This window comes from Astyanax mexicanus, chromosome 19 (genome assembly GCF_023375975.1).
Source record: "Astyanax mexicanus isolate ESR-SI-001 chromosome 19, AstMex3_surface, whole genome shotgun sequence".
In the NCBI taxonomy this organism is placed as follows: Eukaryota; Metazoa; Chordata; class Actinopteri; order Characiformes; family Acestrorhamphidae; genus Astyanax; species Astyanax mexicanus.
Genome location: NC_064426.1, coordinates 17,766,339 through 17,817,589, shown reverse-complemented (window position 1 = coordinate 17,817,589; position 51,251 = coordinate 17,766,339). Strand labels below are relative to the sequence as shown.

The 51,251-nt window shown below is 36.7% G+C and overlaps 3 protein-coding genes across 4 annotated transcripts; all 3 read left to right on the top strand.

Annotated features, from left to right (window-relative positions):
* Positions 1 to 1,817: 1,817 nt before the first annotated feature.
* Positions 1,818 to 8,205, top strand: ccndx (cyclin Dx). The gene is made up of 5 exons (XM_022673868.2): positions 1,818 to 2,346; positions 3,623 to 3,855; positions 4,562 to 4,777; positions 6,184 to 6,501; positions 7,628 to 8,205. Exons 2-5 carry the CDS (start codon positions 3,634 to 3,636, stop codon positions 7,772 to 7,774), a joined length of 903 nt encoding a protein of 300 aa, XP_022529589.2. The 5' UTR covers positions 1,818 to 2,346; positions 3,623 to 3,633; the 3' UTR covers positions 7,775 to 8,205.
* A 2,173-nt stretch (positions 8,206 to 10,378) lies between these two features.
* On the top strand, positions 10,379 to 34,756 carry nucb1 (nucleobindin 1). The gene is made up of 13 exons (XM_022673860.2): positions 10,379 to 10,529; positions 15,340 to 15,472; positions 18,055 to 18,162; positions 18,282 to 18,414; positions 18,816 to 18,919; positions 20,206 to 20,391; positions 22,753 to 22,843; positions 23,003 to 23,061; positions 24,758 to 24,850; positions 28,232 to 28,321; positions 29,210 to 29,383; positions 30,950 to 31,076; positions 32,800 to 34,756. The coding sequence occupies exons 2-13, from the start codon at positions 15,344 to 15,346 to the stop codon at positions 32,883 to 32,885; spliced, it is 1,380 nt and encodes a 459-aa protein (XP_022529581.2). The 5' UTR covers positions 10,379 to 10,529; positions 15,340 to 15,343; the 3' UTR covers positions 32,886 to 34,756.
* A 10,245-nt stretch (positions 34,757 to 45,001) lies between these two features.
* LOC111194350 (uncharacterized) lies at positions 45,002 to 50,849 on the top strand. Of its 2 annotated transcripts, XM_049468283.1 has the most exons (8): positions 45,002 to 45,093; positions 45,188 to 45,322; positions 45,492 to 45,626; positions 45,906 to 45,974; positions 46,397 to 46,491; positions 48,515 to 48,641; positions 50,425 to 50,545; positions 50,637 to 50,849. In XM_049468283.1, the coding sequence occupies exons 1-8, from the start codon at positions 45,079 to 45,081 to the stop codon at positions 50,756 to 50,758; spliced, it is 819 nt and encodes a 272-aa protein (XP_049324240.1). In that variant the 5' UTR covers positions 45,002 to 45,078; the 3' UTR covers positions 50,759 to 50,849. The 2 variants fall into 2 exon arrangements, with proteins under 2 accessions (XP_049324240.1, XP_049324241.1); XM_049468284.1 differs by lacking the exon at positions 50,637 to 50,849 and having other exon boundaries at positions 50,425 to 50,625.
* The last annotated feature ends 402 nt before the right edge of the window (positions 50,850 to 51,251 follow it).

The window sequence follows — 51,251 nt, the reverse complement described above, 5'->3', positions numbered from 1 at the left end:
GCCAGAGCTACAGTGAAATAGTTTAGATCAAAGAATATTAATGTGTTAGAATGGCCCAGTCAACGTCTTGACCTAAATCTCGTTGAGCTTCTGTGGCAAGACATGAAATTTGCTGTTTACAAACGCTCTCCATCCAACCTGGCTGAGCTTGAGCTGTTTTACAAAGAAGAAGAATGGGCAAAAATCTAAAATATCAGTCTCTAGATGCGCAAAGATGGTAGAGACATACCCCAAAAGACTTGAAGCTGTAATTGCAGCAGAAGGTGGATCTACTGAGTATTGATATAGGGGGGCTGAATACCTTTGCACGTCACACTTTTCCGATTTTTATTTGATTAAAATTTTGAAAACCATATATCATTTTCCTTTCACTTCACATTTATGTGCTAATTTGTGTTGGACTATCACCTAAACATGAAATAATAAAAATAAATTTTATTGAGATGCTGGTGCTGGTGTTCTCCCACTGCACACGATCACTCAGGTTTGTGGACGTGGAGTGGGTGGATGCCTATGTTACTTTCTGCCTCTTTCCCTTTAGTTAGGCTGTTTTATTTAGATCTGCCGGAGTCATTAGCCACACTCTGATAATGTTTTATATTCTCTGTTTTACATAAATCCAGTTAAAACTAAATCCATCTCTCTGCTTTCCTCTGAGTTACTGACTGCTCACCTGTCTGTCCCAATACTGATGAATGTTGGACCCTCAGGTTCTCCTTGTCTCCTTTCTGGACAGACTGATGGAAGTTTCTGGAAGTCAGTCTTCCTCATCTATCACCCACCACAGATCAGCTGCCTATCATCCAGATTTTACAACATGCTTCGGACTAGTTCCCCCCTCTTCACTACAGATTACATCCAAATTTACAAATTTAACTCTAAATGCTTTCATTACTTCTGTTGCTATACACCTGAATATATTAGACCTGTGTGTATGTATAATGACATTTTTATTAACATTAATTTAAAAGCTGCTTGACCAGTGGTAGGATGGTTATATAGTTATATCTTCACGGTCCAATGAAAAACACCTCTCCAATCTCCAAAACAGCAACTTTACAGGAGACCTGGTAAACTTTCAATGGAAGTCAATGTAAAAAGAGTGTATTTCAGGTCATTTAAAGATTTCCATTGCTCTGTTCCTCAATACATTTTGGCACAGTGTAAGGAACTGGTTGTCTGTTCAAATTATGTAGTAAACTAAAAATCGACAAAAACGGAGATAAGTGTTTTTCATTGGACAGCGACGATATGTGAGTTTTGGTCCTTTCAAAGTTTCTTCCTCCTCTGGCTCTGAGGGAGTTTTTCTTGCCTCCACAAACTGGGGAGTTCTGTATTTTGTATTTTTTATTTTTAATGTTTTGCTTGATTCGCTGTCCTGTGATCACATTTCTGTATGAATCAATTAGATTTGATTTGATTTAATATTGCGGTTTTAAGGTTACAAAATGAAAAAAAAAGTTCAAGGGGTATTAATACTTTTGCAAACCACTATAACCAGTGATTTGAACTTACTGAACTGGCACATAACCTCACACTGCAGGGTGTGTGCTGCTTTATGTGATCAACTTTAACGTTCTCATAAAATATACATACATACACCAGAACTGTGTCCTGCTTTCTGTGTCAACAAACAGTCTGAACCTTCATTACTCATTCCCATTGTCAGAGTTTGGAGATGACCTCTCTTTTTCTCTCTCTCTTTCTCTCTTTCTCTCTCTCTCTCTGTCTCTCTCTCTCTCTCTTTTTTCTTTTCTTTTCTTTTCTTCGCTCACTGTCAGTGACAAGCTGTTGCTCTGTCCCTCTGGGCCACTCCCTCTCTTGTCTGTGCTCTCTCTCGTCCCCGCCCTCTTTCTCTCTCCGTCTCTCTCTCACTTTCTCTCTCTCTCCCCCTCCCTCTCTCCCCTCTTTCTGTCTCCACCTGTTGACTCCATTGTTGAATCGATGGCATTGTGCCTCCTTATTCTTCTCCTCCACTCACTTTACACTCCACTCTTTTATTGCCATGCTCTTTTCTCTGTCTGAGAGGATATAAGGAGGCAGGCTGGAGAGAGAGGATCAGAATCAAAGCAGCACCACAGAGGAACACACACACACACATACACACACACACTCATACACATACATTCATATACATATATACACATACACACAACATACTTACTATATGTGCACACTTAACACCAGCAGTTAATGCAGTGATAGTCCTCAGTGCATCAGCAGTCGCTTACTCAAACACACTCAAACACACACTTAAACACACACTTACATCTTCACATCTTCATATTTGGAGCTTCAAGGCAGGAGCAACAGGTGTGGAGGAGAGTGGTGGACATCATTCAAGAGGTAAGCAAGCTCACAGTTCTCAACAGGGTTCAAAATAAATGTGCTTTAATATGTTATTTGACTTATGCCATCAAAGAACCACTTTTGGGTCCATTAAGGTGGAAAAATGATTAAGAAGATGAGCGAAAATGAAGTAAAAAAGTTATTTGGAACTCTAATAAGTTCTTTACAGTCATAAATCTCTACTACAAACATGCACTTCATGGATCAAAAATGGTTCTTCTCTGGCTTTGCTCAAAAAAAGAAACAATTTGGATCAATTTTCATGTTTTTGAATTGGATGTAACTGGATGTAATTATAAGATGCTTGCCTTCAAACAGTTTTATCAGCAGCTCTGTTCACCATCAAACTAGAATATGTTTTATATTTTAGATTCTTCTAAGTAGCACCTTAGCTCTTAGCTCTGAAAGTTTTGCACATCTTGCTGGATTTTCTTAGTCAGCTTTATGAGGTAGAGTTGGTATACAGTGAAAAGCACTATTTGAGTAATGTTCTAATCCATATTATACTACAGTTAATTCTGACCCCGCAATGTGATTGGTCGAGAAGCGTTCTATAAGTGCCGTTATCAGCCTGTAATGCACTGTGACCGAAGCTCTCCCTGTATTACTCCGCCACGTACAGGTAACTTACAGGCAACGATGCAGCGCTTACAAGCCAAACAGCGCAACTACAAACAGAACAGTAATGGAACTATTGTAACTCGCAGAGTGTTTATAACCAAACAGATCGTATTTTCTCGTCCTCTTTAACTCAAAATCACAGTGATAGTTGTGTGTAATAATACAATAATACACTTGAGGTTTATGCTATACCGTGTAATATTGACACTGCTGTGCTGATTTGACAATATTACACGTTATAGCACTCCCTCTCATGTATTATTGATTAATTATGGCAAAAACTACTCAACTAAGTAAAGAAAATTTACTTTAAGAAATGAAAGTCAATTAAAGTATCCTTAAGTGAAGTCGCAAAGACCATCAAAACGTTACGAAAGACCAAGAGTTATCTCTGTTGCATAGAATAAGTTAATCAGAGTTTAAAGCCTCAGAAACCAAGAGTTAACTGGATGACTTCAGTATTCATTCACAATTTGAAATAAGAAGGTGTGTCCAAACGTTTGATTGGTATAATACAAAAATTATGTACACAATTATGTAAAAAAAAAAAAAAAAAAGGTAATTTTCTGGCACCATCACTGTCAGATAGTTCCTGGTCTTTTACAGTTATTTTCTGCCTCCCCTGTTGCCTGAAAGTTACACTTTTTTCCAGCAGGTACAGGCATGTCTGTGTCTCTGTGGTGTGAGGAGGAGGAGGATGTTCAGCCTGTTGGTCACAGAGAATCAGCTTCAGTCCGAGCCCCCCGAGACCCCAACGCTTCCGGCCTGAGAGTCATCCACGGCCTCCTGCGCTCGCAAGACAGATACCTCCCCTCTCCACTCTACACCTCACTCATCCAGAGAGACCCCAAACGCAGAGAGGAACTGGCCAAGTGGACCCTGGAGGTATATTATTAAATATTTACTACCTGAATATTCACATTCATGTGGTGTTTTTTGTTTCTAATTTAGTTATAAACTAGGAACTACTGTGCATTATTCAATGTCCCTTATGAATTATTGAGAAAGTTCTGTCAATAATCTCGTATCTATCATCATCAGTATCTATTCTGAATTATTCAGTATCCACTATGAAGTACTTAGTATTTACTATGAATGGTTTTGTTTCCTCAATGATTTTTTTTACATTAAGCACTGTAAATTATTCAGTATACACTAAGAATTATTCAGTATTTACTATAAATAATTTTGCTTCCTCAATGAATTTTACATGAAGCACTCTGGATTATTCAGTATCTACTAAGAATTTTTCAGTGTCCACTATGAATTACTCAGTATTTACCATGAATAGTGTCTATTGTGAATCATTTAGTAGTGTTTACTATATAATACTAAATAATTTTGTATCCACTATAAATTTTATATTAACCAATATGAATTTGACATATTTTACATATCTAAGTAAATATGTTTTTAATGGTAATTAAAGATAATAAATATTAATATTCAGCAATATTAGTAAAATATATATATTTTTTACAGTTGTTAGTCAAATACTGATAATCTATCCTTTTATACCCCTCTCTTTCTCTCTCTCTCCCTCTCTTTCTCTCTCTCTCTCTCTTTCTGTATCTCTCTCTCTGTGTTGCAGGTGTGCTGTGACTGTGGCAGTGATGAGTCTGTGTTTCCGCTGTCTGTCTCTCTGCTGGACCGTTATCTGTCTGTGACGCTGGCTCTGCCGGCCTCTCCGTACTGTCTGGCCGCTGCCTGTATCCTGGTGGCCTCTAAGTTGGTGGAGAGTGAGCCGGTCAGTGCAGACACTCTGTGTGCTGCAGCCGAGTACGAGTTCATGTCCTCAAACCTCAGGGTGAGTCTCAGAACCTGGATTCATTTGCTTTTCTTGGGATGTAGATTTGTTCGTTTCTTAGTTTTATTTAACTGAAATTATTTAAATATTAAACCAAATTAGTTTACTATGATTTATTCAGTACCTACTGTGATTCATTCAGTGTGTACCATTAATTATTCAGTCTATTTAGTCTCCACCATTTTTTATTCAGAATATACTGTGACTCATTCAGTTTACTATGTCTTCTTTGCTGCATAATGAATTATTCAGCACCTACTAAATATGATTTAGTATCTACAATTAATTAATAATTTAGTATCTACTATATATCATTCATAAATGCTATGAATTATCCAGTTATTACTTTAAATTGGTAATCTTTTACAATAAATTATTCAATATCTTTTATAAACCATTCAGAACTGCTAAGTATTACTCAGTACTACTATGGATTACGACAATATTAATATTGTATTACTCAGAGACAGAACTTCCATATTATTATTGGAAGATAAACTGTCTACATACAGCTCTGGAAAAAAATAAGATAACACTTTAAAATAATGAGTTTCTGGAATATAATCAAGATGAAGATGGATGATGACAAGCCATCAAACCAAACTAAACTGTTTGATTTTTTTCACAAGGAGTGGTATAAAGTTATCCAAAAGCAGTGTGTAAGACTGGTGGAGGAGAACATGCCAAGGTGCATGAAAACTGTGATTAAAAACCAGGGTTATTCCACCGAATATTGATTTCTGAATTCTTCAAACTTTATGAATATGAACTTGTGTAAATTGAGGTCTGAAAGCTTTGCATCTTTTTTTTTTTTGTAGTTATTTCAGCCATTTCTCATTTTCTGCAAACAAATGCTTTAAATGACGATATTGTTATTTGAAATTTGAGAGAAATGTTGTCCGTAGTTTATAGAATAAAACAACAATGTTCATTTCACTCAAACATATACCTATAAACAGCAAAATGAGAGAAACAGATTCAGAAACTGAAGTGGTCTTATTTATTTTTCCAGAGATGTAGATAAATATTGCATTTTCCTTTTATTTTTAAAGTTATAGCTTTAAGTATAGTTTTCTATATATTATTTACATGTTAAAAAACTATTTATAAATGTTAATCTTCAGTTATATTCACATAAACCTTACTAACAGCAGGTAATATTGTAACATGGACCTTTTGATGATGTTACTCTTTCAGAGGTTTACTAAACCGATAGACCAATAGAATGGGACATTCTGGAGCAGCAATTAGCACATAACCCTTAAGGTTATCATGATATGCAATGCCAAGTGTGGCCCTCTAGCTCTGGTCTAAAAGCATTAGTGTACTGTATGCTGTAGTGAATCAGATAGTTCTGAGTGGTGAGTGTGTAGGAATACAGTAGTGACTCTTCCTCTGGTCTTCAGGAGATGGAGCGTGTGCTGCTGGGAACTCTAAGGTGGGACGTAGCTGCAGTGACCCCTCAGGACTTCATCCCTCACTTCTTATCCTGCCTGGAGGAGCTGGAGGGAGACAACACAGAGAGAGACTTCATCTCCACCCTCAGACGACACAGCGACACTCTGACGGCCATGTGTGTGTGCGACTCTCGCTTTCTGGGCACTCCGGCCTCTCTGGTGTCTGCAGCGGCCATCAACTCAGCCATCCGGGGACTAGAGTCGAAAAGCCAGAGAGAAATGAGTCACATGACCTTCACCCTGGCTGCGCTCTGTCAGACTGATGTGGTGAGTGTGTGAGATTTGGTCTTCTTTGTTGAATAATGTGTTTAAATACAGCTCTGGAAAAAAATAAGAAACCACTTAAAATTTCTTTGTTTTTACCAAATTGAAAACCTCTGGAATATAAACAAGAGGAAGATGGATGATCACAAGCCATCAAACCAAACTGAACTGCTTGAATTTTAGCGCCAGGAGTGGCATAAAGTTATCCAAAAGCAGTGTGTAAGACTGGTGGAGGAGAACATGCCAAGATGCATGAAAACTGTGATTAAAAACCAGGGTTATTCCACCAAATATTGATTTCTGTTTAATTTCTGAGGTCTGAAAGCTCTGCATCTTTTTTGTCATTTCAACCATTTCTTATTTTCTACAAATAAATGCTCTAAATGACAATATTTTTATTTGGAATTTGGGAGAAATGTTGTCCGTCGTTTATAGAATAAAACAACAATGTTTATTTTACTCAAACATATACCTGTAAATATCAAAATCAGGTTGCCTTTAAATATTGCTATTTATAGGTATATGTTTGAGTAAAACGAACAACATTTCTCCCAAATTCTAAATAAAAATTGTCATTTAGAGCATTTATTTGCAGAAAATGAGAAAAGGCTGAAATAACAAAAAGATGCAGAGTTTCAGGCCTTAAATATGAAACAAACAAAAAAACTAAGTTTATATTTAAAAAGTTTTAAGAGTTTGGTGCCAATCCTGGTTTTTAATCAGTTTTCATGCATCTTGGCATGTTCTCCTCCACCAGTCTTACACACTGCTTTTGGATAACTTTATGCCACTCCTGCTGCAAAAACCTTAAGCAGTTCAGCTTGGTTTGATGGCTTGTGATCATCCATCTTCCTCTTGATTATATTCCAGAGGTTTTCAATTTGGTAAAATTAAAGAAACTCATCATTTTAAGTAGTTTTTTTAAGTTTTTTTTTTTTTCCAGAGCTGTTTGTGTGCACATCTTTTGCACATCTGTGGGTGCAACTTACAGTACACTCATTGGCAGAGGTGTCCACAAATATCTGGACATACAGTATAGTGTTTGCTGATCTGAGGAAAAATAAATGTAACTATTATTTATTATTATGTTAAAGAATTATATGTAACCATGTGCCGTGTTCCACCTCAGGCCGTGCTGCAGTGCTACAGTGAGCTGATAGAGGATGCTCTCAGTGAGAGACTGAGGTCCAGCCAGGAGGAGGAGGGGCAGAAAGAAGGAGGGATGGAGGACGAAAGGTCGAGCACACCCACCGACCTGAGAGAGATAGACTTTTAATACACAGGAAAAGAAGCCATTTAAAGTTCAACTGCAGTCTTCCTCAGAGTCATCAGTGAAACTGATGTAAACCCGCGTTCTGAATGCTGTCTTATCATATTATTTAATTCTTATTTAATATTGACTGTTATTTATTTGTTTTGAGGTATTACTGTGCCATATTTCTATTTTATTGCCGTCACTGTGATGATTTTTTATTATTATTCTACTTACCTTTGTGTTGTGTTGTTGTGTGGCATTTTTGCTGTGTGAGGGTCTCTGTTCTGATATGTACTGTTAATTTATTAATTATCAATTTATTTATTCTGTGGATGCAATTTTAATTTATTTTATTTGCAATTATTTACTTGATATGACAGTGTCCAGTGAAAAATATATTTCAATTAAATCATATTTTTTATCTATTTTCAATTAAATAATATTGAGAAATACCCTGGTGTTGTGGATTTCACTGTATTATATGTAATTTATAGGTATCTGCTGAATTTAATGAGATTAACGTCAACTCAACATGACATTGTAATGATATGGGTGGGCAATGTGGCCCTAAAATAGTATCACTATATTTTCGGGTATTTTTGTCTTAACAGTATTCTTCTTGGTGATATGAATGAAAGTTTTTTTTTATCATGTAAGTTAGAACAGTAAGTATAACAGCTTCAAACATTCATTCGAAATTAAATATTGTGAAACCTTTGTCTATTTTCCAAACACAGTAACGTAACTAACTGATTTTATATAAAATAATAAAACAAAAATTATGTAGCTTAAAGTAAAGTAATGCACCAAAAAAAAAAACACCACACTTAATATAAACTGCAAACACAATCAATTATACAAACATATCCTCATCACTATTATCATAATTTTAATCACAATATTACTGTGTCACAATATTTAATATCCAATGTTGGTTTTTAAATGATAAATCAAATACACTGTCGGTCTAACACATTATAAAAGTTGTAATTGGGTGTACTTCATAGGCTGCAAACCCAAAATTGTGTTTTTATGTCTAACAGAAAGTAATTTAGATTACAATCATAGTAAGATTCCTTAATATAATCACTCGCAAAATCTGAAAATGAGTGCAGACAGATTTAAATCAGTAATTATTAAGTAAAAATTACATTAATTCCTAAGGTAAGCAAAATAATCAATGATTACACTGAAAAAAAACTTAGCAAAAGTCTTAGCAAGTGAAATTATCTAACTTCCTGGCAATCTTAAAAGGTTGTTTTACTTATTTTAGGAATAATTATCTTATTTAGTCTTACGTACAAATTTCACTTTATTTTAAGTAATCTAAACTCAAAATAAGCACACAAAAAGTCACCAGTCAATTATTCTGAATCTTGTGTACAAATTTAATCCAGAAAATAAGTCTAACATCACTCATTTTAAAGCTCACCTTCCGTCGTTTTTTCTTTCATTTTAAAATGTCTAGTTGTGGTCTCTAGTATGAATGAATGACATGTGAGCCGTTTTTGTAAAAAAAAAGTGCTCTGGTGTCTCTGTATAGCTCTTTTTTAATGGACTGTTTTAGGGGTGTGTCCAAAATGACCGGATTCCAGCTTTGCTCATGAATATTCATACATGCAAACAGCATGCAAATATCTCTCCTCTGATTGGCTAGGAGCACTGCGACGCCCCTCCACCGCTCTGCCGCTCACTGCCTCCCACCTCCTAACCTGATGAGCGGTGATGTTGCGTCGCTTCAGCTCCGCCTCTGGGAGTTTCTCGAGCCAAGGTGGGCTGGTCTGTGAGTTTCTGCCTATGTAGGCAGAAAGATAATTCAAAATTCACCCGTTTTTCGCAGGGGGGGAGGGGGGATTTCTTTGCTTCGCTCCTGCAGACAATGGGGGCTGCAAAACAGTTTAATGTGCAGGTGTACACATTCAACTCGGAGAGACCTACTGTATTCCACAAAAAACAAGAAAAATCGGATTTTCGCGGAAGGTGAGCTTTAAGACTTTGTGATTGCTTATTCAAAAAAAAAAAACTCTTACTAATAAAATTTTGCCTACCCATTGGCTGTTTTTTTTTTTTAATTTAAGGGCCACTCCACCAAATGGGTGCCATTTCTTTCCCCAGGAAATTACATGTATACATGTGCACACAAAATAACTTTAAAATACATTTTATTTTAAGCATAGTGTCTTGTACACTGATCTAATTGCAAAAGTAAGATATGTAATTAAAATAATAATAACAACAACTACATAGAACACTGATAAAATTGCATCTGTTACCTGTTTCCACTGTCTAACTATAAACTTTACCATGAAATATAATTATTAAAATCCTTCAGAAATGTTTTTTTTTTTTTTTGTGTGAGTCCAAATCCCATGTTTGCTTTAAAAAAAATATTTGTCTTAATAAATCCATAATATTTTAGTTGTGTCCCTGGGTTTCACTCAGTCCTGTTACCTGTAACTCATTACCTCCTCTCAAAAAAATCTGCTATTAACAGGAGTGATTTTTTGTCATAAATATCAGTATTTTTTTTAGTTAAGTGTCCTAGTGCACTATAGGAAGCTAGGGCGCAGGAAAGAGTTTGGAACGGACCCGGTTTTAATTTGTGCTCAGGTCGCTTTTTGAGAGCGTCATCTTCCTGCGTTTGCTTGTTTTCCTGGTTTATATCTCGAGGGCGGCAGGAATAACCGAGCTGCTGGTTTAAAGCTTATTTATCATCTGTTTCACTGACAGCAGGATAAACAGCGGCGCGGCGCAGCGCGGTCAGCGGACTGTAACGGTGAGCAGATCAGCGGCTCGGTGCTTCTGTGATGATAAAGTTGCTAAGTGGCTAAAGCTAACCTAGAGAAACACAGTCAGCATCTATTAACAACTGAACATTAAAATCTCCTATTTTATTACTGATAAATCAGCTTCAGTCCGTTCCTGAACAGATTAACGGAGAGTCTGGAGTGTTGTTTATGTGTGGAAGGAGTTCTGGTTTAGATTAAATAGCTAATGATTAAAGCAGTGAGTAAAAATAGCTCGCAAACAGCCTAAATAAAGAAGTATCAGAGTGTCAGTTTCCCAGACTGCACTGCACTGAGGAGCTCCGTGATGAATCATGTCTGTAATGTAATGTAATCCTGAGGTTGTTAAAAGGTTTTCACCAGTTTAGAAGAAAATAACCCATCTGCTTCACAGTCACATATCTCTATTACAGGTAATTAGCTGTGTAGCTTTGTTTCTTTATTCAGCTAGAAATAATTTTCCTGTAACTATAGTGAACTCCATATTGTCGCTATTAGTGAAGGAACGGTAAAAGCGTTGAAATTGCTAATATTTTAAGTGAGTAAAATTAGCCTCAAGCTAAATATAGAACTATTAGGTCTCTAAACAGCAGAGGAGCTTATCCACTGTGTTAGTGTATGAACTGAGACTTTAGGCTCAGCAGAATGAAAGTATTGTGTAAAATCTGACCTTTTTTGTGTTTGCTGTGAGTGTGTTTGCTGTGAGTGTGTTTGCTGTGAGTGTGTTTGCTGTGAGTGTGTTTGCTGTGAGTGTGTTTGCTGTGAGTGTGTTTGCTGTGAGTGTGTTTGCTGTGAGTGTGTTTGCTGTGAGTGTGTTTGCTGTGAGTGTGTTTGCTGTGAGTGTGTTTGCTGTGAGTGTGTTTGCTGTGAGTGTGTGTGTTGTGAGTGTGTGTGTTGTGAGTGTTTGAGGTGTCAGCAGTCATGTTTGGTATAAAATAGTCAATTGAAACAGCTATTTCCTGGCTCAGATTTGTTTAGAATGGTGGTGATAGGAATCAGGGGGGATTTCACAAATCAGGATTTCTTATTTATCCAGAAAACTTAAGCTCAAATTCGAGGACTATCTAATGCTATCCATACACTACAGGACACGAAAAGACACCCACTCACCTCTAAAGACTAGTCACACACTTTTTTTAGTCACACACTTTTTTTTTAGTCACGCACTTTTTTTTAGTCCCGCACTTTTTTTTAGTCACGCACTTTTTTTTAGTCACGCACTTTTTTTTAGTCATGCACTTTTTTTTAGTCATGCACTTTTTAGTCACACACTTTTTAGTCACAGGCTAAGATTTAGCAAAGACTGGGAATCACTATTAGCACAACTGCAACTAGATTATTTCTGAAATTACATAAAATACATATGTATTATCAATACAGTTATTTATCAGAAAATCACAACTTTTGTCTCAATCAACAGTCTATTTTTCTGCCACAATGTTAGTACTTATTTTTTTAACAGAATACATTTTGTGTTCAACTCTGCCTATAAGCTTATTTTCTCCCTTTTTTTGCTACAACCTTGTAAAGCAAATAATCAGATTAGAATTCTCTCACTGAACAAGAAAGAAATACTGAAAAACAGCTAATCAGGCAATTAGACCTTAAACCAAATAGCAATAGTATGTTGCTACGTTGTGTTAAGTGAATTTATTGCTGGTCTTTACTGCAAACACACAAGCATTTTATTCACTATTGTTTGTAATATAGGTGTTTTCTCTATACTGGCTTCAAATTTTCATTGCCTACCAGTTTTAGGTTATCAAAAACATATAATTACTGCATGTTTAAGGAGAGAAAATTAACATTGCACCGAAGTAAGATCAGTTCCTTGGTCCAGCCCTTCAAAACAGTCCCAGGTTATCATGTAACTCCTTTAGTAAATTAATTGCCCAGCCCTGGTATAATAGGAAAAGCTTGATTTTTTTTTTCTTTAGTAGGGTTGCAGCGGTAACCGGTTTCACGGTATACCGTGGTATTAAAATGCACGGTTATCATACCGTGTGTGTTTGCTTATTACCGGTAAAACTCAAGCCAGCGGAGAAAGTCACCCGCGCATGCGCAACTCTGCTCCGCTTCAGCTACTCAGCACACAGCGGTGAGAATGGCAGAAAGTGCATCAGACTAGAGCTTAGATTCTCTACCCGAACCAGACCTGACCCGAGGACCGACCCGAAATCGGGTCCGTTCGGGCCGAGATTTCCCACCACATTCCTCGGGCCGGGTCGGGTTGGGCTCCAGAAAATAGTCTGAGATGTAGGCATCCGTTTTTTAATTATATATTTTATTTTTAAATAAAGCTCTGGTGTGATAATCACAATGTTAATGCTAAGTAACCAATTATTATTGTTAATGAAAACGAACCAAATAACGAAAACTGAAAGTGAAACTTAACTAACTTATTTATAAGCGCTGTTTTCACTCCCGCAGTTCTACAGCGGGGGGTGTTGTGCCGATTCTGTCCGCGAAGCGGGAGTCGGATTGAGCAGGGAGTCGGATTCGGCATAACAGCGGCAGCGCGGCTGCACCTCGCGGTCCGCGGTGTTAGTTGTAAGCGCTCGCGCTAGCCGCAAAATACGACAGAAAACACTGAGAAACTGCAGAATTATGAATTGGACTAAAATGAGCACGAGGAGATAAAAGAGAACCTTTACCTGTGAGTAGCTCACATCAGAACACGCAAATCTCTCTCTCGGTGTCTCTCTCTCTCTGTGTCTCTCTCTCTCGCACGTGAACTTCTCCGCACTGTGTTTACTGTTCTTAAAAATCATTTTTATTAAATAATAGTTCTATGCTTCTATGTTAGTGTTAATTAACATAATTCTGATCATATTTCGCTCATTCAAACAGCCTGAAAACAGACTTGTAATCTTGTAATCAACAAGCTTGTAATCAATGTGGCCGTAGTCACAGCTAAAGGAGGAAATACATCAAACCTGTTCTCCCATCTCCGAGAACACCACCCCGCTGTGCAGCGCAAAGTATGTGTTCAGTTTATAATTTTACCTAAATAACCTAAATAAAACTTCTTTGTAGTCGTGCACAACCCATGCGGTAAGCGCCCGCAAAAGCGCTGAGTTATCCGAAATTTGGGCACGCAGGTACAGGCGTGAAGTGCGTGCTACGACGGATTCACGTGTCCGTGTAAAGGTGCTCGCCGGACTGGATGTGAAAGACGCCATTCATTTACATGCGTTAATTTTCAAATTCTGACGTGCCTGTTTTTCATATGTTGAAGGTTTTAAGGTGTGAAAGCCTTAAAATAGAAATCTCTTTTGTGAGGATCATGTCAGAAATAAATCCCCTCTTTCTGCAGTATCTGGTTATATACCAACTTTTTTTTATATATATATACACTCTTAATGCCCTTAAGAGTAGTGGAAAAACATGGTTTCCTTCACCTGATGGTGTAGTTTCTACAATAAATAGTTAATTGAACAAAAAACCTTTGTTGTAATTTCTTTAAGGGTCAGTTTAATAATATATGTAACAAACTGTGATACCGTGATAACCGTGATACCGCGGTATTTTCCGAGACGGTTATCATACCGTGAAAATCTCATACCGTTGCAACCCTATTCTTTAGCTGTCTTATGAGAAACTATTTTTTAATATAGCCACCAGACAATGTGGTATGAAGTTTGGACACCCCTCATAATTTTCATAATATTCCTTTATAAATCATTGATTGGTTTGGATCAGCAATTTCAGTTAAATATATCACATAGCAGACGAAGCAGTGATGAAATGAATTGATTATCTGAAATTTTTACTGGCCTGCCACTTCCTTCCTGCCTTAACTAGAACTGTGTCTGTGGTCTTCCATTTCCTCACTATGTTCCTCACAGTGGAAACTGACCGCTGAAATCTCTGAGATAGCTTTTTTGTATCCTTTGTTGGCCACTTTAACCCTTTCAAATAATTTGATTTACCTGTGTATGTAGGTCAAAGCTCAATGAGCTTACCAAACAAATTTTGTATTCCAATAATGTGTTAAAGATAATTAGATGAAATTAACTCTCCTGTTATGTTCATTTGTCAGGAACATCAGTGATTTCAATATTAACTCTATTGCTAATTATTCTATCAATATATAGTGCAATGGTGTTCCTTACCCCTAACAGGTAATGCTTCAATTAGGATAGTTCACTTGTTTTTTATAAAAAAATGTCCAAATCTTTTTTTAATGTTTCACTACTTTATTACTTTCGAAAGACCAACATATAAAACATAATAGTTTTACATAACATTAAAACATAACATTGCAATTTTGTTTTACCACTAGTTTTTGCAGTGTGTGGTTGCATATATGCGAGATGAACCATTTTTTATATTATATGTTGATTACAATAATTAAAGCAAGCAGAAGAAATTTCATACTGAAAAAATATTTTCAACTATTTTTCCGAGATCTTTAAACTTTAACACAGGTTAATTTGACCCGTAACATAATAGGAGGGTTAAACAGTACGGGTGCCCCCATTTATGCATCCTATAAACTTATTTAAAAATGAAATTATCACTGTGTTCATCTGATACATGATATATTTAACTGAACATGCTGATGCCAACAACCAATGATTTATAAAGGAAAATCAATGAAATTATCAGGGCTGCTAAAACATTTTCATACCACTGTATTAATATTTTATTAATAATTTTCTGTGAGGGATTTTTGTGTTTTATTGAGCTTAAATCCAAAGAAATATTGAATTTGCTGGCTCCCCCTTTTAAAGGAAAAGTAAAGTAAAATTGTCATTTGAAAACACTGAATTCATGCTTTTTGTGTGATTTTAATAGGATTATGGTGGGGGCTTGGTGTTGGCTGCTGCTTCTGTCCATCTCTTTGAGGGTGTGGTCAGTGCCTATTGACCGGAAAACTGATGGCCAGGATGCGCCGCCCCCACAGGAGGAGAAAGCAGAAGAAAATATGGTACAGTGTTTCTCTGAGAAGCTGCATTTATTGCCCTCTTTGTTGTTCAGTATGTGGAGCAGAGGGTACATACTGGGCTGAACTATTGTCTAAGAAAGCCTCACTGCTGTTTGTTTAAAGTAAATTTAAATTATAAATCTAGCCATTGTTTTTCAAAGTAGGCTTTCTCAGTAAAGTTGAATAACTTTATCCAGAAGGACTATCCAATAGAAATCTTTCTGCCTTCTTTTATTAAAGTCCTACCCCATATTTATAAAAAGAGTTTACACATAGAAAAGGAGAAACCCAGAACCAGGCCTGTCAAAATAATGCAAACTAATGTATTGTTCAGTAAATAATTGTGATGATTTATATTGTCATTTAATAAAAATGTAATACAGAAATAGATATTATTCCACTGACATATGTAAAATGTGACAGCATGATAATGCATGTACTCTCTTTTTCAGGAGCAATAAACCTTCAATTATTAAGAATATTGAGGCACAAGAATCATGATGTAAAAATTGTTAAATATCCTAAATAAATAAATAAACCTGCAAGCAGTTCTCAGTAAATAAATAAGAGCTGCTGCCTCAAATTATGAAAACATACAATCTTTACAGTTAAAAATAAGACTATAAAAGTGTGTATATGTATATAATCATACGTAAAACTCATTTGCAAACGCTGCTTGGAGGAATAATCGCCAGTTTAGACAGTGTGTCTTCATGTGCCTGTAGATAAATCAGCATTAATGAGTTATTGAAAGGGTGTTTTAATAGGGGTGAGGGCATTTCACAATACAATATTATAACAATTACTGCATGTGATATTGATATCACCATACTGTAATTCTACGCTACTCAATATATCACAAGACAGCTCTGTACGTTACTAGACAGCATTTGTGTTACTGAAGAGGATAAAATTCTCCTAAATACGCCAAAAATGCAGAATTATGAATTTATTGCTGTCAGTTACATAGAATTTAACAAACAATATTCTTATATTACCCTATTTATTCGTTATGAAGCAGTTACTTAGTAATTCAAATTGGGAGGTCTTAGGGAGTTTCAAGCACCTATGTTTAAATAACATAAATTGATATTTGAAGGGTATTTGCTGCTGTACCATTGTAAATTTCTCCACTATGGGATAGTGCTGCAATGATTAGTTGGCGTAATCAACATTGTCGACTATTATAAAATTGTCAGCGCGGAATTTCATTGTTGATGCATCGTTACTGTGCGATAAAGAGGGGGAGAAAGAGAGAGAGAGTGCACACACACATAATAAGAGAGTGACAAATCCTGAGCATCCTGATTGGCCTCTCTTCATGCTTAGTTGACCAATGAGGTTCCAGTGTGGGTGGGACTTGCAGTGCGTAAGAGAAAAAGAGAGCGAGACATGCATACAGTGTAATAGAAGCGCTGTGTCAATTAAACACAAACACACACATTTAACTCTACATCACTCTACAGTCTGTCTTTGCCAGTTCTGTACAGTTTAAACACTGACTTCTATATTAGTTAAATGAGTTAAATTATTGCAGAGAGCTGCTGAGGTGAGTTTAAACAGGCTTCACTCCTTCATTAACATTACTAACGTTAGTTAAACTAACGTTAGCTGGATAAGTGTTAGAGAGATACTGTACCCCAGGGTTTGTACGGTCATGAAAAACCTGGAAAAGTCATGGAATTTGAAAATGGCGATTTCCAGGCCTGGATAAGTTTTGGAAAAATAAAAAATACCCAGAAAGTTTTGGAAAAGTCATGGAAATTTGGTCTACACATCTTTGGTTTATCGAAGGAGAAAATCAATTTTAAGCTAAGAAAGACATCAGCTCAGAGGTAATTCAGTAATTTAGCCCCACACAATGGAGCTCTCAGGATCTGACACACACTTTATTATTAAATATTGTGTGTCAACATTTTATCTGATTAATTTTAGACCTAATATAATAAAGTTTAATTTAGTTTTAGTTGATTTTTGGTTTTACTGTTTTGCACTGTTTTAAAATCATATTGTCATGGAAATTCGCCTTGAAGGCATTGAAAATTCATGAAAAAAATCATGGAAATGTATTGGATAAAACGTGTATGAACCCTGGTACTCCACTTCATTAAAATTAAGTTGTACGTTACAGTAACTACAGACCTTTATTTTCTTAGACAATCATTTATTTTAGGGAGGTATCTCCTTGGAAAAAAAAGTAAAAAATATAAATACAAGTATCCTAGAAACTCCTAAAAATAGCATGTAGTCTATGTGAATTGGCTGTGAATGTAAATTTTTAGTTTTACATCAAACCGTCAAAATATACTGCAAAATTGGTCTTGGGGCCTAAATGTTTAGCTGTCCTCAACAGTAGGATGTACAAATTGAGTGCATGACAAAAGATAATTGCGACTAATTGAACAAATAATCAGCAGATTAGTCGACTACTAAAATGGTCATTAGTTGCGGCTCTACTGTGGGACTAATAAAATATTGTCTTTTTATGGGTGTGTTTTAAGGCAGGTCAGTAAACTCTGCATCTCTGTAACACTGTGTGGTGTGTTTATATTAATGTTGGTTAATGATATATATGTGTTCTGTAGGACACAGGTCTTTACTATGACCGCTACCTGAGGGAGGTCATCGAGGTCCTGGAGACGGACCCTCACTTCAGAGAGAAACTACAGACAGCCAACACTGAGGACATTAAAGTAAACATGACACTGTTTTTTGTATACTTATGTATTAAATGTGTGTTTATATCTTATATAGTGTATATTTTTAGGATGGCATTGACTGTTCTGTATTTGACTGTAAAAACATGTTTCAGAATGGCCGTCTCAGTAAAGAGCTGGATCTGGTGGGTCATCATGTCCGAACCCGCCTGGATGAGCTAAAGAGACAGGAAGTGTCTCGTCTCAGGATGTTGCTGAAGGCCAAGCTGGACAGCACCAACACACAGAGTAAGCACTGTGTATGAGATACTGACCAAGTGCACTGATTAAAGCTGCGACAATTATCTTCTTAAGGCTTTATATAGTGTTCAACACAATACAACAAGGAACCATAGTAAACGCTACACCTGAAATGTTCATAGGTATGGAGTCACATCAATGGAAGTGTAAGTGTATAGAGTGTATAGAGCTCCATGATGCTCTATAATGTTCATATGATCCACTTGCTTATTCTGACAGATTGTAATACACTATAGTAACTGTGTGTAGTGTTCTATAGTGCGGTATAACATGCATATGATCCTCAAGATCACTCTGACAAACTGTAATTCACTAAAGGAAGTGTAGAGGGTGTGCTATAATGTTTAATAATCCTTCTTTCTCTTTTCACACACTTATTTTGTTTGTAGGTGTTCAGATGGATCACGTGTCATTGCTGAAGCAGTTTGAGCATCTGGATCCACACAATCAGAACACATTTGAAGCCAAAGATCTGGAGCTGCTCATTGCTGCGGTAAGGCTTTTTCAACTGGACTGTTAATGTTTAATGAAGCGTGTGTGTGTGTGTGTGTGTGTTTTTTTTTTTTTTTTTTTTACTTTAATTACAGTGTAGGTTTTTCAAAAATGTTTGGTTTAATAGTACTTTTTTCTGATTGAATCAATTCGTAGTAGAATTTGAGAATTTTATGACTCGCTGAATCACACTCCTGCTTATTACTAATTAAAAGTCTCATTCCATTGTTTTTTAATTCATTTTAAAATGTCTAGTTGTGGTCTGTAGTGTGAATGAATGCCGTGTGAGCCATTTTTTTGTTTCTATTTAGCCCTGCTTTAGATCACTAATTTACTGGTCTCTGACGAAAGACATGATTTAGCGCTTGCTCATGATCATTCATACATGCAAACATATCGCCTCTGATTGGCTAAAAGCACTGAAGCAGAGAATGCCTACCTGCCTCCCCCCATCCCCCCCCCCCAAGTCAATTTTACAGCTCTAAAACTCAGATGACAAAATGTTTTCAGAGATACAGCCTTAACTGTGAAGATATAGCACTGAGTGCTAGATAAAGTTAACCTTTAAACTTCACTTAACGTCACACTCGAGCAGCCTTGTGGCCGAGAAATGTTATCAATGCCGCGGTTCGAGTGCAAGTAGAGACTACCCACCATGATGCCACTCTCCCTGCGGCAGCTAAACTAATGCCTCAGACTTGGTGATTCGGTGCTTAGGCAGTTTGTTTTTTACCATGTTGAAGCCTCAGAGTTCGCTCTATATCATAAATTCCAAAGCGAATGGCGCCCGCACTAATCGGTGTTCTGTCGAGTTAAGCTGCCTTGTCAAACCGTGCTTCCCTAGTGTATATTTAAGGTCTCAGTAAAACATGGAATCAACCGGAGATCCGATATAAACCTATAGTTACTTACACAAGATAGCTAACGTTAACTAGCTGGTGTCAACAGAGCTGTAAGCTCTTTAGCTGACAGTGTCGGCTCTGTTGCAACCCGGGTTCAGCTGAGGTGGGTGAGGCCATGAAGTCACTGGTTGACGTAGACACCTAGCATCCCTCTCATCAAAGAGTTTTTCTGAGGCTTTTCTTTTACCAGATACTGTAGACAACTCAACTCAGAAAAGACCTATAGTATTTCACAAAGAACAAGAAAAAAATATTATATTTATTTTTATAATAATATATTTAATATTATTATTATTTTAGCGGAATGAGACCTTTAAACTAATAATTTAAATAATGCATTAAAATACATACCGGTACTCTGTTTGTGTTTACTTTTTTCCCTCAGGCCACTAAAGACCTGGAGAATTATGATGCGGAGCGGCATGAGGAGTTCAAGCGCTACGAGATGTTGAAGGAGCATGAGAGGAGAGAATACCTGAAGAGTCTAGACCAGGAGAAGAGAGAGAGGGAGGAGAAGAGGATAGAGGATCTGAGAGAGAAGCACAGACAGCATCCTAAAGTCAACGCACCAGTGAGTAAGAGTCCTGTGGTTTGATTTAATGACATAATGGCTGATATATCCAAAAGTTCCTATTGCTCCATTACTTCCATGGAGATTATAGAGGTTGTCAGTTGTGGGGTACCATACTGCACAATTTGATATTGAAGCAGGTAAATGCAGAGTCAATATATGTCAAATCTGATTTTTCTAAAAACAATGCAGCAGTGTGTCAAACCATAAAATGAGTTTACTTAAAAAGAGTGTAAAAGTGTAAAAATTGGTGGAAACATGCAAGGGTCAAACCCAGCAAGCTAAAAAACAAAAGGGCCCAAACAGGAAAAAAAAGACAGTAAGAACTGAGAACTGGCTGAGAAACTAACTCTCTGTTTGCACAGAAACAGCAGTCACATTTTCAAGAGAAAGCAAACAGAGCAGTTAAATATACTCTTGAAATAATTACAAACCGGTTTTCCAGTTTGAAATTATTTTCCGGTTTGTAATTTGTAAACCAGTAAGTCTGGATCTAAGTTTATGTCTTTATTACATTTGGTCCAGTTAGTTTTTTGGGCGTGTGTTTTTTCTCTCTCCTGTAAAGTTGCTGTTTTGGAGATAAGTGTGACAGCGACCATCTGCACTGTAACACAGAATCTTCTCTCTATATTTACTTTCTTATTCTCGCGCCAGACAGCTCTGACCAATCAGAAAAGAGAACGTGCTTTATTGGTGTGTGTTTAGGTTTGTGCCTGTGTGAAACCAAACCAAACAGAGAAAGAAAACACTGCAGGTAAATGAACTCATCAACTGATTTAGACCTTAGAAACCAACTACAGGTGTGAAAACACTCTGGAGTTTAGTAAGTGAACTAAAGAACTTCTATATCCTGTTGTCATCGGCTGTGTGAGTGAAGTCTCTCTATACTTCATATTAATTGATTTGTATAAATTTGGTTATGGTTGTTCGTTAAGTTCGTTGAGTTGCTTTGCCAGATGTTGTAAAGAAGTGTAGCTCTGTTAGAATCTGACTCCTCTTCATGTACACGCAAACCTCCTCACAAAATGAGTGTAAAAGATTATCCTAATATTCCTTTTATATCTGTTTATAAATAAGGGTTAAGCTACTGTTAGATAAAATAAATCAATTCCTGGTCTAAGCTCCTTTAATTATTTAGAAAAACATGACTGAAGAACAATGTTTTGAAATCTACATTCCCCATTTTTTTTTTCTAGGGATGACACAAAATACTAATATTGTATTCATTTTATTGAAATATAGGATCTCTAAACTACCCAAGACTTGCCCCAAATTTACTGCTTCATTACTACTCCATGTGTTGGCGCAAATCAAATAAATAGGGTAAACCTGCGGTGAAGAATGTTGGTTATCAATTCTGTGAAACTGACACCAATAAATCCATAATTTCTAGTATTTGCTTATGCAGGAGTATTTTATCCGCTGCAGTAACATAGAGGTCATCAAGTAGGGGTGTGCCATATCGTTTCGTACATGATGATGTCGCCAAAAATTTCGAATATCATGAACGATATTATATCCTGAAATATCATGCCATATCACCCTTATCACCCATATCACTACTTATCACATCTGAGTACTACTTTTTTGCCTTTTTTAGCAAAAGAAAAATCCACACTGTTCTTATTTCCCATTATATATCTACTAGAGATTATTGTGGCGCAGAAAACAGGCCAAAGATTCTAAAAGCAGCGAGAGTGCCCAGTTGTGGCACGAAAAACAGACCAAAGAGACTGTATGCGGCGAGAATGCGCAGTTGTAGCGCAGAAAACGGGCCAAAGAGACGAGAGTGCGTCGTTTTAGCGCGGGAAACCCTCCAAACAGTCTAAAAGCGGCGAGAGTCTAACAATTCCAAAGAAAATTTGTATTTTTTTGAGTTCAGAAGGAAGTATGTTTAATTTGTCAGGAATCAGTTGCCTAATTAGGAGCATAAGAGTATATTATTAAATAACATTATGGAACGAAACATCAATTTGAAAATTTGAAACAGCACTTTCAAAGATAGAAAAAGATAGTAAATCAAGTAAAATGGTGTCAAAATGATAGTAATCAGGAACATTTATTATTATAAGTAGTATGTTTCATTATTTGTTTTATTACAGAGTCTGTGGCCAATGACTGTACATATATTTCTACTTCTGGCCCCCAACAAAAAAAGTTTGGACACCCCTGCTATACCCCTAATGGTCACTATTGAAAGTTTTGCAATACTGTGTTACTGGAAGATTTAGACTACAAAAATACAAAACGTTAGTGCCAATTATAAACTGCATAAAAGCAAAATGTTTTTTTTTTTCTTTCCTCCCCTGCATTACCTGCTAAGCTCTTTAACCACAATATATTTTCCCCTCTTTCCTCTAGGGCAGTGTTGATCAGCTGAGAGAGGTTTGGGAAGAGACGGACGGTTTGGACCCACAAGAGTTTAACCCTAAAACCTTCTTCAAGCTCCACGGTCAGTTAAAGTCCAGTCCAAGGTCTAGCATCTGTGTTTTTACTCCACAATAACAAAATATGGACACATACTAACTACTGTTAAGTGTGCACAAAGTATGGAATGTGCTATGGTTAATAAGTCTCTGGTCTTTTCCTTTCCCCCCCCCCCTTCCTTTAGACACAAATGGAGATGGTCTCCTGGATGAGCAGGAGCTGGAAGCTCTGTTTACAAAAGAGGTAAAGCAGTACTGTTGCAGAAAGTCCTCTATTCTGACTTTACTTTTTTCAGTAAAAATATCAGAGGCTATTTTTAATTGTAACAATGCTGACAGGATCAAGTCACATGTCCATGTTTAAGCTTGAATACAGTGGTGCGAAAAACTATTTTGCCCCCTTCATGATTTCTTTCTGTGGTAAAGAATGTTGGTTGTGAATTCTGTGAAACTGACACAAATAAATCCATAATTACAGGTATTTGCTTATTCCGCTGCAGTAACATAGAGGTCATCAAGAAGGGGTGTGCCATATCATTTTGTACGTGATAATATCGCCAAAAAAAATGTAATATCCTGAACGATATTATACCTTGAAAGTTTTTAAAGTCAGGTAAAGCTGTCCATGTTTAAGCTTGAATACAGTGTTGTGAAAACCTTTTGCCTCTTCCCGATTTTTTTTTTATTTTTTGCATGTTTGTCACCTATTAAACATTTTAGATCAGCAAACAAATTTAAATATTAGTCAAAACACAACACAAGTAAACATAAAATGCAGTTTTCAAATTAAAGTTTTTATTATTAAGGAAAAAATAAATCCAAACCTACATGGCACCGTGTGAAAAACTGTTTGCTCCCCAGTTATCACACCTGAGTTCACTTTCTAGCCATACCTGTTCTTAATCAAGAAATGACTTAACCAGGAACTGCCTGACCAAATGAAGTAGACCAAAAGATACTCAAAAATTAGACATCATGCCAATATTAAAACAAATCAGGAACAAATAAGAAAATAAGTAATTGAGATCTATTCAGGGTTCGTACGGTCATGCAAAACCTGGAAAAGTCTTAGAATTTGAAAATAGCAGTTTCCAGGCCAAAATTACCCAGAAAGTTTTGCTAAAGTCATGGAAATTCGGTCTACAAATCTTTGTGTTTTTGTTTATCGACTGAGAAAATCTATATTGAGCTCACAAATAAATCAGAGTTAATTCAATAATTTAGCCCTACACAATGGAGCTCTCAGAATCTGATGCACATTTTATTATTTAAGATTGTGTCTCAACATTTTATCTGATTCACTTTAGACCTACTATAATTAATTTTAATTATAGTTTTGGTTGATTTTTGGTTTAATTGTCTGTCTGCACTGATGTTTTAAAAAATTGTATGGTCATAAAAAAATTTGCCTTAAAGGCATGGAAAACTCATGAAAAAATCATGGAAATGTATTGGTTAAAACGTGTATGATCCTTGCAAATACATCAGCTCAGAGTTAATTCAGTAACCCTACACAATGAAGCTCTCAGGATCTGACACATTTTATTATTGAAGATTGTGTGTCAACGTTATCAGATTAATTTTCGGCCTACTGTAATCCATTTTATTTATGGTTTTAGTTGATTTTTGGTTTTATTGTCTGTCTGCACTGATGTTTTATAAATTGTATGGTCATGAACAATTGCCTTGAAGGCTTGAAAAAATGTCATGACAAAAAAAATGTAAATGTATTGGTTAAAAAGTGTATGAACCCTGTCTATTAGTCTGGAAAACATTCTAAAGCTGTTTTGGGACTACAGCAAACCACAGTAAGAGCCATTATCCACAAATATCAAGCTTGCTTTCTGAACACAATTCATTTAATCTTTATTATATAAATACATTTTTTTGTGTGTGTGTGTTTAATTTTCCTGCTTTTGTTCTGTGTGCTCTGTCACCAGCTGGAGAAGGTGTACGACCCAAAGAACGAAGAGGATGACATGATGGAGATGGAGGAAGAGCGGCTGAGGATGAGGGAGCACGTCATGAAAAATGTGAGACGTGTGTCCCTCTGTCTGTCTCTCTTTCTCTCGCTTTCGCTTGCTTTATCTATGATCACAATCACATTATAGCCCTTATCACTCAATTCAGTTTTTGCTAATCGGCTAACTTGTTACTGTACGAGGTGAAGAGGGTATATGGAAGCCTCCCTCGGCATGCTGTAGCAGAACAAGGCTTTTTTTTAATTATGTAGCCAAATTCTACAAACTATTCATGAGGTTTTTTTTTTTGACAAATTATCTTCTCTTTGTCTTCTCTATTTGAAATATGTTTTTTTTAACTGTAATTTGACCATCAGTTTAGATTATTCTCTGAGATCTGAGACTCTTCTAAAATGATGACCATTTACATAAAATTTTGTGCGCCCATAAAACATATGTGCATATGTGTCACATTAAGGGAAAACAAAATCTGATTATAATGGGGTGACCAGCACAGTCTCCGGATCTGAAACCTATTGAGCTGTTGTGGGAGTAGCTTGACTTTATGGTATGGCGGTAGACTGTCTTAAGCCAATCCATGTTGTGGAAGATAGTCCAGGAAGCATGGTCTGAAATCATATTAAAATACCTCCAAAAATAAACAGCTAGAATGCTTTGGGTCTTCCAGGCTGTAATTCCTGCAAAACTTGTACACAGTTGTTGTTGAAAATTACTACAACTTCTTACTGTGACAATGTCTGCATATTAGGGATGCAACGGTACATTGTGGCCACGGTTCGGTTCGTGTCGCGGTTCTTGGGCCACGGTTTCGGTTCAGTTTCGATATATTAATATTATCTAGCTCCAATGTACATGCAGTACGTTTTTAACCCTTTCTATTTCAATTCAACAAGGTGCTCCTACTCACACTTACAGAGCCAATTAATAAATAGAAAAAAGGCACAGATGAATGAAAATCACAAAATTTATGATAAAAATGGAACACTTATACTTACCATTAGTCAAAACAGGCAAAATGATATAAAGTGCAGTAATATGAAATGTAAACATGAATATTATTCAATCAACTCAACCAACAAATATTGCCAGCCAGTTACATACTTTAAGAAAATACCAAACTTTTATACCACACTGTGCTGACTGTCTTTTTTTTTCCTTGTTAATCATGCTCAACACTGAAGCCAAAATGGTCCCAAGCTGACGGCACCTCTTTAAATATCCTTTTCTCCATGATCACGCAGCTGAGAAATTTTTTTTAATTAGCCCCCAAATCTTCAGCGTCTGCCTTCAGAGTGCTGATTTGCTCCTGGGAAATTCAAGAGAAAATCTAGTTGGTTGTTGCATGGTTGTGGAGAGACAAAAAGAAAAAGTCTCCCCAGGTCCTAAGCAGTCCTGACTGTGCATTCAGCACCATGTACAGCGGGAGAGCGTGTGTTCGCTCTGTTCATGCGCACACCGAAATATCGCGATTCATCCGAACTGTTCCATAAAATATAGAGAACCGTTGCATCCCTACTGCATACCCTGTTTATTTTCTATATTTTTTTATCTTATGTGTTTCTATTGAAACAACAAGAAAATGTTAGTGATCCCAGATATTTGAGTGGTAGTGTTTACAGATTTAGCAGAAAATTCCTCTAATAAAACAGACTTGTAGAAATAAACACTGGATGCAACCTCCTAACTAGGCCTGGACAATAATTCGATAACGGTATTTATCGCGATAAGAAATGTTTCAATAACGGTGATATCATTTTTGTGTCATATCGATATGTATTATTTACAGAAACACGGCTCAGCTGCGCTCCGTTCGGCCCCTAAAATCTCTCGCGCTGAAACTCGCGCTGAAAATCTCTCGTGCTGAAATCTCTCGCGCTGAAAATCTCTCGCGCTGAAGCTCGGCCGCGCTCCGGTCAGCATCTAAAATCTCTCGCGCTGAAACTCGGCCGCGCTCCGGTCAGCATCTAAAACCTCTCGCGCTGAAATCTCTCGCGCTGAAGCTCGGCCGCGCTCCGGTCAGCATCTAAAACCTCTCGCGCTGAAATCTCTCGCGCTGAAATCTCTCGCGCTGAAGCTCGGCCGCGCTCCGGTCAGCATCTAAAACCTCTCGCGCTGAAATCTCTCGCGCTGAAACTCGGCCGCGCTCCGGTCAGCATCTAAAACCTCTCGCGCTGAAATCTCTCGCGCTGAAGCTCGGCCGCGCTCCGGTCAGCATCTAAAACCTCTCGCGCTGAAACTCGGCCGCGCTCCGGTCAGCGCTCCGGTCAGCATCTAAAATCTCTCGCGCTGAAACTCGGCCGCGCTCCGGTCAGCGCTCCGGTCAGCATCTAAAATCTCTCGCGCTGAAACTCGGCCGCGCTCCGGTCAGCATCTAAAACCTCTCGCGCTGAAACTCGGCCGCGCTCCGGTCAGCATCTAAAACCTCTCGCGCTGAAACTCGCGCTGAAATCTCTCGCGCTGAAGCTCGGCCGCGGTCCGGTCAGCATCTAAAATCTCTCGCGCTGAAACTCGGCCGCGCTCCGGTCAGCATCTAAAATCTCTCGCGCTGAAGCTCGGCCGCGGTCCGGTCAGTATCTAAAATCTCTCGCGCTGAAACTCGGCCGCGCTCCGGTCAGCATCTAAAACCTCTCGCGCTGAAACTTGCACTGAAATCTCTCACGCTGAAACTCGGCCGCGCTCCGGTCAGCATCTAAAATCTCTCGCGCTGAAAATCTCTCGCGCTGAAACTCGGCCGCGCTCCGGTCAGCATCTAAAATCTCCTTTTAGAATCTCCTAAATTTCTTTATTCTGGCTGAAACACTTTTGTAGTTTATGTTATATCTAAGTTATTTATAGTTATAAAAGCCTACAGGTTTGCTTATTTGACTGTGATATAATGTTCCTTTTATGTATATAAAGGCTTTTTTTCCTTATCCTGGTTGAAGCACTTTTGTTTTGATCTGTTAAATTTGTTTACGGAAGAATAAGAAGCTTTGCCTCTGTTGTAAATGTAAAGTTATTTATATTGGTAATATGTACAGTACAGGCCAAAAGTTTGGACATACCTTCTTATTCAATGCGTTTTCTTTATTTTAATGACTCTTTCATTTCATGACGCATTGAATAAGAAGGTGTGTCCAAACCTTTGGCTTGTACTGTATATAGGTTATAGGCTTGTGTTTGACAGAGATGTCATGTTTTTATTTTGCTATAAGTGATTAAAAGTGATCATTGGTTTATTTTGACCATTTTTTATTTCTAAAGTATTATATAGTTTTTGTGAAAGGAGGCTTTAAAGACTTAAGTTTTTCTTAGGCCTTCAAAATATTTATGTCGATATCGAAATTATATCGTATCGACCGAAATTATGGAATATATCGTGATATAAATTTTGGCCATATCGTCCAGCACTACTCCTAACTAACTGACTGGTTTTGTTGTATTACACGGCAGGTTGACCTTAATCGAGACAGGTTGGTGAGTCTGGAAGAGTTTATCAAATCAACAGAGAAGAAAGAGTTCAACAACGCAAAGGAATGGGAGGTAATGACCATCATATGATCTTTACTAGTGGACATTTCAGTGAGACCCTGCATTGGGAATAGGGCTGGGCGATATGGAAAAAAATCTTATCACGATATAGTTTTCCTTATCAGCCGATATCGATATATATCAAGATATAAAACAAATCACTTTCTGTAACACTTTTTACAGGTTTCTTTTTACTTTAGTGACCGAATAAGGGAGTTATGGCCAAAATCACTAGCAGGCTCAGAGCCTTGAGGACAGATGTTCACATCTTGCCAGGTGGGCACAAGGTGCTCAGGAAGCTTTTAAATTAATTTTAAAAAGTCATTATACATCAACACAGGTTCGAAACCCACCCCCCTACCCACATGTTTGGCCGTTAAAACAAGTACAATATATATAGAGATAAATATTGGTATTGTTTTATCGCCCAGCACTAATTGGGAACAAGATAAATGCTGCTTGCTGCTTGTAACAGATGTTAAAATGTAAAATCTAGCTTGCAGTCTTGCAGATAGTGACCTTGCAAGATCCCCAGTCTTGGCAAAATCTTTGCTTGTGACCAGTCTGTGATTACAAAGTCAGTGAGTGTTAGAGAGGTTCAGACTTTAGTCTGTTAAAAGTCTTTTCAAAGTCTTTTTGAAGTAGTCTAGTGTATGGTTAGCTGATTAGCAGATCATTTTGGCTATGTAGTGTTTGTACAGCTGTGACATGAAATTCACGCGCTTCAGCCTGACTCTGAGACACAAACAGACTCAGACTACCATAAATCTATCAGACAAAAGAACTCCTGAATGTGCAGCTGTATAAGTTTTAGCACTGTTTTTATGTAAGCTACTTTTGTAAATACTTGACTTCCTGTTTTAATGCTTTTTTTCATCTCATCTCCTCTCGTCATGTCAGACACTGGATGACAAACAGCCGGTGTACACTGAGGCAGAGCTCCAGAGGTTTGAGGCAGAGCTCCGGGACAAAGAGGTGGAGCTTAGCAGGAGGGCGGAGACACTGAGACAGGAACAAGAGCTGCTTAAAGAAAGAGGCAAAGCGCTGGAGGCCCAGAAGAAAGAGTACCAGCAGGTGAGGAACATACAGTACATCAACACATTTGACTGGAAGTTTTACTCTAAGCAAACATAAAACAGAAGAAAGTTTTATTTCGTGGAACCAAGTCCTGCTGAAAAATGAAATCCGCATCTTCATAAAAGCTGTCAGCAGAGGGAAGCATGAAGGGCTGTAAGATTTTGTGGGAAAACACTGAACTGACTTTAGACTTGATAATAAAACACAGTGGATCAACACCAGCAGATGACATGACTCTCCAAACCATCACTGATTGTAGAAACTTCACACTAGTCCTCAAGCAGCTTGGACTGTGTGTCTCTCCACTCTCCACTTTACTGATGATCAGTGATGGTTTGGAGAGCCAAGTCATCTGTTCTTGTTGGTCCACTGTGTTTTATCAAGTCTAAAGTTAGTGCAGTGTTTTCTTAGAAAATCTTACAGCACTTCATGCTTCCCTCTGCTGACAACTTTTATGGAGATTTCATTTTCCAGCAGGACTTGGCACACTGCGCACACTGACTTAAAAAAAAAATACCAATTGGTCTTATATAATAATCAGATTTTCCGAGATACTGATTTTTTTTAATATATAATGAAACATAATAAAAATATAAATAATACAAAATAAATGCTTAAAATTTTATGTAATACAGTTCACATTGTAATTAAAGTGTCTTTGGTGTTAGAAAATAAGTACTAATATTTAAACATTGTATTTTTTTAAAGTTGTTATCTTATTGTATATCACCATTTTTCTTTAGTGCATCTAGATACTGTCCACTCTGCTTAGATACTGTCCACTCTACTGTCCACAATTCGACTGCAGGCCATCCCAGCAAGTTTAGCCAAAATAAACACCCCTTATGATGAGAAAAGAACTCTCCAACTATCCTAAAATATTATTTTGGGGCCTACAGGAAGCTCTCACCAAAGTTTATGTGAAAGTAAAGCATCTACCATACCTTTTTTTTTTTAACCTTCTCTTAACCTTATTTACCTAATCTGTAACATGAATCTGAATATGGCCTTTTATTTTGGAAAACCAACCCAATATCCATGACTGACTGACTGACTGACTGACTGACTGACCACACACACTAAAAAGCCCCTAAAAAGGACTCGACACCCCTGGTAACGAGTAACAATGAAGCACATTAAAAAATATTGGAGTTAAAGTATTAAACTCATGTGAAATCATACTTCAGTACAGTACAGATGTGGCATTTTAATACTTAAGTACAGTAGTGAGGAACTTCTACTTAGTTACTGTACACCTCTGGAGAAATCACACAAACACAAAACCAACTGATCCTATTCAGTGTTCAAATATCACACACCTAAATTAATTGAAAAAAAAAAGAGGTGAAGGAATTGGCACGAATTATCACATTCACTGTGTTATCTAAAACTGAATTATTCTGATGCTTTGATACTGGTAACTACTGTCAGTACTAAACACCTACATACAAAAGATACTCTCAATGTATAGACGATTGCATTATACCTCCAACATTACAGCCCTTATGAATTTATATACTGAGAATATGTGTGTTGTTCATAGAGTTGTGTGTTTTTTATTAGGCTTTAATGGAGATGTCTCAGAGGCAGAAGGATCAGCAGGCAGTGAACAAACCGCCCCCTTCAGGCCCAAACGGAGATTTACAGTTTCAGCAGGAAATTCAGAAACTGGCTCAAGGGGATATTCCAGGTGAGGACACCATGAAGTGAAATAATACAATCTCCTAGTTTAACAGCTTTAACATCTTTAATATACTTTACTTTAAGAATGCTCAAAGTGTTTTAATACTCCCAGCACACATATACAGTTATGTAGCTCATTACTTACGTACTTTAGACAGTCTGTACAGAATGTTCCTTAAACTTCCAATTTAACCCTAATGAGAGACTGTAGCATCAATGTGTATCACAATACTTACACAGTGTTATTATTATTAATTTTACATTCATGCTAATGAGATACTGTAGCTCTGCCTCAGTGTACATCACAATACCGTACTTTTTGCACTAGTTAACATTCTTTGACTTTCTCAAAAATCGCCAGTGCGTCTTATATAATATATAATATATAAGACGGTGACCCTTATGTATGAATTCTACCAGTTCCAGTATTAAGAAGCAGTAAAGCCACAGGAGTTTCAATTTAGCTCTCCGGCAGTATTAGTATTATCCGCTAACCGCGCTAAGTGCCACATCTTTGGTACTTCAGTGGTGAGTATTGTCGGTCTGTAGTCTGCTGCTAACCCTGGCTAGCACTGCTGAAGTAGCATTAACATTAGTTGCTAAGCGCTAGCTATTTCACCTTTTTCACTATTTTACTGTTTCAGTGACGAGTATATTGGATTGTAGCCTGTGTGTTTACCGTGTTAAAACTAGCTACAGCAGACAAACCACTTGAGTTGAGTTTCCTGACTGTAGCGCTGTTGTTCTGCATTACCTGCCAAACGCAGCTAGTGCTAGTGGTTAGCTGTTAATGATAATATTGCTATAGTGGAAATCTGGAACTCTAAGCTTACTTTAAATAGACGGAAGCACTTTACTCACCCAAATAAACAGTTTTCAGGAGAAATCTGTGTAGATTAGGGATCAAATGGTCATGAAAAACCTATAAAAAAGTCCTGGAATTTGAAAATAGCAATTTCCAGGCCTGGATAAGTTTTGGAAAAATAAAAATACCTAGAAAGTTTGGAAAAGTCATGGAAATTTGGTCTTAAAATCTTTGTGTTTCAGTTTTTGAGCTACAAATACGTCAGCTCAGAGTAATTTAGCCCTACGCAATAGAGCTCTCAGAATCTGACACACTTTTTATTATTAAAGATTGTGTGTCAACATTTTTATCTGATTCATTTTAGGCCTACTATAATCAATTTTGCATTGAAGGAATAGAAAAGTCATGAAAAAATCATGGAAATGTATTGGTTAAAAAGTGTATGAACCCTGAAATTAACATCCAGCGCTTGTTGACTTTAAACAAAACTGTATATATATATATATATATATATATATATATATATTATTTTTTAAGAATTGCTTACCTTAGCTTTACTGAATTAAAAGGAAGTCATGGCAACACCCTTGTTCCTTACTAGTGTTGCATAATGTGCCTATAATCCAGTGTGCCTTATGTATGAAAATAGGCCAGAAAATAGACGTTTTGATAGTGCACCTTATAATCCGGTGCACCTTATAGTGCGAAAAATACAGTACCTATATTTAGAGTGTTCATATACATTCCCCCTAATGAGAGACTGTAGCTCCACCTCAGTGTATATCACAATACCTTCATTTAGACTTATTAATAAATATTCATGCTAATAAATAAACTTTTGCTTTGCCTCAGTGTTTATTACAATACACACAATTACAATACATATACAGTATTATTAATATAATTTTTTTTCTCTGCATTTCAGTTGGAAAGGTGCCAGTTGATCAGAATGGAGAAGTCCAAAACAGCCTGCAGGCCGAGCCACCACAGAACTTTCCCCAGCACACCTAACCTTAACAAATTGCCTCATTAAACGCACACACACACAGTTAATATTGCTTTTAAAAGCGCATAACGTTTCGCCTTGTGTAACACACACACACACACACACACACACACACAATACACACACATCGTCCAATTCTGGAAACAAACATGCTACTAATTACCATTACTGGATCCTCCACAAGTTCAACATATAATAATGTGATGTTCGGCTTCTAGTGTAGATCAGTGATGGAATGAGCATAGCCTAGATTGATATTTTTGATAAGCACTTGTTGCATGGTATTTGATTCGTTACTAAAAAGTGTGTGAGAAAAGGCTGTGAATTATTTAAACATATATAATCCGTTTGGTGTTTGCGATGTGTTAAACACAGCATATAGGATATTTTCTGTGTATCCAGTCAAAAACAAAGCCTATATATTAGTTTTAAAGGAGAAGTTAATGTAAATGCACTCGCATTTCAGTACAGTGGTGGTGAATGAAACATGTTGTTATCATTGACTACAACACACGTATAAGAGCTATATTTGTGTTGTAATCATGGGAAAACCTCTTTATTTAATTTATTAAGTTAATATGAATACAGCAGTAAGGATCCTTTAAGCTGATAAAGTCAAATCCCCCAAAAATAAAAAAAAATTGAGATACACCCTCATTGTGTGAGCATATTTTTTAAGGTAAGGTGAATTCGTTCTGTTGAGTTTTGCTGACAGCAGTGACCCAAGTTGTTTTGATAAAATATATAGTTACCTTCTAAGTGTACCTTATGCTACAGAAGAACATTTTTTTTAGTAAAATTCACACCCTTTCCTGTGGTTTTTGGTAACGTCATTGCCCTCTTTACTCACCATCGATGTATAGTCATTCCCCTGTATTGCTTTCCTGTATGTGTTTAATGATTTTCTATGTTGTAATATGATTGCCTAGCCTTAATGTTGGCGGCTGTCAATTAATATATCGTAAGTGATTGGATGCTTAGGAAACACTTGCATTTGAGTCAACTTAAACAGAGCGTACACATGTAATTTAGCAAATTTTCGTACCCATGTAACAAATGCATTGCTTGTACTTAGTTCAGGGCGTTTTTTTAACCTGAGTTGATTTAAGGTATTACTGTGTAAATCATTTAAATGAACTAAAACATTTTAATTTAACTTCTATATATACCCACCTTTATAGTTATATATTATTTTACAATGAATGTTGATGGTATAATATTAAAAATAGCAGCAAATCTAAAAAAAATATATATATTTTTGGGGGGTTTAAACTATTTTGCGGCACAACAGCCTGCTTTTATCTCTCCATTCTGAATAGCTTAAGTAATATTATGGCCAAATCTTTTTTGGAATTTTGGTGAAACAATGTCTCAGGCCCCATTTAGGGGATTATTATTTTTTTTTTTAGAGAGGCAATAAACTCTTCAGCTGTTTGTTTGATTCACCACCACTGTTCCACTACAATGTTTCTGACTGAGCATTTCATACCAAACCTGTTCTGTATGATATTATACATCTTATCTATTTAATGACGCAGACATATAACTATTTAAAGTGTTTTGTTTATTAACACACGTATTTTTGAGAGTTTATTCATTGGTTTTCATAGTAATGGTAACCCAGGGTTCTCCTGCTGTCTCCTAAGATACCTCGTCTCGCATATAGTGCCGAACCGTGCTGTAGCTTTTAAATGTTGCAGTTTTCCCTTTAAGTACAGCTTTTTCATCCTCGCTGTCGTACCATAGTCACCGGACTGATGTAAAACAAACACACACACACACATTTGCTCACTCCAGACAGCCCAGGATGTTGTGGTCCTTCTCTGTGGATTATCAGTGACATTTGCATCTTAATAAAGATCTCTGGACAGACTGACGTTAGGCTGAGACTGGTGTGTGTGTCTGTGTGTTTTGGTCAGATGGGTTGTAAATGGTGCCAGACAGCGGCCCTTCTGTTCACACCTCCTTCTTTCTGAATGCTGACCTTTGACCCTAAATTAGTAAGATGTTTAGGGGATGTTTGGCATTCTTGCCTGACAGTCTTGCATAATGCTTACAATCTCTGTAGACTCAATACCTGCTGCTCCTGCTGGAACCCTGCTGTTAAAACTGAAAGGTGGAAAAAGCTCCATATTAATGCTTATAGATTTAGAATGGAATGTCATAAATACTCTAGTATACTAATAATATACGAGTTTGGAAACCATTAAAAATAAATAAGAAGGTAAGGCAACACTGTAATACAATGTGTTTTAGGCTTCAAATCTGATTTGGCTATCTTGATGGTTCACATTCACAAATGTAAATGTTCTGTATCTGTGTGTAATTTGAACGAATATGTCCCTGAAAAGTCTCACATGCGCACATTAATATGTGTAAAAACGCTGTCTTCTTAACAAAAAACGTCATATTTGAGAGATGACTTGTAGCTCTATAAGGGGGAAATGGATGCGTTAGCAGCTCATACGTGGAGCATCTTTTGCTAGAGTGTAGAAACAGCAAACAGCTGGTCTGAAGTACATGCTCAGGTCGAGGAGGTGAAACCAAGAGATGCGTAAATACAAAAAGAAAAGCATGAAATCTGATTTGACCGTTCACATCAGAGACTGTAAAAAAACTGTCCAGCTATACACAGTCTATGGTTCACATTCATGTCGCATGTCCATGGATTGGATACGTATCTGATTTAGGAACACGTATGAAAGTGACTCAAATCTGATTTGAAAAAATCCGGGTTGGCACGTTCACACAGCAAAGAAAAATTCAGACCTGAGCCACATGGAGCAAAATTTCAGCGACTGGTATTGTGAACATAGCCTTACACTGTCTCTTTTCTCTCTAACAATCAGTTTCACAAACAGAGATTAAGTCTAGTCTTGGACTACACAGCATTTTAAATGAAAATTCCTTCTCTATGAAACTAATTTATAATATTAAATACTGAGCAGTGGTGTGTGTCCCAATAACCAACAATACACCTGTTTTATCCCCCAAAAGCCTTTTTGTCACAATCCCATTTCTCTTTTTGCCCCAATCACTTGTTTTTTTTTTTTTTTTTTTTTTTTTGTGTGAAACCCTTTCACATAGAACAAAGATACAAGGGTAAGGGGTGGAATCCTTCCCCTGAGAATTGGGACAACCCTTCAGGCACCTGATAGAAATAGTTATTTATTATTTATTTATTTCAGTAATTCAGTTCAGAATGTAAACCTAATTTAATATATAGATTAATTACACCCAGAGTGATTTATTTTAATTTTCTTTTTTATTGTTGATGATTATTGCTTACAGCCAATAAAAACCCAAAAATCAGTTTCTTAGATAATTCAAATGTTATATAAGAACACCTGGTACTTTTGGCAGTGTAGGCAGTGTTCCAAGTCCTGCTGGAAAATAAAATCTGCATCTCCATAAAGGTTGTCAGCAGTGGGAACAATGGATCAACACCAGTAGATAACATGTCCCTCTGAACCAGACACTGTAAAAAAAAAGATGGTCGCCGTTCCCATTCATTCAATGAAAATGAAGACAAAATCTTCCGCCATGTTGCACTCCGGTAAAGTTGGTTTCATATTCGCATATTCGGATTTCTTTCTTCAATAGCTTTTGAACTGTGTGTGCAAAATGGTTAATACTTGCTTATTTTATATGCTGACATCCAAAGCAAGCAGCTACAACGTCTTTCCCCTCTCAAACATCTGCCTTTAGAAAACCACAGAACACATTGTCGTCTATGGGCTGCCGCGACCTGCACGAGAGCTAAGGGACCGTCTACAAACTACGCGACACAGCAAAAAGGCGAATGAAGATGGGCGGGGCAAATGCTTTATGCTTCATTATATGAAAGTGTAGTGTACTTTAGTGTTTTTAGCTGGTCACAAATGACAAGACTTCAGGAGTTCCTGACAATATTTTTTTATAATAATTGTTTTGTTAAAAACAATCTAAAAATATAAAGGTTACACTCATTTTTTGTTCAATTTGTAACTGTTTTTAAAAAACCTTTTTAAAAAATATTTCATAAAGTATTTCATTCTGATTTTGTGACAAAGTTTCAACTGAGTATATATTTTATCAAATAATCACTTGTAGCCCATTTTGCAAGTCTTACTGTCATTTGACCTGCAGTTCAACAGAGGGCTTTCAGGGTTTCTTTTTCTGTTTTACTGTTGATGGTAATACTGTCATTGGTGGGTAGTAACCATTGGTTTGTTTAATTTTAGTTGAGTATACAGAACCGTAATTAAACCATGTAAGAATTGTCAAATGATAGTATTAAAAGGTTTACATTCTATTGTGACTACTTCTGAAATAAATATTATGAAATATAACTAATACCTCTTCACTTGCACAATTGTTTCAGCAGGTGGCACCAAAGTTGGACAATTATAAATGTTACTGTCTAAATATTTGAGTTGTATTTTTAACTAATTTTTGTTTAATGTTATTTTTTTTCTTCTAATAAATTTTTTATTTATCTGTTTCTTGCTGAATCTTTGTTGTAACAATATCAATTACTTCCAATACCTTGTTTACTTTGAAAAGCTCTTAGTGTTTTGCAAATGAGCCTTTATGTAAACCAAAGCAAAAATTTCTTGATGAAATCTAACGGTTGCTGAAAATACTGACTAGGTGTGGACTGCACACATCAAGTTATATCAAGTCTAACCAACATGACATACTACAACTATGATATTGGTCAATTTAACCATTGCTGATTTGTAGCAACAGTTTTTTGTGAATTAATTTCAATAGCTTTTGAACCGTTGAGGGTATCACAACAGAACAAGTTGTATTAGATCAAGTCCCACCCACGTGACATACTACAACTCTGATATTGGTCAAATTAACCCTTGCTGATTTGTAGCAACAGGTTTTTTGTGAATTAATTTCAATAGCTTTTGAACCGTTGAGGGTATCACAACAGAACAAGTTGTATTAGATCAAGTCCCACCCATATGACATACTACAACTCTGATATTGGTCAATTTAACCCTTGCTGATTTGTAGCAACAGTTTTTTGTTAATTAATTTTAATAGCTTTTGAACCGTTAAGGTTATTGATACAGAACAAGTTGTATTAGATCAAGTCCCACCCATATGACATACTACAACTCTGATATTGGTCAATTTAACCCTTGCTGATTTGTAGCAACAGTTTTTTGTGAATTAATTTCAATAGCTTTTGAACCGTTGAGGGTATCACAACAGAACAAGTTGTATTAGATCAAGTCCCACCCACATGACATACTACAACTCTGATATTGGTCAATTTAACCCTTGCTGATTTGTAGCAACAGGTTTTTTGTGAATTAATTTCAATAGCTTTTGAACCGTTGAGGGTATCACAACAGAACAAGTTGTATTAGATCAAGTCCCACCCACATGACATACTACAACTCTGATATTGGTCAATTTAACCCTTGCTGATTTGTAGCAAAAGGTTTTTGTGAATTAATTTCAATAGCTTTTGAACCGTTGAGGGTATCACAACAGAACAAGTTGTATTAGATCAAGTCCCACCCACGTGACATACTACAACTCTGATATTGGTCAAATTAACCCTTGCTGATTTGTTGCAACAGGTTTTTTGTGAATTAATTTCAATAGCTTTTGAACCGTTGAGGGTATCACAACAGAACAAGTTGTATTAGATCAAGTCCCACCCATATGACATACTACAACTCTGATATTGGTCAATTTAACCCTTGCTGATTTGTAGCAACAGTTTTTTGTTAATTAATTTTAATAGCTTTTGAACCGTTAAGGTTATTGATACAGAACAAGTTGTATTAGATCAAGTCCCACCCATATGACATACTACAACTCTGATATTGGTCAATTTAACCCTTGCTGATTTGTAGCAACAGTTTTTTGTGAATTAATTTCAATAGCTTTTGAACCGTTGAGGGTATCACAACAGAACAAGTTGTATTAGATCAAGTCCCACCCACATGACATACTACAACTCTGATATTGGTCAAATTAACCCTTGCTGATTTGTAGCAACAGGTTTTTTGTGAATTAATTTCAATAGCTTTTGAACCGTTGAGGGTATCACAACAGAACAAGTTGTATTAGATCAAGTCCCACCCACATGACATACTACAACTCTGATATTGGTCAAATTAACCCTTGCTGATTTGTAGCAACAGGTTTTTTGTGAATTAATTTCAATAGCTTTTGAACCGTTGAGGGTATCACAACAGAACAAGTTGTATTAGATCAAGTCCCACCCACATGACATACTACAACTCTGATATTGGTCAATTTAACCCTTGCTGATTTGTAGCAACAGGTTTTTTGTGAATTAATTTCAATAGCTTTTGAACCGTTGAGGGTATCACAACAGAACAAGTTGTATTAGATCAAGTCCCACCCACATGACATACTACAACTCTGATATTGGTCAATTTAACCCTTGCTGATTTGTAGCAACAGGTTTTTGTGAATTAATTTCAATAGCTTTTGAACCGTTGAGGGTATCACAACAGAACAAGTTGTATTAGATCAAGTCCCACCCACATGACATACTACAACTCTGATATTGGTCAATTTAACCCTTGCTGATTTGTAGCAACAGTTTTTTGTTAATTAATTTTAATAGCTTTTGAACCGTTAAGGTTATTGATACAGAACAAGTTGTATTAGATCAAGTCCCACCCATATGACATACTACAACTCTGATATTGGTCAAATTAACCCTTGCTGATTTGTAGCAACAGTTTTTTGTGAATTAATTTCAATAGCTTTTGAACCGTTGAGGGTATCACAACAGAACAAGTTGTATTAGATCAAGTCCCACCCACATGACATACTACAACTCTGATATTGGTCAATTTAACCCTTGCTTATTTGTAGCAACAGGTTTTTTGTGAATTAATTTCAATAGCTTTTGAACCGTTGAGGGTATCACAACAGAACAAGTTGTATTAGATCAAGTCCCACCCACATGACATACTACAACTCTGATATTGGTCAATTTAACCCTTGCTGATTTGTAGCAACAGTTTTTTGTTAATTAATTTTAATAGCTTTTGAACCGTTAAGGTTATTGATACAGAACAAGTTGTATTAGATCAAGTCCCACCCATATGACATACTACAACTCTGATATTGGTCAAATTAACCCTTGCTGATTTGTAGCAACAGTTTTTTGTTAATTAATTTTAATAGCTTTTGAACCGTTAAGGTTATTGATACAGAACAAGTTGTATTAGATCAAGTCCCACCCACATGACATACTACAACTCTGATATTGGTCAAATTAACCCTTGCTGATTTGTAGCAACAGTTTTTTTGTGAATTAATTTTAATAGCTTTTGAACCATTAAGGTTACTGATACAGAACAAGTTGTATTAGATCAAGTCCCACCCACATGACATACTACAACTCTGATATTGGTCAAATTAACTCTTGCTGACCTGTGGTGATAGATGTTGTATTAGGGGGATTTTCCACTGTTTACTAATATAATACAGCAGTTATATTTGTAACTTTAATCTTCTGTTATTTCATTAGTAGTAGTTTTAAGTGTTTTCCTCTTGAGTTTTAAAGTAAAAAAAACAGGACTTCTAACAATTCACTCAAGTTTTACACAGGTGAAATAACAATATACAGAATGTTTCTCTTTGTAATAAACTTGATGACCTTTAGATGGCGAGGGTGAGATGGAACTTGTTTTAGTGGAGGGAAGCAATTTTGTACCAATGAAGACATGTAAGAATCACACTTAACAAATGGCCTGATCCCACATGGATATCAGAACACTCATCTGGGTGATTTGTTGATGTTTTGTTCATCCACTGATCCAAAGGTAAAGAAAAATATTGTTTTTTTGGAAACTCCTGTTCATTTAAAATGAAAACTGGTGTGTTTTTGTTTGGATGGATAGTTTTTTAACCAGCTTAGACCACCTAAAACTAGCAACCAGCAAAAACTGGTCTTAAACTAGATTTTTCACCAGCGATTTGGATGGGGTCATATGCTTTTCTAAAACCTGCTCACGCCAAAGGCACTAATGTCAACCCAGACCCTCAAATAATTTCAGGAAAATTGTGAAATACCCCTTACACAGAGGAATTTCTCCACTTTCTCTAAATCTTTCGCTGATATTATGTACTGTAGATGATGGGATATTCAAGGTCTTCACAATTTTCCTGAAATTATTCCACAATTTTGTTTTACAAATTGTTGAACCTCTACATTCTTTCTTTCTGAAAGAGACTCTGCCTCTCCAAAATGCACTCTTTATACCAAGTTTAATGACAGGTTCTATTGCAGCACGTTTTATTAGTACCATTTACTTTTTTAGCCTTTGTTAACCCATCTCAATTTTTTTATGTGTTCCTGCTATCAAACTCTAAAATACTTTTCATGGAATTTCATGGAATGGTACAATGTCTCACGGTAAACAAAATTAACATGTATATGTTCTAATTTGGACACAGTATGGGTCTACGAAATGTCTGTTTTTAATTACATTTATTTACATTTTACACAGTCAGAATGTTTTTGGAATTGTGGCTGCAGGTTACATTATGTGTAATAAATCAACTGGCCAATTAATTTGAATGATCAGTATCCAGATATTGAGCATTCATCCATGCTTTTCCATGGGAAAATATTTAATTGAACACTGAAAATGGTAATTCAAATTATTTAAAAACACATTTCATCTACTCAGGCTAATACACAGCATTGTTTATATTTTGAGTAAGTACTGAAATGGGTTGACTCTCATTTTGCCCTTAGGTCTAGAACAACTATAACAACATGGGAAGATACAAAAAAGGCACAAGAGTTTCAAGAAAGGAAATGTGGACAGCAGCAGGAGGAAAGGAAGCTGTTCTCAGAGAGTTGCAAGCAGCAGATATTTTGAGGCGGGACCAAGCTTACTCCTCTGCAGTGTGGTCTGAAGTGTCCATAGCTTTATTTGGAAACAATGCAAAAACTAACTGTCACTGGTTGTGGACTGTGTGGACATATAACCGTAGTTGTGTTAGGGAGCAATTCTGCAGGGCTATGAGGGAAAGTAAGGAGATGGAGACAGGTAAGCAGAAGTATTTCATAGCAGGTTCATGTAGGTGCAGTTTTAAGTTCCCCGATATTAAAAAGTTAGTAATTTTCTTGATTTCATGTGTAACTTTTATTTAACCTCTAATTTGAGACTTTTAAAGATGAATATTTGGAATGGGTAATGGCATTCAAATATGTGTATGTCTTAAAACTATATGATGTTTGCACTTAGTCCATGCACCTTATTAACTGTGGTGCAAACTACTATGCTTTTCACATACTAATTTACAAATGATTAATAAACATTATTCTAAATTACCAGACATGCCAGTGAGAGAGACGGAGCCACTTGGACCAGTTAGTAAGAAAGTAAAACAGAAGAAGTCTCTTAGACATGAGATGTACTTGCAGCCAGGGGACAAGGCAGCGGATCTAGATCAAGACACATCAGATAAAGAGACAGAGGAACTTGATCAATGCCGACCAAAGAATGAAGCAGAGAGCTCAGTCAAAGGTACATCAGACAGAGAAGCAGAGTGTTTAGCCCAAGGCACATTCGAAAGTATAGCAGAGGGCACATGCCAAGGCCCATCAGATGGTGAAGCAGAGAGGTCAGCTCAAGGCACATCAGACAGTGAAGCAGAAGGTTCAGCACATGGTACTTCAATGAAGCAGGGGATACAAGCCAATGCCTACCAGAGAGTGAAACAGAGGGTTCAGGCCAAGGCACATCAGACAGTGAAGCAAAGGGTTCAGCACAAGGCTAACCAGAATGAAGCAGAGGGTTCGGGCCAAGGCACATTAGACAGTGAGGCAGAGGGTTCGGGCCAAGGCACATCAGACAGTGAGGCAGAGGGTTCGGGCCAAGGCACATCATACAGTGAGGCAGAGGGTTCGGGCCAAGGCACATCAGGCAGTGAAGCAGAGGGTTGGGGCCAAGGCCTGCTAGAGTGTGATGCAGAAGTTCCAGATCAAGGCACAATTGAAAGTGAGACAACAAATGAAATCACAGTGGAAAGTGAGATAGAGGGTCCAGATCAGGGCTCACCAGGGAGTGAAACAGAACCAGTGAATACACCACTGAGTCCGAAACAGTTGGAGCCACAGGAGAGGAAAAAACGCAGTGTGTGGCGAAAACTACCATGTTTAAAGAAAAAATTTCTAATTACAATAGAAAGAAGAAAGTGGAATAAAATAGCTCCATTAAAGGGACACACAAAACTGAGACAGCCTTGGACCCTGTGGTTTTACAGTTCTTTCAAACAAAAAAATCCCTGTTGCACTCTGGCCTTCAAATACCAGCATGTAAAGTCTAACGAAAGCAGGAAAGTAAATGCTCCGTATTTGCACATTGTCGCTGTGTGCACGTTCCCTTCTTGCAGAGCAAAGTATGTTTTTTCAATGAAAAAAAACCATCTGGCCAAAACACAAAGGTCAAAATATTGGTTTCACAAAGAGGAAAAATACAACATAAGCTGACAGAAAAAAAGTTCAGACCAGCTGCATACCTCAGAAGAGGAAAAATTGCAAAGTCAATGAAATGGGGATCCAGTCATTGGTACTACAGTAAATTAAGATCTACACCTGTGTCTGAGCTTTTGTCTGGAAACATCACCAGATGCCTTAATAGGAACGTCCTTAAAGTAATTGCGTCAGAGCTGAGGAAGAGCACTCGTCTCCACAATGATGTGTTGATGGAGATCCATTTAACTCAAACTATAATGAAGGAATGTGACACCAAGTTCTATAAAATGCCAGGTTATATCCAGCATTATCAAGTAAACCCTTTTGGTGTGCACATGTACTCTGAAACTGGAATCAGCATTCTAGTGCAACACTTAAGGCGAAAAGATCCAGTGACCCTATACTTGGATGCAACTGGTGGTGTTGTCTCCAAAATTCCAAATCAAGCAAAACGTGTGTTGTACTACTCACTCACCCTGGCAGGAAAGGGTAGGGATGCACCACCTGTGCCTGTGTGCGAAATGCTTACCAATGAGCATTCCGTTCCCCCTATAACATTTTGGCTGATGAAATTCACACTAGACTTGGCAAAATACACACAAATTCGAGTCCGGCAGGTAGAGACAGACTTCAGCTGGGCTTTAATTCAAAGTGCACTGCTTGCGTTCAACAAAGAACACATCTTGTCCTACCTTGACAGAGCTCACACAGTTTGCAGAGGTGAAAAGACATGGGCTGAAATACGGCAATTTACCGTACTGCATCTCTGTGCTGCCCACATCCTAAAAGCAGTCACACAGGCAATAGGAAGGCAAACTGAGGATAAAGGTCTCAAAGAATTTGCTACCTTTGTCTTTGCAAGACTGCAAAATGCCACATCACTGGAAGTAGCTCTAGATATTTTCAGATCCTTCTGTTTTGTCCTCCTTGCAGAAAGAAAGTCAAGATCTGTCAAAAACAATCTCAATGTCCTTGAAGACATCATTTCAAAATCACAAGTCACATTGGGAGACACAAAGGAATTGGAACAGCACTGCAAAATACAAACCTGTGACAGTGAAGAAGAAAAAAGTTCTGCCAAAACAATTATGGGCAGGTCACCATTCTCTAAGGAATTTCAGCAGGTGCTAGACATGGTCAAAGTACAAGTGGCAAATGAGAAGAGTGAGTCCAGTGAGGATAACCCCTACTACTGTCCAGGGATTATTAAAATCCTTTTTGACAGCTATCTTGGCCTCTTTCCCATGTGGAGTGGATTGCTGCTGGGGAATCTGAAGAGGTATTCCTCAGATGAAAAGATGAATCCAACTGCAAAACACGCAGTAAAGACCAGGGATACGAATTGCCATGTAGAGCGGTGGTTTGGCATTGTAAAACAATCCATTCTGGGTAAGCGTAAATATATCAGACCTGGAGCCTTCATTAGAAAAATGCATTGCTCGCTACAAGCAAGATTCATTGAGCACATAATGCAAAATAATCCCTCCCAGGAGCTTCTATTGAAACCACTGCCACCAAAGAGCATTAGTCATTCACAAGAAACTTGGGCCAAGAGGGAGGAAGCCAACAGCACAACCACCAAGTCCAAATACTTCTCAGCTCCTCAAAGTGTGCCACTTCCACAGGGGAAGAAAAAAAAGGGAAAAGAAAAGAAAAGTTGTGGAAAAGATGCAGATGGAAAAGGTCCCAAAGATGTGTCACAGAATAAACCATGCATGCCTGCTGACGAGGTAAATTGTAACATCTAAATAAAAGGATATACAAATCAAATTAGCAGAGGCAAAATATTTTTGGCATTGCTTACTGTGTTTGCTTTAATTGCAGGTTGAGACTTTGTGGAAAAATGACCCCACTGACCTGGTCGTATCAATTTTACGAGCTCCAGACAAAAAATTGGAGTTTTTGTTGCGTCAAAGAGAATTTCAGACACTGAGGCCTCATGAGTGGATAGCCGGTGAGGTAAGCTTATCAAAAATACCTGTTTATTTCTCAAGTTCATTTTATGCATTGCCATTTTGAGTTTTGTGGCATTTTGTCTATTTAAGCCATTAAATGCAGTTGTGTTTGTTTACCTATTCAATTTGTGTTGTGTAATGTTCAGTGTTTAACTTTTCTCTCACTTATTAAGGCTATAGAGAGCTACTTCAGAACCATCTTGAATCATGAGGACACTACTTGCAGGTTGTTCCAGCTCAGCCATTACACAACAGGAGTGGTTTTATATGGCACAAGAGAACAATGTGCCCGACAAAGCTTGAGAAATGTGGGTACCAAATATAATATACTTAATGTTATAGTAATGATAACACTAGATTTTTTCCTTTAATGTGTTCTGTATATAAATGTTTGCATTGACTGGGACTGACAACAAATGAGCTCTAACAGAGGTTCAGATTGGGTGAATACAGATTTATAGTAAGAGACAATCATGAATGTCATTGAAGCATGTAAATCTATTTTGGTTGACTCCAAATGTATAAGTTTAAACATTCATTAATAATGAACATAATAGGTCTTCTTTCATTTTAATGTCTTCTTACAGGTCAACTTTGAGGCGTATGATGGAGTCATCAGCTTTGTGAACGTTAAAAGTGTGCACTGGAGGTTTGTGGTAAGTAGTACTTTTTTAAATGGATGCATTCTATGTAAAAAAAACAGTTTATGTCCAGACCAGAATCAGGTTTGTGTAACTGACAGCATAAGCAGGGTTGAGTTACTTGACTGACTGTTTTTCATACTAAATAAATAAAAATAAAAATTATTTATTTTAATCTTATTCAGTATTGCACCTCCTTATTGGGTTGCTGTACTATGCATTATGGTAAAAATGGTATGGTGTGGATGTCTTTGTTACTGTATAGAACATTTCTCTGTTTTTTGTAAAATATATTTAGTGTGATTGTGTTTTTCTTATGTTTAAACTTCCACTAACTTTTTATCTGCTTTCCACAATAAGTTGATCAAGGAAATAATGTCACGATTTGTATTCAAGAATGTTGTTTATTCATGGGAAATTACCATGTTTTCTTCTAGTACATACATGCCCTGTCAAAAGAGATTTTTGTGCTTGACCCTCAACGTGGCTGTGATGAAATGGAGGAGGCCAGACAGGCAGCACGCAAATTTGGGTAACTTTCTAGGAACTTGAATAAACTACATGCAGCACCCTCCATAATCATTGGCAGCCCTAGGTAAAATGTGTTTAAAGCCGTAAAATAAATTACATTTTTATTGCAAAAGCATAATCTCACTCTGATCTCACTCCTTCAACTCAAGTAATTAAAAACAAATCCTGACTAAGAAATAATTATTTCCCATAAAATTACCTGTTCCACAATTATTGGCACTCTTAACAATTTCTCTGGATTAAATGTATTGAAACCATTTTTGTCATTTCTACTGTAGTTTATAATCAATATATCGAGGAACCTTTAATTAGTAATTCATCGCTTCCTGTTTCCCTTGGGTATAACTATGGCATAACACAGAGGCCTGTTTCTCTTACTCACTTTTAAACATGGGAAAGACTAGAGAACACACTATTCCAGTAAGGCAGATGTGTGTCAACCTTTATTAATCAGGCAATGGCTACAAGAAAATAGCCACTCACCTGCAGATGCCATTATCTACAGTCAGAGCAAACAAAAAATTTACAAGCCTGGAAGAGGACGCAAGTGAATTAAATTGAATCAAATGGTGGCATCTTGGGGTAACGAGATCTCCCAAACAATCATCAGGTGTTTTGCCAAGCGGTACTGGGATTTTAACTGGGACTGTGTGCTTTGGTCAGATTTGGTCAAAGCTTTTTGGCAACAAACACTCTAAGTTGGTCTGGCGTAACACAAGGATTAGTGCGCAAAAAAACACCTCATGCCCACTGTTCAGTATGGGAGAGGATTGTGATGCTGTGTGCCTGTTACTTCTCCGAAGGACCGGGAAACCTTGTAAAGATACATGAGATCATGAATTCTTTGAAATATCAGGACATTTACAATCAGAATCTGGAGGCCTCTGCCCGAAAGCTGAAGATGGGTCTTCACTGGGTCTTTCAGCAAGATAATTACCCTAAACATTTGGCCAAATCTACTCAAAAATGGTTCACAAGGTACAAAATCAAGCTCCTCTCATGACCAGACCTCAACTCAATAGAAAAGCTGTGGGGTGAGCTGAAGAGGAGCGTTATAAGAGAAGACCCAGTACTCTGGATGATTTAGAGAGATTGTGTAAAGAGGAATAATGGAAGATCACTCTTCTGTATTCTCCCATCTTGTGAAGAGTTATAGGAGAAGATTAAGTGTTGTCTTGTTTACAAAAGGAAGTTGTACAAAGTACTAACACCAGGAGTGCCAAAAACACATTTTGTCCCCACCAAATAAAGGCACTTGAATTAAAGCTAAGATTTTTTCTTTTTTTTGCATTGTTGTCCTATATTATTAAAAAAACAAATTATTAGAAGCCAAAGAACACTTCTTAACCATGGGTGCCAATAATTATGTATATTCTTGGCTACTAAATCTTTAGCAAAAAAAAGTCAAATATCACCATTCGTATAGAGACTTACTAGCACTAGTAAATGGGAAGTGTTAAAATGGTACATGTTTGTTTTATCCTATATTGCAATGTGGAAGGTCTGATGTGCTTACTGTTTTGTAAGCTGTGTTGACTCATAGGATCAAAAGGAAAAAGGGCGTTTAGTGAAAGTTGTAATGGAGAAAGGCAAAGTATCTGTAATCAGAGGAATAATTTCTTAAAATTTGTTTTCCTAAATATTTAAATAATAGTTGGCTATCAAAACTCATTGACATTTAGCACTTATAACGCAGTACAGTATATGTAATATGTATTGTAGTGGACCATATATTTAAAATCAAAGGATCACTAAAACATAAATAAAAATAGTTGGTCTTAAATGTAAGAAGCAACAAATAAAAATAAAAAAGCCAAAAAGTGATAATTCTACAAAAAATACAATGTTTTGTCCTTGGAAAGGCAACTGTGACACAATTTTAGCTTAATAGCTAGGTCCAATGCAATAAAAAAAAAAAAAAAAATACTGTTTAAGCCTCTACAAAAAAGGTTCTCATGTGTTCTCTGTGTATTATAGTGTTAATGTATGGTTAACTTCTGCAACTCCACTCTTTAAAATTATAGACAGTACTTCAAAATGCGACACAATCAGCATGGAAGAGAGGACTGGGTGAACATCCAGTGGAAACCTGCGACAATTCAACACACATTTCAAAGGGATGGTGTGAGCTGTGGTGTCTTTGTGATGCAGGTAATGTAAAATTGATTTGTAAAAAAAAGAAATACTTTAAAATTGTATTTCTCATTAAAAAATGCCAGTCAATATTTATTTATTACTTATTACATATTGTATATACACTACTTGTCATGCTTCTGTGTTGTGTCGTCATTTTCTGGCCTGTTTCTGTTTGTCATTCCCTGTTTGTTTTTCTTGCCATGTGCTTTTCTGCTCCTGTGACTCTGTCCTAGCCATATCTTTACATTGTCCCAGAAGTTCTTTGTTTGTCCCTCTGTATTAGCACTTTCTTTGTTTTACTGCTCCCCTGTCAGACCTTATGCATATTACTATGTCAGGTTTCAGTGTGTTAGCTGGTCGTTATAATGGGCGAGCAGCTAATGCACGTACATCCCTCTAAATCCTCTGTCCATGACCCAAAGATTAAATTATTTAGCAATTTTTACGTTTTTTCCCAAGAATCATGAATCAGTTTCAGTAATATACAGTTAGACATTGCTGTTTATGGCAGCCTGACTGCGAGAAATTGGACAGTGAAATTGAACATTCACATTTATTATTTTACTATGATTTTACATGACATATCAAGATGTTGTACCACAGAACAGACAGACAGGACTGTCAGTACATTGTGTTTCATCAGGTTGTATCCAGCCTCTTCCAGGTGTATGTTTTACCTCATTCCAGTTCCATTACATTACATTCCAAAAAATACAAAATGACTTTTATGAATTACATTCATTATTATTCTGGACAAGATACATTAATGTATACATATCAAAGCAATAGTTCATAGATCATTTACTGTACTCTGTACCATTATACACCAACCAAGCATAACATTATGACCCCCTGCTTGTTTCTACATCCATTATGCATTTTCAGCTCCACTGACCACATAGGAGCACTCTATAATTGTATAACTATATTATTGTTGTATAATATACAGTAGCTCACCTGATAGCTTATCATCAATTTAGGAGATATTTACCAGAAAAATGTCTAATAGACATGCATAAAATCTGATTTACAGGCTTTAACAACTGAATTAACTAATTTGAATGTAAGGACATACGCAGGAAAATAATGGTTAGCTGTTCTGGTGCGTAGGACAGTTCTGCAGAGTAAAGTATAATATATTGTGATCTGCAGGACAGAACCAATTAATAATTTTGGAAAAAGCAGACAGTTGTATCAAATAATTAGCTGTTTGTATAAACTAAATAACAAATGGCTTCTGTGATGAGCACAAATGACTAGATGATGTACAGATTAAACAAGTGGTTTTAAGAAATTCAATTCTGATGTAAGAAATGCTCCGAAGTGACTAAAAAAACTTTATGATTCACAGCAGGACCAAATGACTAATCATTTTGACTTTCCTATCCATAATTGATGACTAAAGAAGTCTATATTCTGACCCTGACACATTCACTGATATAAATACGTACCTTTGGACAGAGAAATTTGAGTATAGTATGTGCATTAGCTGCGCATCTATTATGTTTGAACAACATGTTTTGAGAAGTGCCCACACTGTGATGCAAATATTAATTCTGATTTGAGAAATGCATCAAAGTGGCTGAGAAAAACCAAAAGTCCCTATGTTTAAGTCTTTTTTTTTGTTTAATAAATACCTGCACTTATGTCCGCCTCTGCCTTCTAAGCTGCACATTGTCACACTACTGATGTAAAGTATTAGAACACCCCAAGCTTTTCAGACATTTTTCTATTTTTATTTGTTTGAAGTTTGTTGAGTACATGTATTTCAAGAATTATCTTATTGTCTTCAATACAGATGGCCAAGAGTGTGGTTGAGGAATTTCCAAGAATCCCCCAAATTGTGAAAATCAATCCCACAAAAAAACAGATGTGTCAATACAGGGGACAAATGGCTCTGGATATTCTTAGAGGATCAGGTAATGGCTACAAAATTGTTTTACTGTAAGTGTTTTTGGTTGTTTTTACATTTTTCAGCACTGTTTCTAAAATATATTTTGTAATAAACAGTGTTGAGGGATGAGTACTGTTCTGTGTGTGGACTTCGGGACCTTCCCCAATCGAAAAAGACTTGTGTTTGGGTAAGAAGTATTTGCCAGTATTTCAATATTATAATAGTAATTTTAAATTAAGACAATCACTACAATAACTAACTGTAATATCATAAATATATATATATATATTTTTATTTTAGATTCAGTGTGAAAGATGCCAACGATGGTTTCATTTGGAACATTTTAAACACAGTTTCTCAATAAAAAGAGTTAAATGAACTTATATGTGTATTACGTGTGGGTTGGAAAATTATTTATTGGAATGAACAAGAATAAAACTAAAAACAAAATACAAAGCAAACACAGGTAGGGAGAACACCGGAACAAATAACGAGAGGGCAAGGTTACAAACAAAAAACAATAAGGAACATTAATGACAGGGCAGAGCAAGGGCAAATAAATTGGAGGAGACAAAACAGAGCAGAAAACAATGGCAGACAGACAGAGAAACAGACAAACAAATAAAGTACAAAAAAAAAAAAACAAGACAGACAAGGGAAAAGGTGTGACAAAAGATAGTTTGCTATGTGGGTGGGACTTGATTTAATAGAACTTTTGATATTACAGCTAT

Coding starts and splice junctions, on each gene's coding strand:
- ccndx (XM_022673868.2), top strand. CDS start 3,634: ATGTCTGTGTCTCTGTGGTGTGAGGAGGAGGAGGATGTTCAGCCTGTT. Junction 4,778..6,183: donor TCATGTCCTCAAACCTCAGG/GTGAGTCTCAGA, acceptor TCTGGTCTTCAG/GAGATGGAGCGTGTGCTGCT. Junction 6,502..7,627: donor CGCTCTGTCAGACTGATGTG/GTGAGTGTGTGA, acceptor GTTCCACCTCAG/GCCGTGCTGCAGTGCTACAG.
- nucb1 (XM_022673860.2), top strand. CDS start 15,344: ATGGTGGGGGCTTGGTGTTGGCTGCTGCTTCTGTCCATCTCTTTGAGG. Junction 24,851..28,231: donor GGGAGCACGTCATGAAAAAT/GTGAGACGTGTG, acceptor ATTACACGGCAG/GTTGACCTTAATCGAGACAG. Junction 29,384..30,949: donor AGAAGAAAGAGTACCAGCAG/GTGAGGAACATA, acceptor GTTTTTTATTAG/GCTTTAATGGAGATGTCTCA.
- LOC111194350 (XM_049468283.1), top strand. Junction 45,627..45,905: donor CCCGACAAAGCTTGAGAAAT/GTGGGTACCAAA, acceptor GTCTTCTTACAG/GTCAACTTTGAGGCGTATGA. Junction 45,975..46,396: donor GTGTGCACTGGAGGTTTGTG/GTAAGTAGTACT, acceptor GTTTTCTTCTAG/TACATACATGCCCTGTCAAA.